The sequence below is a fragment of the Brassica napus genome, chromosome C8, assembly GCF_020379485.1.
Source record: "Brassica napus cultivar Da-Ae chromosome C8, Da-Ae, whole genome shotgun sequence".
Classification (NCBI taxonomy): domain Eukaryota; kingdom Viridiplantae; phylum Streptophyta; class Magnoliopsida; order Brassicales; family Brassicaceae; genus Brassica; species Brassica napus.
The window spans coordinates 8473159-8545247 of NC_063451.1; the positions used below are offsets into that span (position 1 = coordinate 8473159).

At 37.4% G+C, this 72089-nt stretch overlaps 5 protein-coding genes across 5 annotated transcripts; 2 read left to right on the forward strand and 3 right to left on the reverse strand.

Annotated features, from left to right (window-relative positions):
• Positions 1–15649: 15649 nt before the first annotated feature.
• LOC125591643 (receptor-like protein 47) lies at positions 15650–22353 on the reverse strand. Its single transcript, XM_048766197.1, has one exon. It carries the CDS (start codon positions 21989–21991, stop codon positions 19532–19534), a length of 2460 nt encoding a protein of 819 aa, XP_048622154.1. The 5' UTR covers positions 21992–22353; the 3' UTR covers positions 15650–19531.
• A 5648-nt stretch (positions 22354–28001) lies between these two features.
• On the forward strand, positions 28002–31525 carry LOC125591836. Its single transcript, XM_048766703.1, has 4 exons — positions 28002–28701; positions 28812–28888; positions 28983–29139; positions 29259–31525. Exons 1-4 carry the CDS (start codon positions 28002–28004, stop codon positions 31523–31525), a joined length of 3201 nt encoding a protein of 1066 aa, XP_048622660.1.
• A 2136-nt stretch (positions 31526–33661) lies between these two features.
• Positions 33662–37048, forward strand: LOC111210327. The gene is made up of 4 exons (XM_048766704.1): positions 33662–34303; positions 34472–34799; positions 34919–35903; positions 36037–37048. Exons 1-4 carry the CDS (start codon positions 33662–33664, stop codon positions 37046–37048), a joined length of 2967 nt encoding a protein of 988 aa, XP_048622661.1.
• Positions 37049–41255: 4207 nt separating this feature from the next.
• On the reverse strand, positions 41256–42513 carry LOC106358323 (glycine-rich RNA-binding protein 2, mitochondrial). Its single transcript, XM_013798081.3, has 5 exons — positions 42393–42513; positions 42023–42148; positions 41863–41931; positions 41677–41783; positions 41256–41581 (listed from the first exon to the last, which is right to left on the reverse strand). The coding sequence occupies exons 2-5, from the start codon at positions 42144–42146 to the stop codon at positions 41426–41428; spliced, it is 456 nt and encodes a 151-aa protein (XP_013653535.1). The 5' UTR covers positions 42147–42148; positions 42393–42513; the 3' UTR covers positions 41256–41425.
• A 4740-nt stretch (positions 42514–47253) lies between these two features.
• LOC106358950 lies at positions 47254–59557 on the reverse strand. Its single transcript, XM_048766198.1, has 2 exons — positions 51481–59557; positions 47254–51403 (listed from the first exon to the last, which is right to left on the reverse strand). The coding sequence occupies exon 1, from the start codon at positions 57837–57839 to the stop codon at positions 55623–55625; it is 2217 nt and encodes a 738-aa protein (XP_048622155.1). The 5' UTR covers positions 57840–59557; the 3' UTR covers positions 47254–51403; positions 51481–55622.
• Positions 59558–72089: the final 12532 nt, after the last annotated feature.

Consider the following 72089-nt stretch of genomic DNA (forward strand, 5'->3'; position numbering starts at 1 on the left):
AAACGCTTGGGAGAGATTCAAGAGTTACCAACTTGAATGCCCCCATCATGGCTATTCAGCGCCACAGATAATTAATACCTTTTACAGAGGTATTAATCTTCATTACCAAATTACGCTTGACATAGCCAGTGAAGGGAATTTCAGTACCAGGAACCCTGAAGAAGCAAGGCATCTGATCAAAATTATAGCTACGGGTAGATCCTACGAAATGATGGACGTAGAGTTAGGAAGGAAAGCTGACCCAGTTGATGAGTCACCTTTACCCGATATTAAAGAACATCTAGATTCTTCTCATTCTGCTTTTGAGGGACAAAACCAATTTGGGATTTACCAAATTGATGATGATACCCTATCTGAACTAGAACAGCAAATAGGTTTCGTAGACAGCCAAACCTTGGAAAATAGGTACCCTAACCACGATAGCTTCACCCAAAATTATGATGCTACTATTGGATCACGCCGGGGCAGAGCGAAATTTAAGCTAAACCAAGCTTTCACGGGAAATCGCAAATTGGCCACTGACCTGAACGGAAAGATAGACTTAATCTTCAGTGAGCTGACGAGGAAGTTCGACACTTTGAGTGAACACATTAAGAGACTGGACAGTCGGGTCGCAGAAAATGCAACCTCCATCAAAAGAGAGACAGGACGTCTCCCTGGGCGGACTGACGCGAATCTGAAACGTCATGTTAATGCCGTGATATTGAGAAGCGGAAAACGCCTCATTCCAAGTACCATAGAAATCAACAACAGAGAGAAACATGCTGTAGTTGAGGAAGCCGGTGAAAATAGGTCACGCCCTGTAATCCTCGATGATCCTAATACCGAGTCAGAAATACCTCGAGAGAAGGAGCGACCCAACACCGAGAAATAAGCCATCGACCTCGAGGAGGAAGAAGAGAATTAGAAGAAGATGTTGAAATCGATCGACAAGAAAGAACAAACGTCGATCGACAATCCACAGTGAATATCGATCGACACCCTGGAAACAATGTCGATCGACTCTCGACTCCTGCTGAACCAGCCATAGAGAGAGTGTATAGGACTCTACCACCCTTCCCTCCTAACAAAACGCAGACTAAGCGAGAGCTAGATAAATCAATCTGCAAGAAAGCATTCGATAAGATCATGTTGGAGATGCCATTGAGAGATGCAATAAAAGTATCACCTTCAATAAAAAATATGTAAAATATATGGTATCCAACAGCTTTCCAGCCGCTGAGCGCAGCGTCATGATGGTTTCAGAGAAAGTAAGTGCAATAATCCAAGGCGAGATCCCGATCAAGAGACCCGATCCGGGCAGTTTTGTTTTGGATTGCAATATACGGAACAAAAATTTTCCTTGATTCCTTTGTGACCTAGGTTCCAGCGTGAACCTCATGCCACATTCTGTCGCAATATCCCTAGGATACGATGAGTTCAAACCTACCAAAATAACTTTGGTTATGGCTGATAGATCCGTTAGACTACCTGAGGGAATTGCTTGACGACGTGCCAATACGAATTAACGGCTGTCATGTTCCAACGAATTTTGTGGTACTGAAACACTACAAGAAAACAGCGGCATACTGAGGGAAAAAATCGTCGGTATATCGTCGGAATAACGCTATTCCGACGACATACCGACGAAAAAAATCCTCGGAAATAACTCCTCGGAAATTCATCTTTCCTTGGAAATTCCTCGGAAATTTCCGACGGAATTCCGAGGAAATGAATTTCCTCGGAATATTCCGAGGGCTTTTTTCGTCGGAAATTCCTCGGAATATTCCGAGGAATATGTCGTCGGAATATTCCGAGGGATACACTTCCTCGGAATATTTCCAAAATTCAAAAAAAAAATTATAAATTTATTTTTTTTAATTGAAATTCAAAAATATAAAATTAAAATTGAAATAGAAAACATATTTAAAATACAAAAAATAATAAAATAGTTTTTATAAATAAAAAAATGTTTTATAAATACAAAATTAGTTTTAATAAATATAAATATTTTTATAAATATGAAATCATCTTTTTATAAATACAAAATAGTTTTTATAAATACAAAAAATAATAAAATAGTGTTTATAAATAAAAAAAATGTTTTATGAATACAAAATTAGTTTTAATAAATATAAATATTTTTATAGATATGAAATCATCTTTTTATAAATACAAAATAGTATTTATAAATACAAAAAATAATAAAATAGTGTTTATAAATCAAAAAATGTTTTATAAATACAAAATTAATTTTAAAATATGAAATCATCTTTTATAAATCCAAAAATCGAATTTATATACAAAAACGTTTTGTAAAATCGAATTTATATAAACGTTTTGTAAATACAAAAATAATAAACAATTTATAAAAAAAATTCTAAATCAATTCAACACAACCAAATCACAATTCTAAACCTGTTACACAACAAATCACAATCCTACCCAATCACCCTAACAAAAATCTATCAAAAAACTTCTAAAATCATCTAATCTACTTAAAAACCTAACAAATAGGACCTAAGAGAATGAGATAAGGTCCTTACATGATTTGTAAAGGAATGGAAAGGATTCGCCGGAGAGATCGTCGCGAGAGAAGGTGGAGAACGCCGGAAGGAGAGATAGATCGCCGGAGAGGAAGAAGAGAGAAATGGGGAAGAAGATGCGGTTCGAGTTTATAAAACCTTGGTTCTGACGGATATTTTCCGTCGGAATTCCCTCAGTATTTTCAATTTCAATTTTCGCGAAATATTTGGCGGCTTGTTTGCCCGGTTAAATGAAAATATTCCGAGGAAATTCCGACGGCCACTTAAATATCTGTCGGAATTTCCTCGGAATATTTTCATTAATTCGAGGAAAAAGAATATCATGTGCATGTATTTCTATTAATTTATATTGTTCCTCGAAATTTCCTCAGAATATTCCGAGGAAATACCGAGGAACTAGTGTTTGGGGTTTCAAAACATCAATTTTTTTTGCCGTATTTCATTTCTTATACAATTGTAATGCATACCATTGAAGATTCTTTGTATAGATGAGCATAAACCATGAAATAACAAATTTCAAAACGAATTGTAAGTATTCCCTTTACCGTTCATTAAAGTGTATAAGTGTTTCTCTTATGTTGTGGGAATTTCGTTCATACAATCGGAAAAGTGTTTATTTTAGGGTAATGAACAAATTTTTGACTTCATAATGAACGTAAGACACTTAATAAGGGTTATATAGGTGTTATTCAAACCGCAAAACGTTATTTTCGGTTTAAAAACCCTATTTCCTCGGAATTTCCTCGGAATATTCCGAGGGAATTCTGAGGAAACCCTTTTCTTCCTCAGAATTTCCTCGGAATAGTCCGAGGAAATTCTGAGGAACTAGTGTTTGGGGTTTCAAAATCTCGAATGTTTTTTTATTAACGGATCGATCGATGTATTTATGTCCAAAAACGCATCGATCGATCACTAAGATGGACCAAAGCGTAACAATGTGATCGATCGATGAGATTATCCCATCGATCGATCAAGGATATCAAGTGTTCCTCGGAATTTCCTCGGAATATTCCGAGGAAATTCTGAGGAACTAGTGTTTGGGGTTTCAAAATCTCGAATGTTTTTTTATAAACGGATCGATCGATGTATTTATGTCCAAAAACGCATCGATCGATCACTATGATGGACCAAAGCGTAACAATCTGATCGATCGATGAGATTATCCCATCGATCGATCAAGGATATCAAGTGTTCCTCGGAATTTCCTCGGAATATTCCGAGGAAATTCTGAGGAACTAGTGTTTGGGGTTTCAAAATCTCGAATGTTTTTTTATAAACGGATCGATCGATGTATTTATGTCCAAAAACGCATCGATCGATCACTATGATGGACCAAAGCGTAACAATCTGATCGATCGATGAGATTATCCCATCGATCGATCAAGGATATCAAGTGTTCCTCGGAATTTCCTCGGAATATTCCGAGGAAATTCTGAGGAACTAGTGTTTGGGGTTTCAAAATCTCGAATGTTTTTTTATAAACGGATCGATCGATGTATTTATGCCCAAAAACGCATCGATCGATCACTATGATGGACCAAAGCGTAACAATGTGATCGATCGATGGGTATATGTCGAAAAACGCATCGATCGATCACTAGTTCGTCGGAATTTCCTCGGAATATTCCGACGGATTGATGTTTCCTCGGAATTCCGTCGGTATATTCCGAGGAAACCCAAATTTTGGGTTTCCTCGGAATTTTCGGGAATTTCCTCGGAAATTCCTCGGGAAATTCCGAGGATTTCATTTTCCGTCGGAATGTCCGTCAGAATACCGATGTTTTCTTGTAGTGAAATACCAGAATGAACCAAAGGACCCCCTTATTTTAGGTAGACCATTACTAGCTACTGCAGGTGCGATAATCGATGTCAAAGAAGGTAGGATATGTCTAAACATTTGAAACATTCTGATGACTTTCGACATGGATAATCTGATAAAACGACCCTTGATCGATAAACGGATTTCCTACGTGGACGATATCTGTGAATTGGCTGAAGAATCTTTCATAAACCTGTGCTCAGACGACCCCCTGGAGAAAGTACTCACAGCTAGTGAAGAAGAAACTTTCAGTGTCGACAGTAGAGCTGAAGAATACACACGATTAATGGATGTGAGCATGGAGACAGCAAGCGTTGATGACATAGAGGTTGGCGCTTCGGAAATCAACGTCGATCGATATTTAATAAAAGCTGTCGATCGACAACCATCACCCTTGAAGGAATGGGATCCTGAAAAGGCACCAAAGATTTAGTTAAAACAGCTCTGCCCGCTGGACTCAAATATGCTTTTCTTTATAAAGATTCATACCCAGTAATCGTGAACGCCAACCTCACAAACGGAGAACTTGCGTTATTGTTAAATAAACTACACAAATACAGGAAAGCCCTCGGGTATTCTCTCGAACATATTCCTGGCATTTCTCCAAATCTGTGCATGCACCCGATTCACCTAGAAGACGGTTCGAAATCGTCAGTGGAACACCAAAGGCGACTGAACCCGAACTTGAAAGAAGTTGTTGAAAAGGAAATAATTAAACTTCTAGATGCTGGAGTCATTTACCCGATTTTGGATAGTAATTGGGTTAGACCCGTGCATGTTGTACCAAAAAAGAGCTGAATCACTGTGGTGAAGAATGACAAAGACGAACTCATTCCCACGCGACCGGTCACTGGACATCGAATGTGTATCGATTATAGAAAGCTAAACGCTGCTACTATAAAGATCACTTCCCTTTACCTTTCATTGATCAAATGTTGGAAAGATTGGCAAATCACCAATACTACTGTTTTCTTGACGGATACTTTGGATTCGTCCAAATCCCTATACATCCTGACGATCAAGAAAAGACCACCTTTACATGCCCTTATGGAACATTCGCATACCGCAGAATGCCATTCGGTCTCTGTAATGCCCCTGCAACTTTCCAACGGTGCATGATGTCAATTTTTACTGATATGATAGAAGACTTCATGGAAGTCTTCATGGACGATATCTCAGTATATGGATCTAGTTTCAAAAACTGTCTCGATAACCTATGTAAAGTTTTGGCAAGATGCGAAGAAAAGAATCTCGTTCTAAATTGGGAAAAATGCCATTTTATGGTTAACGATGGAATCGTCTTAGGACATAAAGTGTCTGCTGCTGGTATAGAAGTAGATCAGGCAATGATTGAGGTAATGACCGGCCTGCCGGCACCCACAAACGTGAAAGATGTGAAAAGTTTTCTCGGGCATGCCGGATTTTACAGGAGATTCATACAAGATTTTAGCAAAATCGCTAGACCTCTCACCTCCCTCCTCTGTAAAGAAGTTAAATTCGACTTCACCGCAGAATGCATAAAGTCTTTTGAAGAAATAAAGCAAGCCTTGATAACCGCACCCATCGTACAAGCACCTGACTGGAATCTTCCTTTCGAAATCATGTGCGATGCGAGCGATTTCGCTGTAGGAGAAGTTCTAGGCCAAAGGAAAGACAAAAAGCTACATGTAGTCTATTATGCCAGTCGAACTCTCGACGAACAAAGAAATTACGCAACAACAGAAAAAGAACTGCTAGCTGTGGTTTATGCATTCGAAAAATTCCGTCAATACCTGGTTGGTTCGCGAGTCATCGTCCACACTGACCACGCTGCAATTAAATACTTAATGCAAAAGAAAGACGCAAAACCACGACTCCTTCGATGGATCCTTCTACTTCAAGAATTCGACATCGAGATCAAAGATAAAAGAGGAGTAGAAAACAGAGTTGCAGATCATTTTTCCCGGATAAGAATAGAAAACGACGTCCCTATCGATGACTTCTTACCGACTGAAAACGTTTACCAAACGGAATCATTCATCGGGAATGTAGGTCACACATCCGAGGACCTATCGATCGACAATTACGATGAAATGTCGATCGATTACGACAATACCAAGTCGATTGACACCTACGATAGTATGTCGATCGACGCTTTCAATATTCAGAGCAAAGATATCGATCCCAAAACCCTAACCTTCGATATTAAAGTTAACGTCGCACACAACAAGCTGTACCCTGACCGTGATTCCCCCGCGGAGGAAAGTCTGCATCGAGGAGTGCATGTCGTCAAACAAGGTTCAAAGGACAGACCTTGGTACGCGGATATAGTAAACTATTTAGCGGCCGACATAGAACCCGAAGAGTTGAGAGGGTACACAAGGAAGAATTTTTTACGAGAAATTAGGAGATATCACTGGGGCGAACAATATCTCTATAAACATTGTTCTGACGGGATGTATAGACGCTACGTCGCCGAAACTGAAATACATGACATTTTATTCCAATGCCATGGATCCGATTATGATGGGCATTTTGCTACCTTTAAAACGGTATAAAAAATTCTTCAAGCAGAATTCTGGTGGCCAACCATGTTTCGCGATGCTCATGCATTCATAGTACAATGCGACAGATGCCAACGAAGAGGAAAAATCAGTAAAAGACACGAAATGGAACATAAATCTATTCAAGAGGTAGAAGTCTTTGACTGTTGGGGAATAGATTTCATGGGACCTTTCCCTTCTTCGTACGGAAACAAATACATCCTAGTTGCTGTTGACTATGTGTCAAAGTGGGTCGAAGCGGTAGCTTCCCCAACAAATGATGCATCTGTAGTTATTAAGCTTTTCAAAAGCATTATCTTCCCAAGATTCGGAATACCCCGAATAGTCATAAGTGACAGTGGTTCCCATTTCATCAACAAAGTTTTTGAAGGATTACTCCATAAGAACGGAGTACATCATAGAGTTGCTACACCCTACCACCCGCAGACGAGTGGGCAGGTAAAAGTCTCAAATCAACAGATCAAAGAAATCTTAGAAAAGACCGTGGGCACATCCAGAAAAGATTTGTCTAGAAAATTGGACAATGCACTCTGGGCCTACCGGACTGCTTTCAAAACCCCTTTAGGAACCACCCCATTCACCTGCTATATGGAAAATCATGTCACTTACTAGTTGAGCTGGAACACAAAGCAGCATGGGCCATTAAATTATTAAATTTCGACATTAAACCAGCTGCCGAAAGAAGGCTCATACGGCTCAACAAACTGGACGAGATTAAACATTTAGCCTATGAGAGTTCAAAGATATATAAAAAGAAAACGAAAGCGTATCATGATAAAAAAATCATTTCCAGACACTTCGAACCAAATGATCAAGTATTACTGTATAACTCTTGGCTAACGCTGTTTCCCGGAAAACTACGATCTCGTTGGTCTGGTCATTTTACTGTTGTGAATGCCAATCCCTATGGAACCATTACGCTCACAAATAATAAAGGAGACGAATTCACGGTAAATGGCCAACGAGTAAAGCACTATTGGGCTAAACCGCCAAATATTGAGCCCGTAACCTTAGGCCCCCTTCCCGATAATTAGAAAAATTCGAATATCGAGTCAATCTAAAGACTTAAAATAAGCGCTGAATGGGGGAGGCAACCCATTTAATTTTAGGATTTTTAGAAATTTTTAGAAAAAAAAAAAAATCAAAACACAAAGCTGCTGATAACATAACGTCTATCGATCAATAAAGACACACCGCCATCGATCGATAGTAAATGAACAGACGCGGGCTCATATTAAGTCAACACTTAAGTCGACATTCACACAACCCGAAAACCCTAAGCAAACACTCCCATTCTCTTTTCTCTCCTGTTTTTCGGCCAATTCCAACGATTTCTTCGCTCAATCCACTCGATTTTCGACCCTCTATCCATTTAGATCACTAAACTCACGCATCATCATGGTATGAACACGAAATTTTCTAATTTTTCGTTCTTCCTAGGGTTGAAATAGAGAATGAGCTAGAACCGGGATTTTCGTGCCCTTATAGATCGATTCATGCTAAAGGAGTGATAGAATAGGGAATACTGATCGATTTAACCGATTATATATGCCATGCACATCGACTTGCATCAATGGGTTTTTGCAGGTTCCCGCGAAGGCGAAATCGACCGATGATTCACACGTTTCATCGATCGATTGTCGCACCAAGATATCGATCGACATTGATCGTTCTGTCGATCGATATTGCACCAACCATCGAACAGGACTAAAACTCCTAATTTCGTTTATGGTTTTTGGTTGCAGATGTATGAAAGGAGGACGAAGAAAAGGTTCGACGTAGGCGGCAGTAGTGCAGCTCCGCCACCACCACCAGTTCGCGACCAATACCCTTGGCCACACGAAGACGAACCTATCCCGCCCTTTGACCACTTTGACAACACACATAAAGCAGCAAAGAGCGTGGCATGTAGAAACCGCCCGATTGTGGACACGCGGGACGACTATGACAGCATATTCTTCAATGAGTGGCTGAAGGTCTCCATCGAGCCAACGCGGTTCGTCGATCCAGACGTGATCCGAGCCTTGGGCATCAAATCTGGCCTCAAGGACTTGTTCGTAGAGCTGGGTATGGGGAACTTGGCCACTAACCCGCAGGTTCTCTACCCGGAGCTGGTCCGCCAGTTCATGGCCACGGTGAACATCTACTATGCCAACGAGAGGGCAAAAAGAGCTAACGAGGGTGTCTTAACCTTCTTCATTCGCGGCATTCGCTACAGGTTCCCTCTCTCGACTCTCTGCACTATCTACAGGTTCGACACCGAGCGTCAGCACGCAGTCGTACCCGAGTTCCCAGGGATTTCGAAAATCTGGGAGCACATCACTACAGTTTACTTCGAGTCCGCCAAATCTCTTCAGACAGACATCTGTCACCCGACCCTGCGCTACTTCATGAAGGTCCTTGCCAACACTCTGTTCTGCAAAATGGTACCTAATAAGGTTCGGGTGCATGAGCTCACATTAGCCTATTACGCGGTGTGGAGTTTGGTTCACATGGAGGACATAGAGGAGCCGGCCGACGACGTGTGGCCCAACATTGGAGCTGTCTTTGCTGAGTATCTGGTCAAGCTAAGGATGAAGCCGTTTCAGTCAAAGGGAAGGAAGAAGGAGACGGTTGGGAGCTTACTTACCCCGATCTTCATACATTGCGGAGTTCCATTAGACGATGCTACGATGGATGACCGGATCGTCTACATGGACGCAGCACACCTCACGAGCGGTCAGTGGCTCAAGGAGGACCGTGACTGGTGCTTCAGGGACGAGAACGGCACTCACCAGGTGAGGTTGCCACTTCGTACACTCACAGAGTTCGACCACGGTCTCGCTAGCATCCAGTTCCGCCCTGACCCACGTCTCCTCCGCGCCCCCGCTACCATCCCGCGACGCTACACGGTCCAGCGACCTGGAGGACCTCAGCCGCATCAGGCCGAGGCCGCACTCCCACCATTCCTGCCAATGCCAGACATGTCTACATGCCCTGAGAGAGATTTCCAGCGCGTCGTAGTCGATGCTCTCACTGCCATCTGGGCCAGAGTATCGAGATGTCACTGTTCGAGCAGGAGGAGCATGCGAGCCAGCTCATCATCGGCAGCAGGACCGTCCCGCCAGCGCAGAGGCACCTCCAGCGACGAGACCACTGATGAGGACTAGTCCTCATCTCTCTATCCCTATCTACTTATGTTTTTCCTTTATTTTCGAACTCTTAGGATTTACTTTTGAACTTATTATTCTATGTTATGACTGGAGTTTATCTATTTTGCTAATCTTGCATGTGTTTGGATTGTCTAACAGAGCTAACCTAGTTGACTAATGCTAATTCTATGATGAGTTAGACACATGGATACGCTGCAGCTAGCGCAGACGTTTTTTGTCTGTCCGCTATCGATCGATAACGAGACGGTAACGTCGATCGACAGAGATGCGGAGATATCGATCGATTGTGCGGTGTACATGTTGATCGATCCTCGAGACAGAGGGTAACACATTCTTTTCTCTTGTATAACATTTTAACTTAGTAGTTATTATTAATTTTCCAACCTACCAAACTTAGACTGAATATCACTGGGGACAGTGAAGTTTAAGTCTGGGGGAGGTACTTACTAATATTAGTTTATTCATGAATTTTTAAGTATTTTCAAATAATTTTTTTTATTGAGTCAATAAGGGGATTATGAACTTTTAGATTTTGCTACATATCTAACCACTCTTTAGCACCATTCTAGACTTATTGATTACAGATAGTACTAAAAATACTAAAGTGGATCAACCTATCAACTATCCACTCTTGCTAAGATTGTTTTGAAGGAACCAAAGCTGACATCCAACACTAAACTTGACACAACTGCTTGTCTTGGGGCTTGGTATGCATGGGATCGGATTCTTCAAACAAGTCTGGAAGGTAAAGCCTTGTGTATATAGATTTATCACCCTTTCTCTCTCTATTTTTGAAATTATAGATAGATAAAAAAAAGTTATTATTAGTATAGAGATTTATTAGGAAGGAATTCGAACAGGACTTGGTGGCTACAACCATTAAGGCTTGTTTCATAAGAATTTCATAGGTAAAGGATTAGAACAGGACTTGGTGGCTACAACCATTAAGGCTTGCTTCACAAATAATCCTAGGATATAGGTAAAAAAGAAGTGAACATGACTTAGGGGCAACCACCACTAAGGCTTGATTCAGGAAGCCTGTCCAATCTTGGTCAATGATCTTGCTAATATAAGCAAACTTTGACTAGGAGAGAAAATTAGTAGAGAGAGAGGATATGAACTAATATTTACCTGCAGGTCCAGATACTTGTTTGAAAGTCCTTGCATCATGTGATCGATACCCCCAAGGTAAAGCCTGCACTTTTATTTTTGATAAGAATTGAGGTTGGTAGAAGGGAATGACATACAAGATTTGCTAAGCTGTTTGCTAGATGAATTTGGTTTCTAAGCTAGGATATGGTATAATGTGCTTTTGTGATTAGGATTTTTAGATGTGGATTGCAATATTGTAGAGGTGATGATTCTAAGTTTTAAATCATGTGAGTCCCTGCTGTTTTAAATCTCTTTCAGAGAGACTGCTCTGTTGTATTTTCTTTTAGGACAAGCAAAAGAGTAAGTCTGAGGGAGTTGATAGACCATAAATTTTACCCATTTTCAACCATGGTTTATGAATGTTTTAAGATATATTATTACTATATAGAGTCTATTTAGAGTAATTACAGGTTCAGGTACTATCTGGAAGAAAATGATGTATGTGGAGCTTTTTGTAGATCTTTTAAGCTTCGCTGGAAGCAAGAGATGGTCGACGGTCGCAATTCAATATCGATCGCCAGATACCACCGAATATCGATCGATGTTGGGATCCTCACATCGATCGATTATGAAGCCATCCGAGAATTAATGACAAATTAGAAGATTTCAAGTTTCACAAAAGTCTTAATATTTACATCATTGAACTCCCTTGTTTTCATATCTCTGTGGATTTTATCCCTAAGTACTACATCCGAACCTCTTATTTTAGAGAGTAATTCACTCCTTAGGGTAATTTGAGTGATATCACTGAGTCGACACTCGTAGTTCATGGAGCCGATATAAGTGGTCAGAAGCCGAGACTGCGCGTTTAGCCGTAATCCATAAGCAGTTTCCTTAAGCATACGTCTTGGGCTGTCTTTCCAGGCCAAATCCTCTATCTTATGGGCCTTGTGGAGGGAGACAATCCATCTCCTACAATAACCCCCCCCCCCCCCCAGTTCACTTGAGAAGTGTAGTAATTCTGAAATGAATTTTTGGGGTAAGGTTTATGAAGATAGATGATTTGGACTGAAAGTCGGATGAGAGCGGTTCGTCGTTTGTAGAGACAGAGACGTTCGTCGGTTTCTCGACGTTGGTCAAAGAGTAAGACCATTCTGTCGTCCTCTCAGGTATTCTTTGACTCAGGGACCGTGAAATTCTCTTGAGACCTGGTTAGGCACTCGAACCGATGATTCGGGTTTGACTCAGTTTTGAGGATAGTTTAGCAGAATAACTGGTTCGATTTCAACTGGTCCTCCTCTTGTTCTGTCCGAGAAGCCGAAACGTCGCGAGTAATGGGTGGGAGTTTTGGAAGTTTCTAAGCCCAATAGGCCTCATTAGACCTAATGTTGACATTCTTGGAGATTCACGCCGTCTCTCTTATAAATAATCCACTCCGCCTCGTTTTCTCCATTCTTCTATGCGTCTCAGGTTCTCTCCCTATTTCTAGCTCTACTTCTAGGTTCTTTGCTTAAACCGAAACTAGGGTGTTAGATGATACAATATTGTTTGCTTCACTTAATGTAAATTCTTAGTTAGACGGATACAGAATGAGAGGTGGTTCTGTATATCGGATTGAGGCTAAGGCCAGCTTTAGTCGACTGGTTGAGCCGTAGCTGGAGGGTCGATAACGGGCGGTGTCCGAGCACTATCTCGAGTGGTTTTTTTTTGGCATGTTAGTGGGCAGCGAGTGCACATCTCACTAGGACCAATGCTTGTTGCTTTGGTACTTTAGGTACCGTCTTTGTCATGTGTTAGAATTAAAATATATTTATTTGGAGTGCTATGCCCGGGTCCATGGACTTCGGGGTAGCATCACATACCTCACTGAGCGACTCTCCTGTTGCTCACCCCTCTCTCTTCCCCATTTCAGGTGTGACAAACAATTATGTGATATTTGGACGGACTTGGTGCTACTCGACTTTTCTTTCAAATTTTATTGGGCTTGGGTGAGTGTAGTTGGGTTTATGGGCTTTTATATTTCGAGATATTGTTGGTGGCCCGTCTTCTTCAGCGAGGAAGAGACGGGTGTCACATTGTTGTATGATGATGCGTCGAGGATGACACTTTGTCCTTCATATAGGAGGTGACGGGTGTCATAATTTTGGTATAAGAGCGGGGTTCTGTCCCGCTTCTGACCCGGGATGACGATTAGGGGATTTGATTTTCATCAGTTTTCAATGTTTTCAAAATATATATATATATATATATATAAAAATTTAGAAATTCTGTATGACATTATTCGTCCTTCGACTAAAAGGGTCCCAGCCAGATGTTCAGCTGTTGGGCAATGTCACAGTTTGTGAGATTGCTCAGGAGTTTATCAGTTTCTTCTGTCATTGTTCCGAGGTTATCCAAGAGTGAATACGTGATGCTTTTGCCGCCACCCAACTTCAAGCCGTCGTTCCACAAGTTTTGGTACATGAAATTATATGGTATGAGATTTGAGCCATTAGTTGGCATGTGCTTGACAATTTTAGAGGTATGTTTAGTTTGTAAATACGTGGGAATCACTTTTGGATTGGGGGTGCGGCAGCTTGCGTTGTGTTGATATTGAAATTACGCTTGGTTTTGTTTGCCAGTTTTTGGCATTGTTGATTGTTTCAAAGATGTGTCAGTTCAGACAGCTGGCATAGGACGTGGGAGCTATTTATATTCATCACGGTGTACCAGTTATGCTTGGAGGGCCGATTTGTTTGGAGACTCGTCAAAGATGGAGCTATGTTTTTACGATGTCATCCTTGGAATGGATTGGCTGTCACGACATTGAGTAGTATTGGATTGCCTGAGGGCAAGAGTTCATATTGCTGGAGCAGATGGAAGTTTTTATTGCGTGCATGCTACATGCTGAGGAGTTATTAGATATAGGAGTAGTGTAATTTTTGGCGACCATTTCGATGGTTAAGGATGATGGACAGCATGAGTTGTAGGATCTTCCAGTTATTGCAGATTATGAGGATGTATTTGTGGCCTTTGGAACGGCCACCACCAGACACAGGAGACATTCTTACGATTGAGTTGGAACAAAGGACAGCACCAGTTTCACGAGTTCTATACCAATTAGCGCCAGCAGAGATGGTCGAGCTGAAAGAGCATATGGAAGATTCATCAGACAAGAGTTTTACCAGACCGAGTACTTCACCGTGGGGAGCATCATTATTGTTTGTAAAGAAGAAAGATGGGATTTTCAGTCTTTGTTTCAACTACATAGACTTGAACATGGTAACCATCGTATTGATGAGTTGTTGGATTAGATGGAGGGAGCTTCATGGTTCTCAAAGGTTGTCCAAGCGTCAAGATACCATCAGATTGCTATAGCTGAGGAGTACATACGGATTGCAAATTTCCGTATAGAGGATGGATATTATGAGTTCTAGTGATACCATTTGGCTCGACGAATGCACCGTTAGCATTCTTAAAGCTTATGAATGACATTTTCGTGAACACTTGGATAAGTGTGTGATTGTATTCATCGACGACATCCTGATTTATTCTTGGAATAGAAAGGAGCAAGGTAAGCATTTATGGATTGTGTTGGGACAGTTCTGAGAGCATCAATTGTCCGCTAAGTTGAGGAAGTATAGCTTCTGGCAGAGGAAAGGGTTGATTTTTGGGCAACAGGATTTTGGAAGCAGAAGTTCGATGGATCCAGAGAAGATTAATACCATTTTGGAGAGGCCAACACCTAAGAGCGCTACTGCGATCCACAGGTTTTGGGTTAGTAGGGTACCACTGGAAGTTCATCAAGGGTTTCGCCAGTATAGTAATGTTGAGACGCGGTTTACATGCAAAAACTGTAAGTGTGATTGGAAAATCTTTTGTTCGAGGAGTTCATTGAATTGAAGCATAGTTGACAAGGACACCATTTTTGGTTCTACAAAGGTCGAGGTTTATTAAGATGTGTCATATACTGGCTTGGATTGTGGATTGATGCAGGAAGATCAGTTCATTGCTTATGCATCACGCCAGAGAAGCTATAGGGGTATTTGCGTTATAGTTTTGGAGATCGTAATTGTACGGGAAGGAAGTCCATATTCTATGGGATCATTAGAGTCTGATATTTATCTTCACTCATTAAAGATTGCACTTGGGCAGTGTAGATGAATCGAGTTGATAGAGACTACAATTATGATATCACTTATCATCTAGAAAAGGCCAACCAGGTGGCAGATGCCTTAATTAGGCACATGGTCGACGTATCGGGAACCATATTGTGTGCCATTACTGTCGAGAGAGAGACAGATGGTCTTGAGGCTTTGGAGAAGGCATATTTGCTATGCAGGATACACCAAGCAAAGGATAGGGTTATGGCTTAGGTTAAGCAGATTGAGATTGGGAGTATTTGATGTCATACAGTTTTGAGCAAGATGTACCTGTACAGAAACCAATTTTGTGTGTTGGACAATAAGCTATTGGAAAAGGGATCTTACAGAAAACACACCACCTGTATTTCTCTATCCACCCGGGAAACACTAAGAGGTACAAGATATGAAGTGCTACTATCATTGGCCTAGTATGAGAAAGATTGTAGCTACACTGCGTCGTGGTGTCAGGCATGTCAGATAGTTATGTTTGAGGATCGGGTACCTATTAGGTTATTGTTGAGTTTTGTTTTGCGAGAGTGGAAATGAGGCCTGGTGATTATGTATGTTATTGTTGGATTGTCGATCAACACATGTGGAAAGGATGCCACATGGGTACCCATGGATAGATTTACCAAGTCATCTTAATTCCTAGTAATTGAGATGGCAGACCGAGCTTATCAGTTGGCGCAGACTTATATTAGGGAGATTGCGAGGTTGCACAGAGTTACAATCAGCATTGTATCGGATTGGAATATTAGTTCACGTCTGCATTTTAGAGAGTCTTTCAGAAGGCACTTGAGACAAAGGCCCGCATGAGTACAATTATCATCAGTAGACAGACGGTCAGCCAGAGAGGACTATTCAGAATTTAGAGGATATGCTCAAGGATTGTGTCTTACAGTGGAAAGGAAGCTAGCAAAGAATCTGCCTCTAGCAGAGTTGCCTACCTTGATAGCTATCATTCAGGTATTGAGATGGCACCATATGAGGTTCTTTATGATAGGCCTTGTCGTATACCACTTTGTTGGACCAAAGTGGGGGAGTGACCTGAGATAGAATCATCAATGGTTCAAGAGACGGTAGAGAAAATGGACATGTTCAAATTTTGGCTTTAGGAAGCCCATGGCAGTTAGGGGAGTTATGCAGTTAAACGTCGTAAGGATTGGAGTTTCAGATAGGCAATCGAGTAAACCTAAAAATAAAGACATTTCAGGGAGGATCTAAGACTTGAAAGCTAAATAAGTTTAAACTGAGGTATATGGGACCATATTCTATTGTGGAGCAGATTGGAGCAGCTGCTTACAGATTTGATTCATCAGCAGAGTTATCAGACCTCCATAACGTGTTTCATGTGTCTATTTTGAGAAAGGTCGTAAGAGTGCCAGAATTCATTTTGCATCAGCCTCAAAACGGCCTTGGTAAAAATTGGTTGCACCATGTTAGCCAGTAGAGATTTTGGATCATCAACTGAAAGCAGTTCAAGGAATGTCGACCGTGTTTGTCAGAGTTTGTTGTGAGAGAGATGGGATTCAGGAGGAGACTCCAGAGACCGAGCAGATTTATTATTCAGAGTTTTGTTGCGATGATATTGGACAGTCAGCTCAGATTTGAATTCGGAGATGAATTCTTTATTAATGGGGGAGAATTGTAACAACCTAAATTTTGGGCTTTAAAATCTCGGCTCGTCAAGGCCCAAGCCTATTCCCGAAAGCCCGAGTATTTTCTATAAATACTCGTTCCTCCAACCCACCATCATCTTTGTTTTGTCCTCTTAGTTCCAAAAATAAAAAAATAAAAAGGAGTGTTAAGAAATAGGAATGTGGAGTTTTTGTAGAGACTGAGCCACCAGGACTCGGCGCCGGAGCCACAGCAAGCCGAGAACACGTCAAGCTCATCACTGTCGTTCGCAGCCCAAGAAACCGCCGGAAAACCGCCATGCAGTTAAGCTTAGTTTCGTCCGTTTAGTAAATCGTCAATATATGTCTAACCGTTGAGAATCGCGAATATGCAAGGCCACCACCGTATTCCTCTCGACGAGACGAAGCCGTAGCCACCGACCACACCTCAATCGGAGCTCGGACGAAGCCGCTAGAGCCTCCAGAAGTTTTGCCTCCGCCCGTGCGTTAGCCACACACGCAGTCGGACCATCACCTCGCCACCGTCGGACCACCGCCTTGCCGTCACCGGACTGTCGCCAGCCGCCACCGGACCGCCACCTCGCCACCACTGGCCACCGCTTCGCCGCCATCAGACCACCGCCTCGCCGCCGCCGGTGACTCATTGACCAGTCAAGCCGGTTTGGTTCGTTAATTGAATTTCAGTTAGTTTAAACCGGTCGGTTAAAAATAAATTGGAATCCGGTTAGGTCAAACTAGTCGGTTTAAATCAATTCCAATGTGGTCAGAGGTTGACCTTTGACCAGGCAGGTTGACTTTTTGACAAGACTTCTGTTTATCCGTTTTTAACCGTTCGAAAGGCGTTTCGCCCTGATTTCAAATTTGGAGTCTATTTGAGCAGCTGGAGTTCATAGACACCACTTTTCCATATTTCTAAGGTGAGAGCTATTCTCGAACTTCTCGTACACGGCTTAGAATTTTGAACAAATATAGTATAGTTTTAATATGTTCCGACTCTATGAATCGAGTCTGTCTTGCGTCCTCATTGGAGTCATTGCTTGCTTAGATATTTAGGTTATTTGCTTAAACCGGAACTAGGGTGTTAGATGATTCAATATTGTTTGCTTCACTTATTGTAAACTCATAGTTAGAATTGTTTGAGACGGAGACAGAGTGAGAGGTGCTTATGTATGCCGGATTGTTTGGAGGTTACTGCCAGCTTTAGTCGACCGGTTGGGCCATAGCTGGAGGGTCGATAAATCATCTACGGGCGGTGTCCGAGCACTATCTCGAATGGTTGTTTTTTCATTTTGGCATGTTAGTGGGCAGCGAGTGCGCACCTCGCTAGGACCATTGCTTGTTGCTTGGGTACTTTAGGTACCGTGTTTGTCATGTGTGAATTAAATTATATTTATTCGGAGTGCTATGTCCGGGTCCATGGACTTCGGGATAGCATCACATACCTCAATGAGTGATTTCCATGTTGCTCACCCCTTTCTCTTTCCCATTTCAGGTGAGACAAACAATTATTTGATATTTGGATGGACTTGGTTCTACTGGACTTTTCTTTTGGATTTTATTTGGTCTTGGATGAGTGTAGTTGAGTTTATAGGCTTTTATATTTCGAGATTTTGTTGGTGGCCCGTCTTCTTCAGCGAAGAAGAAACGGATGTCACATTGTTGTATGATGACATGTCGAGGATGACACGCTGTCCTCCATATAGGAGGTGACGGATGTCACATATTCTGGCTTTGAATTTGAGTGCCTTGTGGTATTGGACCTTCAAACCTGTTGTCTGAGAAATTCATCCACGCCAGAAAAGTGAGTTTCCCAAGCTCAGAAGTCTTGTCCACATGAAACTTACATCCCATTAGGTAATATTTCCACTTACGTATATCCATTACAATAGCCATTAATTCTCTTTCGTATGTTTGTTTCAGTTGTTCTGTAGCTGTCAACGCGTGTCTGAAGTATGCTATTGAATTCTTGTTCTGCATCAAAACGGCTCCTTAACTAAAACCTGAAGCATCCGACTGCACTATAAACACTTGTTGAAAATCTGGTAAGGCCAATACTAGAGCACGGACCATAGCATCTTTCTATTTTTCATAGGCTGTTTGTGACTTCATAGACCATGAGAACTGGTCTTTCTTCAAAAGATTGGTCAATGGCCTGGCAATGATCCCATAATTCTATATAAACCTTCGGTAATACCCCACCAGCAGTAAGAATCCTTTCAGTTGTTGGCCAGAGTTAAACAGAAGCTTTCCTTTTCTCTTTTAAATGTTTGAATTAACTTCCAACGGCTTGCCATGTCATTGTTATCTCCCAAGTCACTCTGGTTTTTCTTCTTGTGGTAATACGCATTCTGATATCTATCAGGTTGATTCGAAACAACATAAGAAATCTGAAAATGAAGAAACAATTGATTTATACCGACTTAAAACATGACTTGCATTACTGCAGGCCAGGTGTCCCTGCGACAAGACATCAGAGACACAAACACATAAAGGGAAATAGAAAACTAAGTCCACCAAAGCACACAGATTCTCACAATAATAGTGGCAAAACAATACAACAAAAGAGTTACCATATTATTAAAAACGCATGAAGACTAGATATCATCAGACAACAGATGCTTGTATTAAGCAAAAGAGTGTTAGATTCTCATGAACCAGTCATGTCTATATGAAGTAAGAATATGGCCGAGGGTGAATCCACAGAAAACACTAGGTAGATAGGCTATTGCAGCAGCAGTCCAGCTCAACACTTGATCTTTTTCTTCATCTTCATCTTCTTGCTCTTGATTTATTGCTCCTTCTCCTCCACCGCAAGTTTTTTGGAGAGGAACACCGCACAGCTCAGGATACTCAGCGAATGAAGAAATATTATGGCTTTGAATTTGAGTGCCTTGTGGTATTGGACCTTCAAGCCTGTTGTATGAGAAATTCATCCACGCCAGAAAAGTGAGTTTCCCGATCTCCGGTGGGATTTTACCTGATAATTGGTTTTGAGATAGATCCAATGACTGAAGACTTGTTATATTTGACAAAGATGGTGGAATACGGCCTGTGAAAGCGTTGTTTGACATGTTGAGCACAATCAGTTCCTTCAGTAAACCGATGGATTCGGGAATGCCTCCTTGGAATCTGTTTCCAGAGATATCGATGGTTTTGTAGATTGTGAAACCACTCCCAACCAGCTTCATATTCGATCCCTTGTTTGTCAGAGCCACGGACGCATGATAGTATGGTTTGCCAACTCCTGAAAACCTATACTGCGAATCACCTTCGAAGTATACAACCGGTAATGACATTGCGCCCCAACCAGCAAAGAAATCTGATTGCAAGACCCCAGTGAACTTATTTCTCGAAATGTCAAAGATTCGCAGCTTGGGGAGACTGAAAGAACTTATTGGTCCGTGGAATTCGTTAGAACGAAGGACAAGAATCTCTAGATTAGGCAACACTCTCAACCAGAATGGAAAGGTGTCGCTGATTCTGTTCTCTTCCACGTTCAGAAACTGGAGACGAGTGCAGTTAATCAGAGACTTGGGCAGTCCTCCTGATAACCTGTTGTAACCAAGATCAAGTGATATCAACATATTACTGATAAAATCTTCAGGAATAACACTAGAGATGCTGTTATTCCGAAGATGCAAGACCGAAAGATAAGTACTTAAACAAGGAGGGATGGAGCCACTAAAGTTGTTGTTGGATAAAACAAGTCTATCAAGATAAACCAAGTCACATATCGTCCTTGGAATCTCTCCCGAAAATAGATTGTCAGAGCCAAATAAGTAGTTTGTAGAGTTCGGTAACAAAGGAAACGGTTCTCGGAAAGCGTTTGAGCTTATATCAAGCGTAACTACTCCCCCGGTTCTTTGAATAACGTCGGCAGATCCATCAAAACCGCGTATGTAGTTCTGAGAGATGTTAACACGCGATATTTCCAATCTCCAAAACCACTCTGGTACTTTGCCTTCAATTTGATTGACAGAAATGTCTAATAACAGCAATCTGGTTTGGCTTTGTAAAAACTTGGGAAACTCAACGATATTACAGGATGATAAATACAAGAAACCTAAATAGGGAAGACGGAGAGTTGAGCTGAACTTCAAATCATTCCCTGAAAGGTCTAGATAGCTAAGCGACTTAAGATGTGAGAGAAAACTCAAGTCAACCATGATTCTTGTATTCATATAGTTGAGTTCAAGAGTTCGGAGCCCGGCAAGTTTTGACAAAGATCCTTGGATTGGCGCATCGAAATTGTTTTCTCCAAGAGACAAAACTTCAAGATTAGAAGGTGAAGAAATATTCTTAATCTCAATAGGACCACTGAAGCTGTTTCCTTCCAAATTAAGTTGAATCAAGGAAGGGATCATAAACAGAGGTGACGGTAAAGGTCCATAAAATAAATTTCCATTTATATCTAAATACTCCAGATTGGTGAGGCTACTCATGTTAGATGGGAGCATACCTTTGAACTTGTTGTAACTAAGGCTTATCTGAGTGAGCTCGCTTAGATTGAGTAGAACAGAAGGAAAGTTCCCACCAAGATTGTTATATCTTAGTTGCAACTCTGATAGTCGGTTTAGGTTGCCCATTGAATCTGGTAGCTCTCCGGAGAATTGATTAACAGAAAGATCAAGATCAGTGAGGTAAGAAAGATTTCCGAGCGAAGAAGGAATTTTTCCAAAGAAATTGCAGTAGCGAAGCTTCAAAACCCTTAAATATTTGAGGTTTCCAATGGAATATGGTAGAATCCCCGGAAGATTGTTGGAGCTAAGATTAAGACTCTGAAGGTGTTGTAGTCTAAAAAGGCTACTATTAGATCTCAAAGGGCCGTTGAGGGAACTGTCCCACAGGTCCAACTCCACCACCGTACCTGTCTTAGAATCACATGAGATACCATCCCATGAACAACAATCAGTGTTGTTCCTCCACCTCTCTGTCTTCAAATCAGACTCCCACCAAGAGGAATCTAACTCTTGGACAGAGAATTCACTCTTGAACTCCCAAAGAGTATCTCTTTGGTCTGGAGGACACAAATGCTTAGCAGAAGAAGCGAAAACAAGTATTAAATCAGAAAGGGAGAACAGGAAACACAAGCTCCACATGCATTATATTTTTTTCTTACTACATTTATGGGAGAAAATAGAAAGCTTGACTCTTCAACAATCTCCTTTGAAAATAATTGCTGGATGGTCCACAAAGTCCTACAATCCAGATTTAGATATTAAACAACGTGGAGGACGAAAGGTTAGCCCACATTGTTTATTGTTTTTGGTATTTCGGGTATCGGTTCGAGTTATATGTTTTAGGTATTTCGAGTATGGAGTATGGGGTAATATGAATAGAGGATTAGAGGATCCCATTAATACATGACTTATTTTCGGTCAGATTCAGTTCGGGTAGTTTCGGATTCGCTTCGGATAGTAAAACTAGAACAGGAAAATACCCAGAAAATTTTGATTCTCGTTTGGTTCTGATTCTGATTCGGTTATTTTGCGTAATTCAGATAATTTGGGTTAAATATTGAGTATTTGGATAATTATATAAAATTTGGTTCTTCAAAATTGCTAATTAACATAATGGTGACACATGGCAATTAAAAATTTAAGATGATGACATGTGTTAAAATATATCATAATTAATAAGATAAATATAATAATATAATAACACAAAGAAATTATTTAATAGTAATTTTCCTCTTTTTTTTAAATCCTAAACAAAGATAATAGCAAAATATTATTTCAAAGTTGATAATTAACATGATGGTGACAAATGGCAATTAAAAATTTAGGATGATGACATATGTTAAAATATATCATAAATAATTTTTCTTTTTTAAAATTCTAAACAAAGATAATAGCAAAAGATTATTTGATAGTTTTTATTTGACAGTAATTTTCTTTCTCTAAATTATTTTTTTCCTTTTAAAAAAATTTAAACAAAAAATATCTGTAAAACAATTTATTTAATACGAATTTTTGTTTTCAAAAATCATAAAGAAAATATAATTGTAAATAATTACTTGATAGTAATTATCCTTTTATAAAATCTTATACAAAAGAAATTTTTTAAAGGGTGTTTAATTGTAGTTTTCTTTTTTTTTATCTAAACAAAAAAAATTGTAAAATAATTTCAAATATTTCCTTATAAATAATAAAATTTTCTATTTAAATAGTAATTTTTCTTTTTAAGAAATCATAATCCAAAATTTATGACAATTATTTACATCTATATCTTATTATATAAAGTTTGGTTCTTCAAAATTGCTAATTAACATGATGGTGACACATGGCAATTAAAAATTTAAGATGATGACATGTGTTAAAATATATCATAATTAATAAGATAAGATAATAACACAAAGGAATTATTTAATAGTAATTTTCCTATTTTTTAAAATCCTAAACAAAGATAATAGCAAAATATTATTTCAAAGTTGATAATTAACATGATGGTGACAAATGGCAATTAAAAATTTAGGATGATGACATGTGTTAAAATATATCATAATTAATTTTTCTTTTTTAAAATTCTAAACAAAGATAATAGCAAAATATTATTTGATAGTTTTTATTTGACAGTAATTTTCTTTCTCTAAATTATTTTTTTCCTTTTAAAAAATTTTAAACAAAAAATATCTGTAAAACAATTTATTTAATACGAATTTTTGTTTTCTAAAATCATAAAAAAAATATAATTGTAAATAATTACTTGATAGTAATTATCCTTTTATAAAATCTTATACAAAAGAAATTTTTTAAAGGGTGTTTAATTGTAGTTTTCTTTTTTTAATCTAAACAAAAAAAATTGTAAAATAATTTCATATATTTCCTTATAAATAATAAAATTTTCTATTTAAATAGTAATTTTTCTTTTTAAGAAATCATAATCCAAAATTTATTACAAATATTCACATCTATATATAAGATTAAACTCTTCTGGATTTTGTCACAAAAAAATATTGCTTAAAATCAGAACTCTTTCATACAAGGAAAATATTAGGAGCGTTTCTTTTCTTGATATAGCTTTAAATTATGGGTTGCACAAAAAAAACTTTAACTATTTTACCATTATCCTTACTAGAGACTGCCATAATTAACATAAAATATGATGTTGTTGTGCGTAATCTATTGGAACAATTATGTATGTTGGTTCCTATAGACGATATAAAATTAGTTATGCTGTCATAGGTAAGTCAATGTCAACATCAGTTTATTATGTTACGTTAGCAACGATTGATCAATGCAATATAAACGGTTTTACGGTTATACACAGTTTTACGGTTACACAAGTTAGATAATAATTTGAAAATCAACAACGATTGTTATGATTTTAATTTTCATGAGGTTTTAGTCAAAATAATGTTATTTAATTTGTTATCAGGAATTATCAAGGAAACAATGAATTAAGAAGGTTATTTAACACTAAATCTGTTACAAATATTAAAAGGAAAGAAATTTGAAAAATAATAATTAAGTTTTTTTTATCAGAATAATGAACTTATAGGAAGGAATTTTCTCATACTTAAAAATGTAAATATTTTTCTCAAAAAAAAAGTTTGTTTTGTAATTTTTATTAGAACTTTTTTTAGTATAGAAAAATACAATGAAGGTTGTGTGCATCATTCTCTTCATGAAAAGTTTGGAGATGAACTATGTGAAGGAATTCTTATCGACATCTTAAATTTTAATGTGCAAGATTGCAGTAAGAACTATAATAAAATGATAAAAACAATCTTAAAGCAACATATGCAAAAACAATTTTAAAACCAGAGTAAGCCTCAAACCAACAGTTGCAAGATGACCTTTCAAATAACTACAAATAATATTATTTTTAAAAATAATTAAAAATGAAGTATTTATTCAAAAATAAAAAACTAATATACTATTTAAAATACCATGATTATTGAAATAGAAATACTAATCAAAATTGATGTAAGAAAAGAGATTATTTTTACTAAAATAAGTCATCAATATATATTGGAAAATCCAAGAATTAATGTGAAACAATATTTTCATTCTTTTTATGTGTTATTGACAACATCAAATAAAATCCGTGCAACGCACGGGTCCATATCTAGTATATAATATAATTAGGATGATTCGGACTAAAACTCTTGGATACTACTTTAGATAATTCAGATACTTTCAGATACTTTCGATAGTTTAGATACTTTATAATAATTTATTTTTCTTCAAATATTTTGTATGCTTTAATAAATTTTTAAATTATAAAATATATATTTCTTAAATGTATATATAATTAATTTTTTAATATATTCAGGTGTCCGTTCAATTTTTGGTTTGGTTCGGGTTAGGTTCGATTATTTCATATATAAAAATATAGGAACCATTAGAGTATTCGGGATTTTTTTCCGGTTCTGGTTTCAGTATTTCAGTTTGGGTTCTAGTTTGGGTCTTCGGTTCGGGATTTTTTTCCAAGACCTAGTTAAGCTCTTTGATTTAAACATGGAATAATAAAGGTGTATTTTTCTCTTTGCTGCAATGGGTAGATCCAAAATACAAATCAAACTTTGTTTTATGGTTTTAGCGAAAAATTCCTATTTTTACGATTTTTCCGAGAAAACTCATTTTGAAGTTTTGGCGGAAAACCAAGGGAAATTTTTATTTTTTACGATTTCGACAAAAAAGATTTGTTTGGTGGTTTTGACTGAAAACAACAAAGTAATATAAAAATTAAAAACAAGACCTTCCAGTTTCTCTATCCACAATGACCCTAGCTGCACAAAAATAGAGTAATATAAAAATTAAACTTTTGCCCAATGTAACAACAATCGTCAACGTGCAACCAATACTTACAGTCGATCACTTCACCAAAGTTGGAAAAAAGCCTCCCTCAGTGACTGGTCATCAGTCCCCAATGAGAGACCTGAAGCAATCCATGTCACAACTTAAACAATTTGAAAATAAAGAAATAAATAAATTTGTTCAAGCTCATAAGAAGAAAGACAAGTATATTACAACCGAAGAAAAGCTTGATAGATATATACGGGAGAGTAAAAGCTCGGTAAAAAATAAAAAAGTCAAAACCTCTCCGACACGCTTCCCGATGAAGTCCGTTTGGAAGCTCCCAAGCCGTGCTTCCGCCCCGAGCCCTCCGTCGTCTGCCGTCGGTGAACTCCCTCCGCCTTCCCCAATCCCTCCTGACCCTCCAGACCCGTCTTCTCCCCTTTCACCACAACAATTCCCTCCATTATCCTCTTCCTCTCACCCTTCTAAAACTAGATTTTCTACTGTTCCTAAACCTCTGAAACATGAGATTAAGGTCCCTGCCTCTACTTCCCCAGCTATGGCTCTGCTTCCTACTGGCTTAGAAGAGTCTGATGTCCATCTGGAGAATCAAAGCCCTTCTCCTTCCACTGTTCCTGAAAATGGATCTCACAAAAAAACTGCTCTCTCTTCGGTCTCTGTTCCTGCGACAGAAGAAGAGACTCAAACTCCAATTACCTTCACAACCATTGCACCGAAACAAACCTCTCCTGTCATTACTAACAAAGCCTCATCCTCCACCTTGTTTCCCCCAACCCAAAACCCTAGTTACGAAACCCTAACTCCCCCTGCTCCTCCAATTCTCCCATCACCTCCCCTCAACCACCAGAAACCTTTAGAGAAAACCCTTGTTGAAAGATTGAGAATTCTAGAAGACAAGTCTCTAAAAAGACTTGCCCCTACCACAGTTTCTGAAACAGGTCGTCCGAGAGTTCTCATACCTGACTCGGTCTATGAGAAAGGCGCTGAGATCCACAGAGATTTCATTATCTGTTATTTCAATGGCAAGCCCCCACCGTTCAACCAGATCCAAAGTGTCTTTAACCATATGTGGGGTAAAGGTAAACAGCTAGAGATCCACAACAATCCTCGTAACAGATCAACCCTAGTAAGGATCCGAAGTGAGTACTTTCGCCAAAAAATTCTTGACAAATGTATTTGGTATGTTGGGGACTCAATGTTCCATACTGCTCAATGGTCCTCGGAACATTCGATGTCAACACCTCCACTCAAAGCAATCAAGATTTGGGCTCACTTAACAGGAGTTCCACTAGACCTGAGGCACCAACAAGGTCTTAGCTTAGTTGCTGGATTAGTGGGTGAACCAAAAGAAACAGATGATTTCACGAGAAACTTGGTGAGCCTTACCTTGTCACATGTAAAGGTAGAAGTTGACCTCACGGAACCCCTCCCTTCTGTGGTAGAGTTTGAAAGACAAAGCGGTGAAGTAGTGGAAGTTCTGGTCCATTATCCTTGGACGCCTCCGACTTGCTCGCATCGCCATGAACTAGGCCATATAGTTCGTAACTGTCTCCAGCTCCCCTCAGACTATGCTCCTCCAAATCCACCCCCTGTTACTAAAAAACCTTCCTCAAAAACCAAAACCTCAAACCCTTCCCATAACACACCAGCCCGACTGTCCCCAATCCAAAATCTCCCTATGCTAGAACCCCTAGCCATCAGAAACAGCCTTCAGACGCCTTCCTCTCGCCTTCTAAACCTTTTCCCTCCAAAAACCTGCAGCAAATTTATGTAAAAAAGAAGTCAGAATTGTCAAACTCGTTTCAAGCCTTAAATGACTCATCTATTCCTTTGTTAAATAATCCTATCCCTTCTAGCCCTTTAGCTCCACCTGTCACTAACCAAGACCAAATGTTAATTGACCCCCCCAAGTTTCCATCTCAACTAGCTCACCAGTCTCTCCTGATCCCCCTCCTAGACCATCTCTAAAGCGATCCAGATCATCCCCAACTTTCTCACCCTCCCTGACCACAAACCCAAACCCCTTTACCCAAAAAAACACTGATCCTGTTTTATCTCTCTCTTTTCTATCTCAACCAGCCTCTCAAAACTTCTTGGGATTAACCTCGTCTAACCAACACCTCCCCTCTGATTCTAACTCTATTCTTTTGTTACCTGATTCCCAGTTTTCCATTGGTGATCCTCTTTTACCTCCCCAATGAGTGTAAAACTTTTTTTTTGGAACATCCGAGGTCTAAATGACCCGGATAAACATCGAACTTTTGTAAACTGGCTTTTATTTCATAAACCTATATTCGGTGCTATTCTAGAATCTCATGTAAAGGAACTCTCTCTGTTGCCATTGATGACCAAGCTATGCCCAAGATGGAACTTTCACTCCAACCACCAATCTGATGAGGATGGAAGGATTATACTAATCTGGAAACATCCCATTAAACTCCGTGTTCTCCACCAGAGTAGTCAAAGCATCACGAGCATCATAGAATTACCAAATTCTGAGCCACTCTACTACTCGGCTGTGTACGCATCAAACCTGTCTGCTGACCGGTCAGATCTCTGGGCTGAACTGATGTATCTCCATGACACTTATGATCTACAACATAATCGATGGGTTGTTGGTGGGGATTTCAACCAAATCATTATGCCAACAGAGCACTCTTCACACTCTGTGGATGCCCAAGACACTCAAATGTACCAATTCCAAGACTGTCTGCTGCAGAATGGTCTTTTCGATCTGAGATATAACGGTCCTGGCCATACGTGGACAAACAACCGGCAAGACATGCCAATAGCAAAGAAGTTAGACAGGCTGCTTGTTAACTGCAACACAATCTCAGCCTACCCTCATGCCGTAGCTACCTTCCTACCTCCGTCTATCTCTGACCATGCACCCTGCCTCCTAGATCTAGCCGTTCAACTACCCAAAGCAGGAACCCAGCCTTTTAAATTCCAAAATTATCTAACCAAACACCCGGAGTTCACCTCGGTAGTTCTCGATGCATGGTCTCGGGCCGGAAGCAACTTCTGGACTCTCACTCAACATTGTTGGAAGCTCAAACTCATAAAAACAGATTTGAAAATCCTAAACAGAGATAACTTTTCAAAAATTCAAGAGAGAGTTAAAGAATCTTACATTTTGTTGCAAACTGCGCAGGTACAGGCCCTTCAGAACCCAACGCCACAACTGTTTCAGGAGGAGAGAGACTTACACGATCGATGGATCTTCCTGAGGCAAATTGAAGAATGTTTCTTCAGACAAAAATCAAGAATAAACTGGCTAGTTGAGGGAGACCTAAATACCACTTACTTCCATCGAATGTGTCAGGTCCGTGCAAGCTACAATGCGATCCGTCTCTTCATCACAGATGCAGGAATTCTGATCACCGATCCTATCGAGATGAGTCAACTGGCCATCATGCATTTCCAGTCTGTCCTAGGTCCTCAGAACAATATCTCGCAGCAAATCAACTCCCCCCTTCCTGGTTTGCTCTTCTACCGGATTTCAGAGTCTCTCTACTGCAAGCAGAACAGATGTTAATCATTCCGTCAGCCTCAGAGATCAAAAAACAGTTTTTTAAACTCAATCCTAACAAGGCACCAGGCCCTGATGGACTTACCTCTGGTTTCTTCAAAGCAAGCTGGGACATTCTAGGGGAAGAGGTCGTTGCTTCAGTTCAACATTTCTTTGCAGCCTCTTTTCTACCTGCAGCGGCAAATGCAACTATCCTCTCTCTTGTTCCGAAGTTTCCAGGAGAAAGCAACATCACAGAATACCGGCCAATATCCTGCTTGAATACGGTGTATAAGGTTATCTCAAGGCTACTAGTGGCTCGACTCAAACCCATCCTACCTAATCTAATCCTTCCTAGTCAAACTGCTTTTGTGAAGGACAGATTACTTGTGGAGAATACTACTCTAGCTAGTGAATTGGTCAACGGGTATCACAAGAATAAAGGAGAAAAGAGAACTACCATTAAAGTGGATATCGCTAAGGCGTTTGACACTCTCTCTTGGGATTTCCTCCTGTCCTGTCTCCAGGGGCTTCAACTGCCGCCAAAGTTCTTTTCCTGGATCAAAGACTGCATATGCACAACCAGTTTCATGGTGGGGTATAATGGTATGGTTAATGGTTATTTTAAGGGAAAGCGCGGGCTCAGACAAGGAGATCCACTATCTCCTTACCTCTTTGTCATGGCTATGAACTGTCTATCGATGATGTTGAATCAAGCAGCTGCAAATGAAAGGATAAACTATCATGATAAATGTGATGCAATGAAACTTACCCATTTATCTTTTGCAGATGACTTACTGATATTCATTGATGGATCTTTGAGGTCTGTCCAGAATGTGCTACAGGTACTAAAGGAGTTTGAGTTGAGATCGGGTCTTGCAGTCAGTTTCCAAAAGACAAGCTTCTATGCGTCGGGGCTAACAGAGCAAGAAATAAATACCATCCATGCTTCGACGGGCATGGTTAATGGCTCGCTTCCTTTCAGATATTTGGGAGTTCCATTAAACTCCAAAAAGCTCTCATTGGCAAACTGCGAACCACTGCTTCATCAAGTTAAAAACCGCCTCTCATCTTGGTCTGTCAAGACTCTCTCTTTTGTTGGACGCCTGCTTCTCATCAAAACTGTCATAGCCGGGATTACAACTTTCTGGTGTTCTGCCTTTATACTCCCTAAAGCCTGCATAAAAAATATCAATTCAATGTGCAGTTTCGTCCTTTGGAAAGGAAACTTAGAAGGCCACCATTCCGCCAAGGTAGCGTGGGAGAAAGTCACACTCACCAAAGATCAGGGAGGGCTAGGCGTTAAGGACCTACTCATTTGGAACAGATCCTGCACTTTGCGCCTCATATGGATAATTTTCTTCCGTGAAGATTCGGTTTGGGCGTCTTGGTTCAAGGAAGTGATCCTCAATGGCTCCTTGCATAACTACTGGACAATAAAGCCTAGTCACAAGTACTCTTGGTTAGTAAACAAACTCATCAAGTTGAAGACAGTAGTGTTTCCTTTGATCAAAATGAGGCTCGGAAATGGACAGTCGGCTCGTTTTTGGCTGGATAACTGGGCCCCTGATGGCTGTATCTCCTCACTGCAGGCTCCCTCCGGCTCACGCCTAGTTATCCCTCTGCACGCTACCATTGCTTCTCTTAACAGAAATGGAAATTGGCACCTTCCTCCGGCACGATCAGAAGCGATGTTGGAGCTGTACACATTCATTACCACAATAGTCTTAACTGAGGAGCATGATTATTATGAGTGGGAAATACAAGGAAAGGTCAAAGCGAAGTTTAGTACTGGAGAGCTTTATACTTACTTGATTGGAGAAGTACAAGACCAAGACTGGGCGCCGGTTATCTGGTTCTCACGCTCCATTCCAAGACACTCTTTCCACTCATGGCTGATGATCTTAAATAGATGTCCAACCAAAGATAGGATGCTTCAGTGGGGACTCCAAGTTGACTCGACTTGCCTCCTCTGTAATGCGCACTCGGAATCAAGGAACCATCTCTATTTTGATTGCTGCTATAGTTTCGATCTTTGGGCATTGATAGCGCAGAGATGCAGGATCACTCCTAGGCAGAACTGGGATGAAACGGTTTCGCAGATGAAAGCGCTCCCGTCGCGAAAAGTAGACCGCCTCTTGACTCTTCTCTCATGGCAGGCTGCTCTTTATTGGATTTGGAATGAGCGAAACTCTCGCATGCACACCAACGTTTTTCGATCGGTCGACGCAATCTTCACAATCATTGATCGCCAAATCAGAAACAAAACACAAAGCTTCAGGGTCTCAAATCCCAATCTCTCCTCTGCTATGTTCCAACGATGGATTGAAACTCCTGCTTCATCCTCTTCATCGTGAAATATCGCTCCACCTTCCTCCTCTTTGCCAACTGATGACGGGGAATCCTTTTCCTCTGAATATTCAACTTGGGCCCTTGGGCTTCACAACAACATATGAGTTCCAATTTGAGATTTTAGGTTTTATTTCTCTGTATGGGTTGTACTGGCATTTGCCTTTCAAAACACTAGCCCATTGGGTTTGTATCTTTTTTATTTTTCCTTAGTATTAATGAAAGCCAGTTTACAAAAAAAAAAGATATATACGGGAGAGAACCAAATAGATCCCAGTCAGATTTATATATTTAAATATATTATATTTTTAGATTTAATATTTAAAAAATATTCAAAATATATAAGGTATCTTTAACTTGTTCAAAATACTTAAAACATAAATTAACTTTCAAAACACTAGCCCACACATGCATACATAATTTCTTCAAATACTTATTAATTTATGTTTTATTAGTTCAAAAATCGACATTTTATTTTTTCAAAAATTTTAAATCAAACATCAAATTACTTATATATAACAATTTTTTTCATTAAAATATATATGCTCACATATTAAAAATATTTTTAAAAATATCTTTATACAAATGTTTTGCTTAATTAATAATTAATTATAAATTATTTTATATCTTAATTTTTTAACTTTTATAATAGAAAATATTGTTTTAATATAATAACACAATATAAGAACTATCTAATTTTTAAAAAAATCTAATATTATTAGTATAAAATTCCTTTTTACTATATAATAAATAAATATAAATTTTGATTAAGGGTAACATCGACTTTAACAGCTCTAACTTTTAATGTGAGATCTCGATTGCAAAAAAAAAATATTTTTTTAACTTTTATAATAGAAAATATTTTTTTAAGATAAAAACACAATATAAGAATTATCTAATTTTTTTAAAAAAACTAATATTATTAGTATAAAATTTGTTTTTATTATATAATAATTAAATATAAAATTTTATTAAGGATAACATCGATTTTAACCGCTATAACTTTTAACGTGAGAGCTCGATTGCAAAAAATCACTTCACAAATAATAGTATAGATAGTCAAAAATAATATCTAAAATAGCTAAACAATACATAGAACACCAACAAGGTCTTAGCTTAGTTGCTGGATTAGTGGGTGAACCAAAAGAAACAGATGATTTCACGAGAAACTTGGTGAGCCTTACCTTGTCACATGTAAAGGTAGAAGTTGACCTCACGGAACCCCTCCCTTCTGTGGTAGAGTTTGAAAGACAAAGCGGTGAAGTAGTGGAAGTTCTGGTCCATTATCCTTGGACGCCTCCGACTTGCTCGCATTGCCATGAACTAGGCCATATAGTTTGTAACTGTCTCCAGCTCCCCTCAGACTATGCTCCTCCAAATCCACCCCCTGTTACTAAAAAACCTTCCTCAAAAACCAAAACCTCAAACCCTTCCCATAACACACCAGCCCCGACTGTCCCCAATCCAAAATCTCCCTCTGCTAGAACCCCTAGCCATCAGAAACAGCCTTCAGACGCCTTCCTCTCGCCTTCTAAACCTTTTCCCTCCAAAAACCTGCAGCAAATTTATGTAAAAAAGAAGTCAGAATTGTCAAACTCGTTTCAAGCCTTAAATGACTCATCTATTCCTTTGTTAAATAATCCTATCCCTTCTAGCCCTTTAGCTCCACCTGTCACTAACCAAGACCAAATGTTAATTGACCCCCCCAAGTTTCCATCTCAACTAGCTCACCAGTCTCTCCTGATCCCCCTCCTAGACCATCTCTAAAGCGATCCAGATCATCCCCAACTTTCTCACCCTCCCTGACCACAAACCCAAACCCCTTTACCCAAAAAAAACACTGATCCTGTTTTATCTCTCTCTTTTCTATCTCAACCAGCCTCTCAAAACTTCTTGGGATTAACCTCGTCTAACCAACACCTCCCCTCTGATTCTAACTCTATTCTTTTGTTACCTGATTCCCAGTTTTCCATTGGTGATCCTCTTTTACCTCCCCAATGAGTGTAAAACTTTTTTTTTGGAACATCCGAGGTCTAAATGACCCGGATAAACATCGAACTTTTGTAAACTGGCTTTTATTTCATAAACCTATATTCGGTGCTATTCTAGAATCTCATGTAAAGGAACTCTCTCTGTTGCCATTGATGACCAAGCTATGCCCAAGATGGAACTTTCACTCCAACCACCAATCTGATGAGGATGGAAGGATTATACTACTCTGGAAACATCCCATTAAACTCCGTGTTCTCCACCAGAGTAGTCAAAGCATCACAAGCATCATAGAATTACCAAATTCTGAGCCACTCTACTACTCGGCTGTGTACGCATCAAACCTGTCTGCTGACCGGTCAGATCTCTGGGCTGAACTGATGTATCTCCATGACACTTATGATCTACAACATAATCGATGGGTTGTTGGTGGGGATTTCAACCAAATCATTATGCCAACAGAGCACTCTTCACACTCTGTGGATGCCCAAGACACTCAAATGTACCAATTCCAAGACTGTCTGCTGCAGAATGGTCTTTTCGATCTGAGATATAACGGTCCTGGCCATACGTGGACAAACAACCGGCAAGACATGCCAATAGCAAAGAAGCTAGACAGGCTGCTTGTTAACTGCAACACAATCTCAGCCTACCCTCATGCTGTAGCTACCTTCCTACCTCCGTCTATCTCTGACCATGCACCCTGCCTCCTAGATCTAGCCGTTCAACTACCCAAAGCAGGAACCCAGCCTTTTAAATTCCAAAATTATCTAACCAAACACCCGGAGTTCACCTCGGTAGTTCTCGACGCATGGTCTCGGGCCGGAAGCAACTGCTGGACTCTCACTCAACTTTGTTGGAAGCTCAAACTCATAAAAACAGATTTGAAAATCCTAAACAGAGATAACTTTTCAAAAATTCAAGAGAGAGTTAAAGAATCTTACATTTTGTTGCAAACTGCGCAGGTACAGGCCCTTCAGAACCCAACGCCACAACTGTTTCAGGAGGAGAAAGACTTACACGATCGATGGATCTTCCTGAGGCAAATTGAAGAATGTTTCTTCAGACAAAAATCAAGAATAAACTGGCTAGCTGAGGGAGACCTAAATACCACTTACTTCCATCGAATGTGTCAGGTCCGTGCAAGCTACAATGCGATCCGTCTCTTCATCACAGATGCAGGAATTCTGATCACCGATCCTATCGAGATGAGTCAACTGGCCATCATGCATTTCCAGTCTGTCCTAGGTCCTCAGAACAATATCTCGCAGCAAATCAACTCCCCCCTTCCTGGTTTGCTCTTCTAACGGATTTCAGAGTCTCTCTACTGCAAGCAGAACAGATGTTAATCATTCCGTCAGCCTCAGAGATCAAAAAACAGTTTTTTAAACTCAATCCTAACAAGGCACCAGGCCCTGATGGACTTACCTCTGGTTTCTTCAAAGCAAGCTGGGACATTCTAGGGGAAGAGGTCGTTGCTTCAGTTCAACATTTCTTTGCAGCCTCTTTTCTACCTGCAGCGGCAAATGCAACTATCCTCTCTCTTGTTCCGAAGTTTCCAGGAGCAAGCAACATCACAGAATACCGGCCAATATCCTGCTTGAATACGGTGTATAAGGTTATCTCAAGGCTACTAGTGGCTCGACTCAAACCCATCGTACCTAATCTAATCCTTCCTAGTCAAACTGCTTTTGTGAAGGACAGATTACTTGTAGAGAATACTACTCTAGCTAGTGAATTGGTCAACGGGTATCACAAGAATAAAGGAGAAAAGAGAACTACCATTAAAGTGGATATCGCTAAGGCGTTTGACACTCTCTCTTGGGATTTCCTCCTGTCCTGTCTCCAGGGGCTTCAACTGCCGCTAAAGTTCTTTTCCTGGATCAAAGCCTGCATATGCACAACCAGTTTCATGGTGGGGTATAATGGTATGGTTAATGGTTATTTTAAGGGAAAGCGCGGGCTCAGACAAGGAGATCCACTATCTCCTTACCTCTTTGTCATGGCTATGAACTGTCTATCGATGATGTTGAATCAAGCAGCTGCAAATGAAAGGATAAACTATCATGATAAATGTGATGCAATGAAACTTACCCATTTATCTTTTGCAAATGACTTACTGATATTCATTGATGGATCTTTGAGGTCTGTCCAGAATGTGCTACAGGTACTAAAGGAGTTTGAGTTGAGATCGGGTCTTGCAGTCAGTTTCCAAAAGACAAGCTTCTATGCGTCGGGGCTAACAGAGCAAGAAATAAATACCATCCAGGCTTCGACGGGCATGGTTAATGGCTCGCTTCCTTTCAGATATTTGGGAGTTCCACTAAACTCCAAAAAACTCTCATTGGCAAACTGCGAACCACTGCTTCATCAAGTTAAAAACCGCCTCTCATCTTGGTCTGTCAAGACTCTCTCTTTTGTTGGACGCCTGCTTCTCATCAAAACTGTCATAGCCGGGATTACAACTTTCTGGTGTTCTGCCTTTATACTCCCTAAAGCCTGCATAAAAAAATATCAATTCAATGTGCAGTTTCTTCCTTTGGAAAGGAAACTTAGAAGGCCACCATTCCGCCAAGGTAGCGTGGGAGAAAGTCACACTCACCAAAGATCAGGGAGGGCTAGGCGTTAAGGACCTACTCATTTGGAACAGATCCTGCACTTTGCGCCTCATATGGATAATTTTCTTCCGTGAAGATTCGGTTTGGGCGTCTTGGTTCAAGGAAGTGATCCTCAATGGCTCCTTGCATAACTACTGGACAATAAAGCCTAGTCACAAGTACCCTTGGTTAGTAAACAAACTCATCAAGTTGAAGACAGTAGTGTTTCCTTTGATCAAAATGAGGCTCGGAAATGGACAGTCGGCTCGTTTTTGGCTGGATAACTGGGCCCCTGATGGCTGTATCTCCTCACTGCAGGCTCCCTCCGGCTCACGCCTAGTTATCCCTCTGCACGCTACCATTGCTTCTCTTAACAGAAATGGAAATTGGCACCTCCCTCCGGCACGATCAGAAGCGATGTTGGAGTTGTACACATTCATTACCACAATAGTCTTAACTGAGGAGCATGATTATTATGAGTGGGAAATACAAGGAAAGGTCAAAGCGAAGTTTAGTACTGGAGAGCTTTATACTTACTTGATTGGAGAAGTACAAGACCAAGACTGGGCGCCGGTTATCTGGTTCTCACGCTCCATTCCAAGACACTCTTTCCACTCATGGCTGATGATCTTAAATAGATGTCCAACCAAAGATAGGATGCTTCAGTGGGGACTCCAAGTTGACTCGACTTGCCTCCTCTGTAATGCGCACTCGGAATCAAGGAACCATCTCTATTTTGATTGCTGCTATAGTTTCGATCTTTGGGCATTGATAGCGCAGAGATGCAGGATCACTCCTAGGCGGAACTGGGATGAAACGGTCTCGCAGATGAAAGCGCTCCCGTCGCGAAAAGTAGACCGACTCTTGACTCTTCTCTCATGGCAGGCTGCTCTTTATTGGATTTGGAATGAGCGAAACTCTCGCATGCACACCAACGTTTTTTGATCGGTCGACGCAATCTTCACAATCATTGATCGCCAAATCAGAAACAAAACACAAAGCTTCAGGGTCTCAAATCCCAATCTCTCCTCTGCTATGTTCCAACGATGGATTGAAACTCCTGCTTCATCCTCTTCATCGTGAAATATCGCTCCACCTTCCTCCTCTTTGCCAACTGATGAAGGGGAATCCTTTTCCTCTGCATATTCAACTTGGGCCCTTGGGCTTCACAACAACATATGAGTTCCAATTTGAGATTTTAGGTTTTATTTCTCTGTATGGGTTGTACTGGCATTTGCCTTTCAAAACACTAGCCCATTGGGTTTGTATCTTTTTTATTTTTCCTTAGTATTAATGAAAGCCAGTTTACAAAAAAAAAAAGATATATACGGGAGAGAACCAAATAGATCCCAGTCAGATTTATATATTTAAATATATTATATTTTTAGATTTAATATTTAAAAAATATTCAAAATATATAAGGTATCTTTAACTTGTTTAAAATACTTAAAACATAAATTAACTTTCAAAACACTAGCCCACACATGCATACATAATTTCTTCAAATACTTATTAATTTATGTTTTATTAGTTCAAAAATCGACATTTTATTTTTTCAAAAATTTTAAATCAAACATCAAATTACTTATATATAACAATTTTTTCATTAAAATATATATGCTCACATATTAAAAATATTTTTAAAAATATCTTTATACAAATGTTTTGCTTAATTAATAATTAATTATAAATTATTTTATATCTTAATTTTTTAACTTTTATAATAGAAAATATTGTTTTAATATAATAACACAATATAAGAATTATCTAATTTTAAAAAAAATCTAATATTATTAGTATAAAATTCCATTTTACTAAATAATAAATAAATATAAATTTTCATTAAGGGAAACATCGACTTTAACAGCTCTAACTTTTAATGTGAGATCTCGATTGCAAAAAAAAAAATATTTTTTTAACTTTTATAATAGAAAATATTTTTTTAAGATAAAAACACAATATAAGAATTATCTAATTTTTTTAAAAAAATCTAATATTATTAGTATAAAATTTGTTTTTATTATATAATAATTAAATATAAAATTTTATTAAGGATAACATCGATTTTAACCGCTATTACTTTTAACGTGAGAGCTCGATTGCAAAAAATCACTTCACAAATAATAGTATAGATAGTCAAAAATAAATATCTAAAATAGCTAAACAATACTTAGAACACCAAAAATATATATTGATTTTCCATCTAAATATTCAAGCTAAACTAATTTTTATGTTAAGTTTAGATATTTTGCATACATTATTCAAATTTATAGGTTTATATATTATTTTGTTTTTAGATTTGATAAACGTAAGTAAATATGAATTTAAAATTTAAAATTATATTTTAAAAGGGTTATCCGAACCCAAACCAAACCCACCAATATCTGAATCGAACCCTACTAAAATTTATAAATACCCTAATTAAGTTGAAATCTTAAACCCGAGAACCCAAATACATCTAAACCATACCCGAATGCCCACCACTAAAACATATATGTTATAAATTTAAAAAATAACTTTTTTCTCTCTAGGACACTTTTTGTCTTTCAAATTACTTATTAAGATATTTTGCTGCTGGAGGCACACTTTTCCATGTGCAATGTCCAACCTACCCTCTAACTAACTAACTGCACTAACTATAAGAGTTTTATGGTTTTTCTTTTAAAAATAAATCGATAAAGCAAACATTTTTTTGAGTTTTCGAAACAGAACCTTTATTTTCTCTCCATCTTTATTTCAAAATTCAGATCCATATTCCCCCTTTCTCTCCTAACCCTAATTCCGCGAACTCTCTTCTCCTTCATCTTCAATTTCGTAATCTCCATGATTCCAGAGGTCTCATCGCGAGTTTGATTTCTCTCATAACCCTAATTCCTCTCTCATCACCTTTATCCTGCTCTCATCGTCACCCATTTCCATCGCTCTGTGTAACGATGACGAAACCGAAATCAAAGAAGAAAGTGAAGATAGCTAAGCAACCATCCCCACCAGAAAACAATATAGGAGGTTTTGTTTTCATCTCAGGCGTAACAGCAGAGAAAGGGTAGAAACAGAGAGGCTTGTGGAGCTAATGATGTCGTCCGATTTGATCTGCTACGAGTCGGTGAGCTGGGTTAGGCTCGAGAGAGCAAGAGCAACAATGGCGAAATTTGATTTTTTGCAACTGTGGTCCTTCACGTTTTGGTATTAAAGTATATATACGAATATCAAAATAATAAGAAGAAAAAAATAGGTTTCTATATGGTTATTATATTTTTATTTACATATCATAAATTAAAATAATAATGAATTAAACATGGTGGGGTAAATAAAGTACAAATGACTATGTCCTTTTAATCTATAAACCTATATTAATAACTCATCCAAGGAAACCAAAAACGTTATTCAGTTTGGTCTCCACTAACTAGACAAAATAAAGAAAACAAATGGTTCCTACGAATACCTAAACGACCCCTTCTTCCAACAAGTGGCATTTTAGTCCGAAAATACAGCTTGGCTATGAAAAAAAGTGTCCATCCAGTAACATGCGTCTTATAGTGTCAAAAAAGTGAAGAATGTGTCCTAAATAGAAATGCACTCTTAAAAAAGGTATTCCTTCGATGAATATAATACACTTTTACTTCTCCGTTGATGAAACCGTGAGCCAGCGTTAACTTGTATAACCCAGTGAGCTCATCCATAGCAAATCAATTCTCCATCCACTCGGATACATACTGGTGAACAAAAGTATCTCTTACAGATCCATAGCCTGCTACTTCGAAATGTCCAATGGAGCTGTTCTCACCCCTGTTCGAAACTACGCTAGGCGCTAATCGGGCGGCAACCCCGGACCTACCGAGTTATCAAAAAATCGAAGATTAATCGGGGCCTAATTTTTAATAGGATTTAAAATATTTATAATATGTTTATGTAACAAATCTGATAGTAAAAGTTTTATACATACTTATATATATACACATATACGAGACAAACAAATGTCGAAACATCATAGTCCAGTGGCTTGAGATGGTTATGTTATTCTAGGAGGTAGCGGGTTCGATTTCCCTAATTTATGTCTTTGCCTTCTTTTTTTATCAGCGCGAATATTTAAAAAAAAAATTAAAAAAACACTTACATTTTGTCTCACATCAGTTAACAACGAGGAAGAGTGGTCTTGGAGTCCCTTATAAATAAAAGAACAAAGTATCAATAATTCTCAGACAAGCGGGCTTTGTTTTAAGGCCCACAATTTGTCAGTGCAAGTCCAATTATTACGCGGAACTAGTCGGTTAAATCCGATTTTTAAGTGTCTAGTCGGGTTTTTTACCGTTTAAACGATTTTCCGATTTGTAAAGCCGATTTGGCGGTTGGCTCTCGCCTAGCGCCTACTCGGACGAGTACTCGGCTAGGCGTCCGAGTTTTCAAACAGGGGTTCTCACTAATTGACAAGACAACAAATGCTGTTTTATCAGCGCGAATATTTAAAAAAAAAATTAAAAAAACACTTACATTTTGTCTCACATCAGTTAACAACGAGGAAGAGTGGTCTTGGAGTCCCTTATAAATAAAAGAACAAAGTATCAATAATTCTCAGACAAGCGGGCTTTGTTTTAAGGCCCACAATTTGTCAGTGCAAGTCCAATTATTACGCGGAACTAGTCGGTTAAATCCGATTTTTAAGTGTCTAGTCGGGTTTTTTACCGTTTAAACGATTTTCCGATTTGTAAAGCCGATTTGGCGGTTGGCTCTCGCCTAGCGCCTACTCGGACGAGTACTCGGCTAGGCGTCCGAGTTTTCAAACAGGGGTTCTCACTAATTGACAAGACAACAAATGCTGTTTTATTAAATTATCTAAGGAAGGAACCATCTCAAATATATCGAACTTGAATCCAATATCGAAAAGACAATTTCTTTGGAACCTCTTCACAAAGGCAAATTCAAAATGAAGAATACACGTCTTTTTCCAAGACTCCGCTTGCTCTCTTTGAAATTTGAATCTAAAGACAAAATTCACACCACGTCACCTTGCTCTTTCTAGATGTCAGATCAAATGGTTGAACACAAATCTTAAGTCGGGTTGGGTATAATTCTAAAATAGATGATAATTTCTCATACTCTCAGTTCAAATTTCGTCGAGAGTTAACAACGGGCAATATTTGAAGCTAACACAAACTGAGTGAAAAAGGTGTCTTTTAGATAAGAGAGTAATGACTACTAGAGTTTCAACAAATCCCATTCAGGTTTTGTACTAGCACCAGACTAAATTTAAATTATAAAAAAAACAAACGAAGGTCCAAAACAAACAGAAAGATCAATTTCTTCTTTCACAAGAAGCTCCTCTGTTTAGTAACCGCCTCCATCACCACCTCCTCCATAGCCACCACCACCTCCACCGTAGCCGCCACCACCACCTCCATAGCCACCACCACCTCCATAAGCCCGGGGAGCACTTGGTCTATCGTTAGCAACATTCACTCGGATGTTGCGTCCATTCAGTTCCTGAAAATAAAATAAAAACCCAAAAGCATTAAACCATCAAAAACACAAGTAAGTGCCATTTAGAAAGTTTATTAACTGAGCATTCAAGCACAAACCTTTCCGTCCATCTCTGAAATTGCGGCATTAGCAGCACTCTCATCAGAGAAATTGACAAATCCAAACCCCCTTGACCTTCCGGTTTCCCTATCAACAATGACCTTAGCTGCACAAAAACAACAAAGAATATTAAGTAAGCTTTTGCACAATGTAACAAAAATCGTCAACGTGCAACCAATTCTTACAGTCGATTACTTCACCGAAGTTGGAGAAAGCCTCTCTCAATGACTGGTCATCAGTCCCCCATGAGAGACCTGAACCAATCAACACCACACGAGTCAAACCAATTTTCAAAACATAAAAAAAACATTTCGATCTTCATAAGAACAAAGAAAAGATATTTACCACCGACAAAGAGCTTGGTAGACATGTACCGGAGAGAACCGAGCATAGACTGAACGGGAACATTCCCGGTCTGAGAAACCGCACCTTGCCTCAATAGACCACCGAGATTTTTGCAGAAAGCCATTTCTACACACACAAACCCAAATCAAATCTCAAAAACCTATTCCACAACGAGAATAACAAGATCCTAAAACTTGCAGATCTAGATTCAAGCTAGACAGAAAGTGTATATAAAAGCTCCCGATCCATTAAAGACGAATCGGCACAGGGTACGGAGTCCCGGCATGGGAATATTATGAAAGACACAAATCAAAAGCATTATGAGGCGTACGAAAACGAAGATCGAGAAGAAAATGGAGTAGATCGGTACCTGAGTGGTAAAGCTTCGAAACTAGGGTTTTGGTAAACTGAGAGAGAGAGGCAGGGGCCAAGGAATAGGGTTTAAGAGGTGTATATATATATACAAAGGTCCTAAATATCTCATTTTTTTCTTTTAAAGATTTTTTATGGGCCAAATGATTATCATCTGCGTACAGGTGTATATTGCTAGTGTGTACTAATGCATCTATAGTTGTCCACGTGCATTGTTTAGTGAATCAATTTTAGGGAAAATTGTCAATTTCGACCCCAACAATTTCAGTCGTGCCAAATACAACATGAACAATTGATCAGTGCCGAATACAACCTCAACTCAATTATAATTCAAAAAAACTACCCGAATTTCTTAAAACGTGCCTAAATCTACATTGACTCTAACAAAAGTTAGTCAACCGTTAACAAGATAAAACGACGTCGTTTTGATATATGAGGAAAAGTGTCAATTTCGACCCCAACACTCTCAGTCGTGCCAAATAGGACTCGAACAAATAGTCAGTACCAAAAACGACCTCAACTCAATTGTAATTTAAGAAAAATTACCCAAACTTTTTAAAACGTGTCTAAATCTACATTGGCTCTAACAAAAGTTAGTCAACCGTTAACAAGTTAACACGACGTCGTTTTGATATATATATATATATTTTTTAAATATGTTCATTTCAGGACTCAAATCCGTGCCGGGATATCCTTTTAAAGGAACACACTAACAACTAGCCTAAAATAATTTTTTGAAATATTATTACAAATTGAAATTCCCATTATATAAACTGCTATTCTTCTTCATCTTATCCAATTTAAAACTTTGGTGATTGCTTTATATATTTTAGTTATTGTTTAATATGTCTAATATTTTGTACAACATATATTAGTGAAGGAAAGATAAAATGCCTCTTAACATTTTTGAACAAAATATCAATATATATAATATTAACTTTGAAAAATAAAAAAATGTCCACTTAATTAAAAAAATTAAAAATAATTTATATAAGAAAATTGTATAAATAAATTCAAAGTTTTAAACATATTTAAGATCGTATCTTGTTAACGGTAGACTAACTTCTGTTAGAGTCGATGTAGATTTATTTACGTTTTAAGAAGTTCAGGTAGTTTTTCTTAAATTATAATTAAGTTGAGGTCGGTTTTGGCACTGACCATTTCGGTTCCTATTTGGCACGACTGAGAGTGTTGGGGTCGAAATTGGCACTTTTCCTCGTATATCAAAACGACGTTGTTTTATCTTGTTAACGATTGACTAACTTCTGTTAGAGTCAATGTAGATTTAAGCACGTTTTGAGAAGTTGGGGTAGTTTTTTCGAATTATTATTGAGTTGAGGTCCTATTTGTCACTGATCAATTGTTTGGGTCGTATTTGGCACGACCTAAATTGTTGGAGTCGAAATTGGCACTTTTCCCGTGTACTAATGCATCTATAGTTGTCCATGTGCATTGTTTAGTGAATCAATTTTAGTGAATGTAGGTTGTATTCGTTGCAGAGGAATTATGGGGTCGATTGGTAAGTGCTTTAGAAGTGCAAAACAAAATCTACAGTTTTATTTCTAAAGCAAAAATATAAAGTTACAGTTCCTTCCAATCATCCTCTATATTTCGGTTTAAACTTTCGGCCTATTTTATTTGCTCAAATACTTTTATCGGGCTTACAAACTCATATTGCATAATAGGCTAGAATGATTGAGTATGCAAGAAAAATTATTTTTGACAAAAACAAACAAAATAAAAAAAACAATTCTTGTTAAATGAAAAAATATATTGTTGACAGTTGAATTTGAACCCATGCACTTTTAGTGCGTGATTGCCAAAGCAGAGCAGGGAGGAGTAGCTGAAGCAGGAGCGGGGAGCTGTGAGCTGTGAACGTGAGCTGTGAGCTGTAAACAAGATCTGAAAAATAAAATGTATTTTTAAATTTTATTAAAATAAAATAATAAATCTTATTTATTTATAATATAAAATATTACAAAATATGAACTAGCATTAAAAATTATTAAAAATAATAAAATATTTTTAAAAAATATTTAAAACTTAAATTTAAACTAAAAACGTGAATAAAAATATTTATCTTCTTCCCCTCTATATTTGTTCTGCAATGTTGTTTCTAATACCCACCATATATGCATCCCCTGTAGGAACATAACTCGTTCTTTGAGCTTCAACATCATCATCATCATCTTCAGAATCCGAAAGTTCAAACATCTCACTTTCTGTTTTTTCATACTCCTGAAAAATCTTCATCATTTTTTGTTGATTTTCGTATGAAGTTATGCAACGCTATTGTCTCAACGACAATCTTACATTGTGTCTGAAGATCATATCGCGCTGGATTTCTGATAATAGCAAATTTTCCTTTCCACACCCCGAAAGTTCGCTCAATCACATAACGCAAAGAAGAATGACGTTTGTTAAACATTTCATTCTCATTTGTAGGTTGTCCCCTTCTCCATTGATGCGGATGATATCGAACTCGACGGTACGGAGCAAGATATCCCTTCCTATTAGGGTATCCTGAATCAGTGAGAAAATATTTTCCTTCAGGAGTTGAAAAATATTCATCGTTATGTGCACAATATGTCAATATCTTCGAATCATGTGCTCTTCAAGGTGTCCCCACATATGTATATATAAACTCTATTCTGAAGTTACATATCGCAAGCACGTTCATGGTAGGATGTTGCTTTCGTAAATTCCAATACTTTTCTTTTTTGTCAGATCCAACTCGCACTGACACATGTGTACCATCAAGAGCTCCTATGCAACCACTGAAGAAAGGATAATACCTTGTATCAGAAGAGAGTGTGGTGCTTACTTGTCGAAATTCATTTTCTCCGGACTTTATAATATCTTGAGACATGCGAACAAGTGCATCCAAAACTTCATGAAACTTTCTATTCACTGTCTCTTGATTGTGTTGGTAATGTGCTGCGATTGTTCGTTGGACTTCATCATGCGCAACAGTTTCAAGAAACATTGCAACAGCCTCTTCTAGACCACACTCTCGAGATTCTCGTAGTCCATAATCATTCCTCAACCTATCACATAACAGTCAAAAAGTGTCTTGATGAATTCGTAGAGTTTCGTAGCATTCTTGATCGTGGCCATTTATCAGTTGCATTGTATGGCGCCATCCTCGACCTCGGTCAATTCTCATTAGTATTCTGTCACATTATGGATCCAAACCTTCACTCTCAAGCAACAACACAATTACTTTAAGGAGATTCTGGTTGTAACAATAATTAGTTCCTACAAAAAAAACAGAAACATGGTTAATATTTATTTTTAAAAAGTCACTATTTATTTAGTAATTATATTAATAAAATACTAGCTCCATTACTTTTGAAAAAAACGTGTCAAATAAGAGAATCACCTAAAAATCTTAAATGACCATAAAAATAATCATGCTAGTAATACAATAAAATATCGAATACTTGAGATGAAAAGTATTAACTTGTTTACAATGTTTTCGGGTAATAATATAAAACTAGTAGTATTACAAAGTATGTCAATCTATATTATTAAAATTAAAGTATCGGTACTGTTAGGAAACATGGATAAAAGTATAAATGAGAATTGTTTAGAAATATGGATAACAGTATAAAAAAAATATAATGTTTTTTTAGTAATTTTATTAATATAATTACATTGATTGTCTTTCCATATTTAACTAGGTTTAACAATTTTATTAATTATATTATCTTAACAATACATCAAATTATTAAGTATATTCCATAGTAAAAATAGTGCAGACTTTTTTTATTAGTTAATCATCATTAATTATGTGCCAATTATTAAATCAAAAATGTAAAATAACTGGATTTTGCATATGGTTAAACGTTCGGTTTAGTTTGTTTTATTAAAAAAATTTTAAAAAATTAGTTTCAATCGGTGAAAAATTACGTAGCCAAAAACATAATTCAAAGACATGTTGCATTATATATATTGTCACTTAATTTTCACTCTATTTAATTATTTTACTAAATAGAAAAACTCTTTATATTTTACTTAATTTAACCAAACACATAGAACGAATCTTTTTTATTAGTTTATAAAACCAGTTAGGTATGAACATTGACTATCCATTGAGGTACGAATTGTTGTTTACGGGTATCTTTTTTTTTTTTGAAACTAGGCCCCGCTTGAATATTATAAATTTATGTGTAGGTTTTGAGTTGGGTCCTTCTGAGTCTGGATGAGTTCGATTCTGATGTATAGGAACCTAAATATATCTAAATAACAAATGTATTTGTACCAAAAATAACCATATTGCCTTATTCGGTCAAGGTCTTTTGAATACAGTTAGTTATATTACGACTCATCTAAAATATATAACACTAATTATGGAAAACAAATATCAATGTATAAAAAAGTAAGAATCAATATCCGCGCGGATGCGCGGATCAATCTCTAGTTTATATTATTAAAAGTACATTTTGGTACTGTTTGGAAACATAGATAATATGATAAATGAGAATTGTTTGGAAACATGGATATGAGATTAAGTATTTTCTTTTACTTAAACATTTAGCCATTGCATTTATAATAAATTAAGTACTTCTTTTTTGTATTTCTTTTTATTTACAGATTCTGCCACTACACTTAAAATCAATTTAAATTAATTAATTACAATGGTTGTTGTTTCTTTGTGGTGAAAATAAAAACACAAACTGAAATATATACTATATAAAACAATTTTTAAATATAGTATTATCCTATTTAGTTTAGTCAAATATAAAAAATTCGAGAGTTCAATTTTTAAGAAAAAATATCATAATATTAATAATAATTCATAGAAAATTAATGCAAAAACTAAAATTTTAGTATGTTGTTCATTTTAAAATAAATTAACAAAAAACACAACAGATTAATATATGAATAGTATAATTACATCAAATTGCATCAAGTTATAAAAAAATTAATATAATATTATGTACAAATAAAAAAATTATTAACAAACATCTATATTCTTAAATAATATATTCTACTCTATATGTAAATTACAAAACATAGAAATGTACATAGATTTTTTTTATAAAACCAGCGGTTTATGAGTTTACGTTGAACACAAGTTAAGTCAAACATGCGCAGGAGCACGACCAAATTCTAGTTTTTCTTGAGACCATTCCTCCACTTTGCTCACCCAATTTTAGACTCTAGCTTCTCATCTCTATGTATAGTTTCAAAAATGATAGAATACAATTTTTTATTTATTTGTCAAGAATTGATATTACCAAAATTTATGGGTAGTACTAGTTTTCATCTTTCAACATATCAGCCGGGGCGGATCTAAACACACTTTCAATCAGAGGCACTATTATAAATTTCAAGTTAGATGGGGGCATATTCATAGAGTTAAAGCTGCTTACATAAAGGAAATCAAAATTGGGGTTATTTGTCAAATAACCAAAAAAAAAGCAAAATTAGTTTTTAGGAAAGAGAGTAGAGAGAGATAGAAAAAGAAAAGAAGAGAGAGAGGGTGATTTTAATTAGTTAATGATTTTTTTTTTTTTAGTGTTATTGGATTCAATTTCCCATGAAAATTTTGAAGAGATTACCTAAAGGAAAATAAATTTTAGTCAGGGCAACTTACGTCTGCCCCTTTACGTATGGTAATCACCTTAACTTTTTGGAAAATTGGGCCCTATAACCATGAAAAAAGTCTAATTCACCCACTAGCCATTTTCCCTAACATTCCTATACACGCCGTTACATATACATATTAATACTGTAATACCCCTTCACTCAACCGGCGCAGCCTGCAAAAAAGATAAGAGAAAAAAATTAATTATTAATCCCACAAAAGTAAATCGTGGTTTACTCGACTTCACATCTTCCCCTTTTTACTTCCCTAGGTAACTTTCTAGAAGCGATAAGTCTCCAGCACCGATTTGCTCCACACTGTTGCCTCTGCCTGATTTCGAAAGCTTTGCTATCTTCTTCTTACTGCCATTCCAGTTGTGTTATTTTATCTGCTTGTGACGTCCTTCGACCTTGGACGGCGTTAAATTTGCAGCGGCGGTTAGTAACAGACCCTCCTCTCCAATTTCACCAACTCGATTCATCTCCGATCTTTGGAACTACGGTAAATTGTCTGTGTTTTCTTAGACTCATTTCACCTTTTCTTATGTCATTTGATTTAGGGATCTTCTCCGGAATTAGGGTCCTATAATTACTAACTCTGTACCATCATTCTTGTTGCATACCATCGTTCTCGTAGCAAAATTAGGGCCATATGATCGGAGTTTTCCTGTGCTATTTGAAATGAAAAATCTTAGTTTTAGAGACTGGTTACGTGTCATTCCATTCCTCTGCTATTTCTGAAGAATCATATCAGAACTAATATACTATTCGATTTCCATTCCATTTGACCATATGTTATGTTCCATATATATAAATTATATATTATATCAGATGGTGCAATTCTAATTGCATATGTTAATTTTTTACTCGCATAAGTTATTTTGGATTGACACAACTAAACATTTAACCTAAGCATATAATAATTCATATACTAGTAGCCTATCTCATATGCTGTCATTTCCTTCCAACTTGTAAACTAACTTGTGTCTTCATTTTCATTTAGTTCTTCGGGTTTGTCATGGATGAGTTGGAAGGGTAATAGTATTTCAATATTATTTTATGAAATGGAATAGACTGTCTTTCTTTCAAATTTGTCTCTTCTCTTATTTACCATGTTTATTAATATATAATGTACTATTTAGTAAGTTATATTTCATTCGATGCTTGAAAGAGAGGGTTCAATCTTGTTCGTTGTTGTTTCATGTTATATTGATATGAGTTTTGTATTGGTGTATAGATGTGTTTTATAGTAGTCTGTATATGATTTTGTAAAGAGAAATAATATATTGAATGTAAATGGAATAGAATTTATTATGACATCAAATAAAAAAGAATACAATGTGATGTTGAATGGGAATGATATTCATACGATGTTGTCTATTCTACCTCTTTTCTCTAATTCTGTCAATCTTCATTTCTTTTCGCTACAATCAATCTAAATTTGGTGTAAGCAGTACCTCATTCTCTGTAATCATATACACTTCAAAACTTGAACAATATATATGTATCGTGGTATATCGTTTGTTACCTTTTATATTCTATATGATCATGTAGAATGAAAATGCATGTTACTTGCATTTCAAAATTTAGGTTTAGTTTATGAAAGATTGGGGTTCACATTGGATTAAGGTTTATATTTCGATGTAGGGTTTAGTGATTAGTGGTTTGGGTTTAGTTTATGAAAGATTGGGGTTGACATTGGATTATGGTTTATATTTCTGTGGTTAGTTGATAGGGTTTAGTTTATGTACGACTGGAATTGACATTGGGGAAAACATTACCACCTTCCATTAAGGCATAGCCATATCAACATTTGAAAAATATGTTAAGATGATGTTTAGATTGCAATTACATTTTCACCTTTTCTATTCAATATGCTCATGTAGAATGAAAATACATGTTACTTGCATTTCAAAATTTGGGTTTAGTTTATGAAAGTGGGGTTGACATTAGATTAGGGTTTATATTTCCATGTAGGTTTAGGGATTAGTGGCTAGGGTTTAGTTTATGAAAGATTAGGATTGACATTGGAGTAGAGTTTTTATTTCCGTATAAGGTTTAGTGATTAGTTGATAGGGTTTAGTTTATGTACGTTTGGGGTTGACATTGGGGCAAGCATTACCACCTTCCATGAAGGTATATCCATATCAACATTTGAGAAATATGTTAAGATGATCCTTAGATTGCAACTATATTTTTACATTTTCTATTTTATATGCCTCATAATGGTAATGCATTTTACTGGCATTTCGAAATTTGGATTTAATTTATGAAAAATTGGAGTTGACATTGGATTAGGGTTTATATTTCCGTGTCGAGTTTAGTGATTAGTTGATAGGGTTTAGTTTATTCTTCGTATTGGGTTATTTCGTCGTAAGTTTATTTTTTAGATTTTGATATTTAGATTTAAGGTTTATATTTGGGTTATGGTTTAGTGATTAGAGTATAGGGTTTAATATTTAGAAGATAAGGGCTGATGCCAGCATGAACTTCTTCAATGCAATCATAGATATTTCATAATTTCACCAATATGTACTATGTTATTTATTTTGTTCCATTCTATTTGGATTTAGATTTTATATTTGGCTTTATGGTTTATATTAGCACTACAAGAAAACACGCCAGTTGCAAGGGAAAACTGCATCGCAATTCCGTTGCAAATCGCTTATTACGAGGGTTTTGCGAGAAACCACGTTCCCTCGCAAATCGCTCGTCGCAAATGAAAATCACTCGCAAAACGCTCGCAAATTTGCGACGGAAATAAATTCCTTGCAAATTTGCGACGGAATGATATTCCTCGCAAATTTGCGACGGAACTGATTTCCTCGCAAAAATTTGCGACGGTTTAGTTGTTCCTCGCAATTTTGCAATTAACAGTTTCGTCGCAATTTTGCAAGGGTTTTATTCCGTCGCAAAATTGCGAGGCTTGTTCCGTCGCAAATTTGCAAGTCAATTGCGATTAATTAATTTTTTTCCTGCAGAATTTGAAATTTTATAAATTATTATACATTTATAAAATTCTGAAGAGATTTAAATAGTTAGCGAAAATATTACTAAAATAGAAAGAAATTCAAGAGTCATTACACAAACACATACAAAAAAGTTTCAAGTCATTAGAAAGTGATAGAAAACAAACTAAATAGCATCAGATTCATCATCATCACCAGAAGCAGAAGGCACGTCTTCAGACTGGAGAATGTCGGCCACGGTAGAGTCTTTGCTAGCAAGATGACGAACGATCTTGTACAGCTTCGAAATTTCATTTCCCTGGCTCTCAATCTTTTGAGCTTGGTCATAGATGATCTTCTCCAAAGATTGGTCTCTAGTACTGCTAGAAGGAAACGAAGCAGGAACAGATCGTAAAGATGTATTTAGAGAACCCACTCCATACAGTCGTCCCTTTTTGCGGGGAGCGAACTGCATAAAAAATCAAAGAAGGATCAATATCAAAGAAGACTTTTAAAAATTTGAGATTGAAAGCAGTAATAAATTACCTCACAATAGATCTTGTTCTTTTCCATTGGAGAGAGGCCACTAGAACCAGTGCTCTCGGGATCATCACTAGCAGCCTGAGATAATTCCTGAAATTTAGATGTCACATTGTTGTAGAGCTGCTCAGATTTGCCATCAACAAAAGAACCATCCGGGTTTCGTTTAGTGATCTCGAGAACCCCAAGCAAGTCTGGAATAGAACATCTAGTTTGCTCAGCCTACAATTTAAAAGATCAAGTTAAACCTTAAAATGAGATCACAACTTAGATAAAATAGGCAATTTCAGAACACAACTTAAATTAACTAAGAAAAGAAAAACAAGAACTTACAATCACTTGTGCACGGGCCCTGAAGGAAGTCTGACCTGAACGATGCTTAGACGGTCCATGTCCATCAGGGTCAGAGTAACGAGCTGCCCGACTGTTACAACTCCGGACTTCAGATTCTGGATCTAACCAATAAGCAACAAGACCAGCCCAAACATTTGGGTCAAACCACAAAGGCATAGCTGCATCGCCTTTTTTCCGCCAGTTACTCTTCCACCGACTAACTTGGCGAGTCAACTGGAGTTTCAATTTAGCCTCGAAAGAGTTGCGAACGAGGGATGTTATACCGGAATCCCAATATACATTTACTGACACAACAAAAAGGCAAATTAATAGACATTCATGAACATAAAATTAATTTTTTACAAATTTTAAAATTCAAGAAAACTAAATGAATTACCGCAAAGGATTCAAACCAACGTCTCACAACATCCCCGGGGGTTTGCTTCCAATTAGCATGCGGTTCTTTGAAATCTCTTTCAAAGATTTGACAGACCGATGCAGCAACGCTTACATCGTCATCAAACCTATCACAGGAAATTCAAGGCAATTGAGAGAACTAAATTATAAGAATATGAAAATATTATAAATGGTTACAATGAATTAAAATTAAAAAACTTACCAAAGCGTATTTGGAGGGCGATCTGGATGGAGGTGAGGAAGACGATCATGTCCAGGACTAGCCAAAATCATATTGATTGCCGCTAAATCTGCCGCCGGGTCTGGGGCGGGAGCAGCTGCAGCTGCAGCTGGGGCGGGAGCTGCAGGAGCTGGGGCGGGAGCTGCAGGAGCTGGGGCGGGAGCTGGAGGGGAAGCTTGCGTCTGGCTATTAGGAACAGCCAAACTCTCGGCCATCTGGGAACTAGAAGAACTACCCGGATTGGTATGACGGGATGAACTTTTCGTACTACCAGAAGTCTTCTTACCACCAGAAGTCTTCTTACCACCAGTAGATAGATAGCGGCTATAATCATTTCCTGACATCTGCCAAGAAATTAACCAAACCTAAATAGTTAAAACCCTATCCAAACACAGAATCATCACAAATCGATAACCTAAACTGATAATCAAAACCTAAACTGATAATTAAACTTAAACATAGACCAAAATTTGTAACCTTTCAAAAGGGACAGAGAATCATTTCCTGACATCTGCCAAGAAATTAACCAAACCTTAGTTAAAACCCTAACCAAACACAGAATCATCACTAATCGATAACCTAAACTGATAATTAAACTTAAATATAGACCAAAATTTGTAACCTTTCAAAAGGGACAGAGCCGGTTCGAGATAATGACGGTGGAAGTCCGGCGAGTATGACGGCGGATGAGGACGACCGTGAGGAGAGAGATCCGGCGAGAGACGGGTTGAGAGAAGGAGATCCGACAAGGAGACCTAGATCGAAGTGGATCGGCGAGGAGAGAGTGGAGAGAATGAAATCCGGCGAGACTGAGACATCGGAGAGGAGAGGCACAGAGAGAGAGACACGGCGGTGAGGAGAGGGGGAGACTCCGGCAAGACTGAGGCGTGGGCTGCGAAAGGAGAGGCACAGAGAGAGAGATACGGTGGTGAGGAGAGGGGGAGACTCCGGCAAGACTGAGGCGTGGACTGCGAAAGGAGAGGCACAGAGAGAGAGATACGGCGGAGAGGAGAGGCGGGAGAGTCCGGCGAGACTGAGGCGAGGGCTGCGAAAGGAGAGGCACAGAGAGAGAGATACGGCGGAGAGGAGAGGCGGGAGAGTCCGGCGAGACTGAGGCGTGGGCTGCGAAAGGAGAGGCACAGAGAGAGAGATACGGCGGAGAGGAGAGGCGGGAGAGTCCGGCGAGACTTGACAGGAGACGTCAGGCTGCGGGGAGAGAGAGACCGGGGAGGATACGCAGAGAGGAGGGACGATTTAGAATTTTTTTTTCTTTGACGGCAGAGAGTAATGGAGCAGAAAGGTTAACTGTCTTTATATATTAACCAAATATTCGACGCCAATCCCTTGCAAATCCCTTGCAAATTTGCGAGCGAATTGCAACGGCTGTGTTTTAGGGATTCGTTTAGGGTTTTGGCTAGTGGTTCGAAGAGTTGCGACGGAATTGCGAGGATGACCATGCAAATCCGTCGCAAATTTGAGAGGGAGTTGTGAGGAAATCTTGCAATTCCGTCGCAATTTCGTCGCAATTCCATCGCATCTTGTTATATTTTTTTTTAAAAAAAAATTCAAATACAAGACAATAGAGCATAAATGTGAAATTTTGACTAATCAGATTCATTTTCAGATACATTTTCATTGTCTCTATTTTCAGCCTCATCATTTGTGATGTCATCTTCGTCAGTTTCAGCATCAAACTCGTCTTCTTCTGAAACAGACCCTTCGGTGGAATCATCAACAATGACTTCTGTTTCTTGGTTATCTGGATCGATGTGTAAAATATTCTCAGTCGATTCGGTTGGGACAGACATTTCAGCAACTCTTTCAGCCTGCATAGCGACATCGGCAATTTCTCCGACGATTATACGCCCTCGCGGATTCACTTTAATCACTGATAACCACCTTTCACGCCTTTCTCTAATCCTTGGATATGGAAGAAAACATACTTGATCTGCTTGTGATGCAAGGCAATATGGTTCGAATTTTGCATAACGTCTATTTGCATTGACATCAATGACCCCAAGGTTATTTTTCCGGACCCCTCGGCCACTCGTTGGATCATACCAATCACACTTAAATAATACGCATTTTAAGTTGATGCTTCCCGGGTAAGTGACTTCTATGATCTGTTGCAATACACCGTAGAAGTCAGTTTCACCTTGGAGTTGGATTCCAAAATTCGCGGTTGATCTCTTCGAACCGTGTGTGTACGTATGAAAAGTGTATCCACGAGTGAAGTACATTGGAGCAGTAGTGATCTTAGCAACCGGTTTGTCAACAAATTCATACAACCATCGCGGAATTGGTTTGTCATGACATCCATTTTTCACCTGCTCAAAATATATAAATATTAAAATAAGTCATTTTAATTTTAAAAGTCTAAAGATTGTACGTACATAGTATTCTAACCACCCAGGATAATCTCGTTCGTTCAACTGCTCATAATCCTTTTCTTCTAAATTAGGATAGTGTTCTCGAATTTGTAAGTTGAATATGCTGCATATAAGAATTGTTATTTGTTAGGCATATATGTAATCAATACAATTTATATATGTTCAATTTGTATGAGTACTATACCTTTCAAATTCCTGCAAGTAGTCAATGTTTCGCATAATATAAATGTGAGCCGCATGAGCATGTGCATGATCTTCCCACCAAACTTCTCTCACTTTGCCAGCAAGTCTTCCAATCTGACAAAATATGTCAGGAACGTCTGTAACAAGATATGAAGGCGCAACTCCTCCGTCGTCGTATCGTCTAGGAGCGGTCTTCTTCGTTCTAACGGTTGGGCTAAAGTAGTAGGATGTAAAGTGTGAAGTTTCCACCGTCAAACTTCCTGCAACTATCGAACCCTCGACTTTGGCCAGATTTTTGGCAAACTTTTTTAGATATCCCATGAATCTCTCAAATACATACATCCATCGGAATTGCACAGGGCCCCCAAGAGCTGCTTCAAGAGGTAGATGAATCATGAGATGTTCCATTACGTCAAAAAAAGATGGAGTGAAGACTTTTTCCAGATTGTAAAGCAAAACCGGAATATTCTTGGCTAACAACTTGATTCCATCCTCAGTCAATGTCCGAGTGCATAAATCCCTAAAAAATGCTCCAACTCCTACAAATTCATCATCAAACAAAAATATTATTTCAATTACCAAAGACAATAAATTTATATTTAATTTTAAAAGTCACTTTTATTACCGGATATTGCTTCATGAACATGTTTCGGTAATAGCTCCGTCATTGCGAACGGTAGGAGCCGCTGCATGAAAACGTGACAGTCGTGACTCTTCATACCAGAAAATTTTTTTCCTTGCTCGATGCATCTTGAGAATTTTGACACATATCCATCTGGAAACTTTACATCAGAATTTACCCAGTCAAACAACTTTTGCTTCGCCACCCCAGACAATCTAAAATTCGGAACTGGTAATTTTCCTTCTCTTGTCACATGCAGCTCTGGTCTTGCACATAACTCTGGCAAATCCAACTTCGATTTCAAATTATCTTTACTCTTTCCCTTCACATCCAAAAGAGTGTTCATGATATTCTCAAAAACATTCTTCTCTATGTGCATCACATCAAGGTTGTGCCTTAAGAGATGATCCTTCCAATATGGAAGTTCCCAAAATATGCTCTTCTTATGCCAATTATGAGATGCCGTATACCCGTCTGGCATGTTAGGTGGAGTGTGCCAATTTCCTCCAACTTTACATGTCTCCTTAGCACCGTAATAATTAATCTGCTCTAACAAAGATGCTCCTGGTTGCATTACTGGGGGAGGAACATGCACTACCTTGTTTTTCCTAAACAATTTCTTGTTCTTACGATATGTATGATGCGGCGGAAGAAACCTACGGTGACAATCAAACCAACATGACTTCCTCCCATTTTTCAGCTGAAAAGCATCTGTCCTATCCATACAATATGGACATGATAATCTTCCATGTGTGGTCCAACCCGATAACATTCCATATGCGGGGAAGTCACTAATGGTCCACATAAGCACTGCACGCATATTAAAGTTCTGTTGCTGCGAGTAATCCCATGTCTGCACGCCATGATGCCACAACATCTTCAGCTCATGGATCAAAGGTTGCAAAAAAACATCAAGTGCTCGCTTTGGATGTTTTGGACCAGGCACTAGAATACTCAAGAACAAAAATTCTCTTTGCATGCACATCTCCGGAGGGAGGTTGTATGGCGTCAAGATGACAGGCCATAAAGAGTATTGTCTTCCAGACATACCAAATGGACTAAATCCATCCGTGCATAAGCCAAGATAAACGTTCCTAAACTCACTCGCAAAGTCGGAATATACGGTTTGAAAGTGTTTCCATGCCTTCGCATCTGAGGGATGTGTAATCTCGCCATCTTTCACCGAATGTTGGGCATGCCATCTCATCGACGCGGCTGTCCTTTCTGAGTGGTACAAATGCTTCAATCTATCTGTGATGGGTAAGTACCACATACGTTTGTACGGCACAGGATTCCTTCCTGTGGTTTCTTGATATCTTGGCTTTTGACAAAATCGACATTCCGTCAGTTTTTCATCATCTTTCCAGTAAATCATGCAGTTGTCAGTGCATACATCAATCATTTCAGATGGTAGACCAAGACCGGCAACTAGCTTCTGAATTTCATAGAAATTATCAGCAGCAAGATTACCTTCTGGTAAATACTCATTAATGAGTTGAGCCCACGAATCCATGCACTTCTCATTTAGATTATGATCACTTTTAATAGTCATCATCCTAGATGCTAGTGATAATCTAGAAAGCCCTTCTCTACATCCTTCGTAGATGGGTTCATTGGCAGCGTCTAACATATTATAAAATCGTTGTGCGTCTATGTTAGGTTCTTCCCTACTACTATCAGGAATAGCAGCTTCATGCAATGCATCTGTAACCATATCATGATACCTATTTCCCTGTTGCTCATACCCATCCCCCGCATTGTTTCCAAACATATTTTGCTCATACCCATCTCCCGCATTATTTCCAAACATATTTTGCTCATACCCATCACCCGCATTATTTCCAAACATATTTGGCTCACGAGGAACATAATCTGCATTATAATTTGGCAGTTCAAATCCCTGACCCGTACTACTACTTGATGCACCTTCCCCATGCAAAAACCATATGTAGTAATTTGGTCTAAATCCTCTATTATATAAATGCCTCTTCACAGTATCTATTTCTAAATATGGCTCGTTCTTGCATTTTCTACAGGGACAAAAGATTTTACCATGCTCCCTTGCGAATGGTTGATTAGTTGCCTGTTGTAAAAATCCTCGTAGTCCAGCACGATACTCTTTCGTTACTTCACCAGTCTCCGGATCCTTATGATTGTACATCCATGCCCGTAGCGCGTATATTTCATGTCCGGACGCCATTTTTCTCTCAACTTTTTATTTTTTTCTTACTCACAACACACGGCAAATATATTTATCTCAACTTTTTTTTCTTTTTTCTTTCGTTTTTTTCTTTTTTCTTTCGTTTTTTTCTTTTTTCTTTCGTTTTTTTTTTCCAATGGTCGCTCACTTCTCACAGATGCTATATATAGACATCTGAAAAATATTTGCAAGACACTTGCAAGGGAGTTGCGACGGAAATTGCAACGGAATTGCAATGCCTTTCCCCTTTGCAAGGGATTAGCGAGAGAGATTTGTCCCTTGCAAATATTAGTTACACTTAGAAAAAACGTGTATCACCAACTTATACATTTTTTTTTCGAGATTAGTTACACGAAACAAAAAATGTGTTCACCAACCTATCTGTTTTTTTACGACGGAATTGCAACGAACATATATGGTATTGCAATTCTCACGCAAATTCCTTGCAAATTTGTAACGGACTTGCGACGATAGCTTCTATCGCAAATTTGCGACGGGTTTGCGTGAGTTTGCGGAAAAGTCTCGCAAATTGGTTGCAATTTTGCGAGGAAACTATTTTGATGCAAATTTGCGAGCGTTTTGCGAGGAAAATTATTTTCGTCGCAATGCCCTTGCGGCTCCGTTGCGAATTTGCGAGGAAAGTTTCCCCTCGCAAATTTCCCTTGCAACAGGCGTGCTTTCTTGTAGTGTAGGATTTAGTATTTAGGGGTTTGAATGGATTGTTATAAGATTTAGTATTTAGATTTCAGAGGTTGAGATAGTGATGGTGTCTTATACTATTTATTTGATATGGAATAAAACATTTAAGCCTTTTATTATTTCACTTTCTTCAATGTTTGTTCTCTGCAGATGGATTTACAGGGTTGGTAAATGGAGTAAACCATTTATTCCAAACATGTTCATATTTTACATCATTCGTTTCACTGTCTACGGTAAAAAACGTTCTTTGATAGGCTATTTCCTCTTCGTTCATATATAATAGTTTTGGTTTGATCTGCACCACAAAGAACAACATCACCTATTCTCTTACTTACAACCGAAACATGTTACGTAAAAGCGTAAAACCGGATGATTTATGACCTGAATACCTAATATTCAATTATGTCAAATTCATTGTCATTCACCTAATTCATCTTCAAAATATGGCTATTACACAAATAAACTCTCTAACTTTTTTTGTTTTTTTTTTGTAACCAGTCTTGGTTGTGAAGGAGCTTACAACACGAGTGTTTGTTTGAGGTTCGAGCAAGACATTTAAAAAAAATCATTGACAAGAAAGCTATGACAGTTAGTGGGAAACTGATTAAAATATCCAGAGTATTGCCGTACGTTTAATATCATACATCTTATTTAATGTTTTAGCAAAATCATACTACAATCACCACGTCAACGTCATCTAATTTTACTGACATAAATAAAATATTGTTGTGAAAGTAATGGAAAAGTCTATATTTATTCATAACATAAAGGTTCCTTATATAGGAGATTACACCGTCAAAGATAAATGGAAAGAATGATAATCATAATCCAACTAAGAAAAATGAAAACATAAAGACATAAGGAAAAGTAAAAGCTGGCTGACTCTTTCTTTCTTGGACCGCTGATGGTATAATCTCTTGGTTATGAACCATCCACAATCTGGTTCATAACACTCCTGCTTGGATGCCATAACCATTTAGAGCTTGTAATGTGCTTTAATGTTGCCTCATTAAAACCTGACCAGGAAAACCCAATTGGGACAAAACCATGGTGAAGGAAAAAGAGTACAACACACATTACTCCCCCTGATTTGGACATTACTGAAGGTCCCTTGGACCTCTTCAATTTTCTGCAATCCGTGGGTGATGAAGATCTTGGGCAGAATATGCTTCGTCCTCGAACATGATAGTTGGTTCTTCTTTACCATCGGCCATGCCACAATCTGATCGAACATACACACACAAAATCTTGGATGATGTTGTTGTGATATGCGTGTACCACCATGTGTAAAACATAACCTGTCTGAAAAAAAAATCAACAAAACCAAATAACCCCTCTTTGGGCTGGTTAGTATAAAATAAACCAAAATCAAAGGCTTCTTCATCGTCCTTCTTATGGACCAAACAAATCAGTATTTAAAACAAGACTTCTGCATCGTCCATCTCAGGACTAAATGGACTTCTTTATCGTCCACCTTTGGACTGAATGGATCAGTGTCCAAAACAAGTGATCTCACGCCCATGTACTAGATAATGAGTGAGATGGGTCCATATAAAATCTCTTGAGTACCCTTTTTTGTATATACTATTTGATGCACAAGGATTTCATTGTTAATGTACTCCAGCTGTAATCTCAAACAAAACTTTGTTTTCCAAGATCTTTCATCTCAAACTCTTTCTTGAGATATTCAACTGTTTGAGAAATTGTATCCAGATGTTCCTAGGATATTCAGATCATATACTTTGATGATTATCAATATTGTTCTCGAGAACTTGTTGTTCTTTCAGCTCAATACCCTCTAGTACTTTCATTATCCAGTGGACCATATAAATATGCAGTCACTACATCAATTTGCTGCAAGTCTAATTTTCTCTCTTATATAGCCAGACTTATGAGAAATCTAAAAGTAGTTGCATCCACCACATGGGAGTATGGCTCCTCATAATCTATTACTGGTCTTTGTGAGAATCCTTGTGCAACATCAGCTTTATATCTCACGATTTCTATCCACTGTTTTTAACATCATATGTCGTCTTAATCATATGGCCAAATATGTCTTTCTTCTTTAAACTATTTAACCTCATGTTTCCATTCAATCCAATTTGTTCTACGAGTGCGCACTCTTATATTGACGTGGGTTCATGATCCTCGCTTATATTCATAAATTCAAGTGCTACCTTGTATGCAAATAAATAATCTTATGTCGACATTTCTTATTGGTTCCATTATGTTCCAGACATGATATAATCGATTAAGATTCATTATTATCAGGACCTTTAATACTTTGCAGCTTGGCGTCCCAAGCTACATTGTTTGGTACCTGTACCTTAGAGCCGGCCGGCCTTATCTCCATGTCTGGGATTGTTTTCTTAGTAACCTCGGATTTGGATTTTGATTATCATTCTCTGCACATTTCTTTTGTTTCCGAGGATTCTTATCTTTTGGAACCTATTGGTCTACCACGTTTCATACGTTGTCTAGACTCTGTAGAAACTTGACTGTGTCTCTTCTTGGACATCAAATTCGTTGGTGCATTACAAGCTGGTTTATATATGACTTAGTCATTCTTTTTCGGGTCAGCAAATGTGTCTGGCATTTGATTAGCTAGATTTGTAAATGTATAATCTTTGGACGTCTATTTCACATTCTTTAGTCCGAGAATCTTGCCAAGACATTGATGGTTGATTCCATTCTATTTCTTTTACCATTCTTTTACCAGCTTTATTATTTTTCTCCTCTGGTCTTAAAATAATCTGTGTACCTGGCCTCAAATATAATCACCCATAGTTGGCTCAAAATACTTTATTATTGTTGGAGAATCATATCCAACATATATTCCCATCCTCCTTTTGAGGTCCCATCTTAGTTCTCTGTGGTGGAGCAATTAGTATATAGACAACACATCCAAATATCTTATGATGGGGTATGTATGGCTCTTCACCCGTTAATAATTGTGATAGGGGATATCTATGCTCACTAAATGGTCTGATGCGTATTAACTTAGGTGCATGTAAATTTCGTGTGGCCCAAGCTGTGAATGAGAGTTTGGACCTCATAAGTTATGGTCTATCAATCAGCTATTTGCGTTTTAAAAGATTTCGACCAAGCCGTTCTTGGTATGAACATGTATCACAGATTTATCCACACTTACCTCCATGGACATACCATAATCATTTAAACGCTTGAGACATGTATTCACCAGTATTATCTAGACATATAGTCTTTATTATGAAAAAGGGGCTCGTAGCCGTTTTACTGGTGATGGCCTAATGATTTTCCCTTGTGTACATGCTACACACGTGAGATTCTTTGGGATAACTCTTCTTATCTTTTAATGTGTGCCTTTTGAATATCAATTTTTGTATCATGTTTGGACCGGGATGGCCAATCCATAAAGTGTATATTTTCGCAGACTTTTAGTCTCTATCATACTGATCTATGCATAGTCTAGGTCAGTAGAGAATGCATGTATAGTCTTTATGACTTATTATGGCCTTGGGCGATTTTATACATATATCTGAAGGAACTCTTTGTTTCCTTCGCCCATTGTTTCAATATGGAAACCATTCAGTCTTATATCTTTGAAACTTAATAGGCTGCTCTTGCTCTTAGAGCTGGGTGAATATAAAGCATCACTGCTTTCTAGATGCATACCCTTAGGCAATAATATATTAGTCTAGCCATAGTCTTCTTTCAGATTGGCGATACCTGTTTTAATACTTATTTTGGCGTTTTTCAGTGTACTCATATAGAAAAATCATTCATTCATTTAATCTAAGCAAACAATGTAATAGAAATAAATTCAAAGAGATAAAAATCAAAGAAAGCATACAAGCAAAGCAATCACACAAGTTTGATGTCGAAATCAGATTATCAACTTGATTCTTTTAAGCAATAATAAGTCTCATATTCCATAAGATCATCTTGATCATGTTCGAAATTATTTTCACCATCTTTATAGACCAAGTGGGTTTCAGGATTCTTCCCTTTCAGACTCTCTTTGGGAGTCCTTCATATCTTAGCCCAATGGTTCCCCATTCCACATCTATGGCACACTGATTTGGTCGAGCTTTGTGGTTTAAAGGACATACCACGGCCACTGCCTTGACCATGGCTCAAATTGGGTTGATACCCACGGTCTCTGCCATAGTGATTCCCACGGCCAAATGTGTTATAGTGGCCATGGCCACATCCTTTCCACCCTCCACGGCCATGGCCGTGTGGTCTATCATTCTGGACGTAGTTACCTTTTTTTTTTCTGCGGCCTTGTTGATATCAGGTAATGGGGTTAATCCAGGAGGTCTCAATTCACTGTTTCTCATCAGTAATCCATTATTTTGCCCAGCTTGCAATAGACTCATCCACGGACTTATAGTCCTGGATTCTGGGATTCCTCCAATCAAATAAGGCCTTTCGTAATAACACCGTTCTTTGGTGATCATATCTCGATTTTTTTATCTGTCCAAAGGTCTAGAGGATTCTCTATAGTCAGATACTGATCTTTGAGACTCTTAATAAGATGATAGCTAATAATTAATATTGTCTTGTATCAATCTTTCTCATTTGGCATTATCGCCTTTTGTGATTCATTCACCAAGTCATTTGACTTTAGGATAAACTCAGTATCCAATGCCCATTTCAAATAATTATCTCCTGAGAGATTTAAGGCAGCAAAATCCAAGTTGATTTTCGACATCTCAAATCATATATCAATCAATTTTAGATCTCATAAAATATTTAACATACGGTCATAAACAAGACATGCTATCAAGTCAATACATTTCTAATAAGCAAACAAGCCACACGGCCAAAGGCGATATAATGCAATAAGGCCACACGGCCAAAGTGATATATGATGCATAATAAGTCACACAGATTTATCAAGCAAGGGTATCGACCAAACAAGCAATTTCTATATGTTTTCATGTGGCAATATGGTTATAATGGAATTATAACCTAGCATACTGATTCTATATGTACAGGAGTGGAATTATGGAACCTCAATTTAAAACAATCAGATCATGCAAAGGTAATAATAATTAGATCATTCGCCTAACATAAACATGTTGGTCAGGATGATATATGATGCAAACTGGCCACACGGCCAAGTAGATATGATGCATTCATTCTTAGCAATCGGATTCTATATGTGCAAGGGTAATATTAAAACATTCAATCAAGGTTTAGCAATTAATCAATCAGTTTCAGGTATGAGATTTACCTAGACTAACAATCAGATTCAATTAGGTTTTATCAAGTCTAGCAATTGGATCAATAATCAAAAATAATCAAACGGATTCAAGCATTACACAATTTAGGGTTTCGATCCAAAAATAGGGTTTCAAACATGAAAAACCAAAACAATTAGTTTCAAGGCTGATTCTATCAATTTTATTAATCAATTTCAAGGATGATATTTATCAGTTTCAAGGCTGATATTAGCAAGATGGAATCAAGCAATCTGATTTTAGGAATACGCAAATTAGGGTTTAGGGTTTCTATTCGAAATTAGGGTTTTATCAATCAATCAGCTTCTAGCAAATAATCTTAAACCTCAGAACAGTTGATTATATCATGAAACTATCAACCTAGTATAATATGAAACCTCAAAAACATTCAATTCGGATTATGCAATACACAGATTCTATTTTAGGGTTTATCAATTCGAATTAGGGTTTATATTATAACAGATTCTAACATGCAATATTAAATCTCAAATAATTCATTCAGGTTATTAAAAACTATCAATCCTAACTCACACGGATTTAAACCTCAAAGAAACATTCAATCAATCAAATAAAACAATCCATGCACACGTAATTTAGGGTTTACAGATTTTAGGGTTTCACTTTGAACATTAGTTCATTCGATTCTGGGTTCTTAGAGTTTAGGTATACCTTAAACCTTTGATGGGTTGAATGGACTACAAAGAGAATGAGCTTACGTGGACTGGTACAAACTGAAACCTTACGCGGACTGGTCCAAATTATTTCTTTGCAGTCCGCGAGTTAGCTTAGGTTGAGCTGATCGGGATCGTTGGTACGCGAGCTGGTACTTGCAGTCAAAGAACTCGTAGATCTGGAACAGTTAGATCACGGACTGGAACAGACTGATCGTACAATCTGGAATAGTTGAGGCGTACTGAAACTTGCAGAGATCAGTCCACAGATCGATTTTGTTGAGATCAGTGGTCGAATACAGATCAGGGTCATGATCAAAGAGAGGTGATCGATAGAGATTAGGGTTTTAGCAATGGAGAGAGATTTAGGGTTTATGGTCGATATTTTAGCTTAGGATTTTAGAGATCAATCATGCTGATAACGTGTTGTGAAAGTAATAGAAAAGTCTATCTTTATTCATAACATAAATGTTTCTTATATAAGAGATTACACCGTCATAGATAAATGGAAAGAATGATAATCATAATCCAACTAAGAAAAAGGAAAACATAAAGACATAAGGAAAAGTAAAAGCTGGCCGACTCTCTATTTCTTGGGCCGCTGATGGTATAATCTCTTGGTTATGAGCCATCCACAATCTGGTTCATACCAAATATCAGTTAATTTTACTTGTGGATGTCATTTAATTTTGCTGACATAAATGAAATATCAGTTAATTTTATTAAGTGGATGCCACTTGTATAATGAGTATATAACTCTTATATAAGACGAAGATTATTCATTTCATTTTTTTTTGTTTAATTTGACTAAAAATAATTAAAGTATAAAATGATTACATTTTGTTTAAAGTTTTATTTTATAAAACGATTTTTGGGTTTTAAATTTCATTCTTTAGGAATGACTATTTTTGTACTGGAGGGTAGTTCCACATATGGAAGACCACCATTTTGCTTGGATTTTATAGTATATTTGGAAAAGTTATTCTTGGGTTCACCCCTATGGTGAACCTGTAGGTTCACCAACCAATAAGTTTTTAAAATAAAAAAGTAAAAAAATAGTAGTTACAGAAAAAAATTAAAAAAATATATTTTTTTATCATCGTCAGCAAAACACTAAACCCTAAATCCTAAACCATAAATCTTAAACCCTAAACCCTTGTGTAAACCCTAAACCATTGGATAAATCTTAAACTCTAAATAAAAACACTAAACACTAAAACACTAAACCTTAAACCCTAAATCCTAAACCCTAAACCCTTTAGTGTTTTAGTGTTTAGTGATTTTGATTTAGATTTTATGATTTATCCAAGGGTTTAGGGTTTACCCAATGGTTTAGGATTTAGGGCTTATGGATTAGGATTTAGGGTTTAGTGTTTTGCTGGCGACATTAAAAATATTTTTTTTTTGTAATTACTACTATTTTTTATTTATTTCTTTTTACCTTTTAGTTTTAAAAACATAATATAATTTGACAATATTTTGTTTCTTTTTTTAGAAGATATCGAATATGAAATAACACAATCCTATTGGTTGGTGAACCTCTAGGTTCACCAACCCTAGGCCAGGAATAACAAGGTTTTTAGCAACATAAATATTGATCCAAGAGATTCTTTAAAGTTGGCAGAAACTGAATCGTTGATTTGGAGAGCCCAAGCATCGATAACTGAGAGGGTTATACAAACTAGGGAGGTGGAGTTACAAGTCTTACCTAACATACAAGGGAGATGGTGTTTCACGGATGGGTCATGGAAGGAGAATAATATTCTTTCCGGACAAGGATGGTATAGTACTTTTGAAGGTTTTGCAGGATTAATGGGAGCAAGAAACACAAGGGCAAGTTTAACACCACTTCACTCGAAAGTCGAGGCCCTTATCTGGGCAATGGAAAACACAAAGAACTTAAGTCAGTATCAGGTTACGTTTGCAACGGAATGTGCTCAATTGGTGAAGATGGTTTTAGAACCAGAAGAATAGCCGACATTTGCAAGTTATTTGGAAGATATCAAGATTCTAAAGGAAAAATTCAATCACTCAGAGCTCATTCATATACCTCGGACGCTTAATACAAGGGCGGACAGTCTTGCACGGAGTGCTAGGCAGCAATCGTCATTTGTCGTTCATATGGATGCAAAGTTACCGGTGTGGTTTGCAGAATGTTAGTTGAGTCTGTGTATGTTGTCGACAATAAAGACTATTTTTGTTTATATTTTTATTTTTTAATTAGTTTTAATTATTTTTTCCTTATAAAAAATATCAAAAGTCATTGTACACGTGACATCCACACCGGCAAAATTAGTTGATGTTTTTATTCACTTCAGAAAAATTGATGATTGTGACATCTGATGTGTTGATCCTATTTTACCAAAATTCATGTCCTATTCTTTTGTCCTTTTCCAATATTTGGAGCATAGTTTTCACAATATATTAATATGCATTACAAGTTACAAATGGTTAAGAACGTAAATGTTCCAAACGAGATCAGAAGGATGTACCCATGAATTTTATGGTTTATCCGGAAAAATAAAAGCAAATTTCTTTTTGAAGACATCGAGTTTGTAGGAACCAGAATTATTTTCAAAGTTCAAAGAGAAGAAAATGTAAGATTTCTTTCTAAATAAAACCTCATCTAAATAGGCCAAACCTCATCTAAATTGGGTCAAATGCAATGTCGGGGTTAGTTGGGACAAAATACATAAAAGTGTTGGTAGTGGGGGCTTAGAAACGATTGTGGTGAAGTTTTGCTTCACAACAGTAGATAGAGGAAAATTACAAGGGATAAAAGGATAATGGGTTTTACTTGGGCAGTTGAATGCAGACAGCTCATAGGGTAAGCTTTGTCGTTTTCGATATAGAGAATTCTTAGTTATTTGACTTTGTGGAAAGCTAAAAGTTTGGCCTTCATTTTTGGTTTGAGAGCGAGATGATGTTTTCTATTTGTTATTCCAAAGTACAGAGGCAAATCAATCTTACAATATATTTGTTTTACTTCACACTTGTACATAACTTATAAACTTTTATAAATCATACTTGATTTATAAACTCTTATAAAAAGTTACGAGATAATTATGTTTTTTTTTCTCACAACTTAACCGATGTAGTTTGATAGAGGCTTGTTTGAGCAATCTCCTAAGACATAATTTCGCCTCTACAACGGTGTGTAGTTTCTTAGGCATCTATCTTGAGGATACAACTATCGATCTCCGTACAATACACCCGTACCGAAATCCTAGCAAACTTTATTTTGATTTTTTCTTCAGAAACTTGTTATGGGAAAGAAGAAGATTAAATCCAATTGATTCTCAGTAATCTTCTCTCTTCTCTCCTTCTTCTCTTCCTTTCTCGTATTGCACTTGATCACTTCATATAATGACTGAAGTGGTGCCTTTAATCAACGCATATGTTAACTCAAGCGTTGCTTTTTAATCAACACATATGTTGACTCATAACCGACACGTTTTGTCTGAAACATTGATTCCTTTAATTAATTAAAGTCCAACAATACCCCACATTTTCTATTCAAACTCAACAATACCCCACATTTGAATAAAAAATATGTTCAAATATTTCTGAGAAAGTAGAATCAATATGCATCGGAAAAGGTGTCTTTTGGACTTAAACCTTTCCTAGTAACAACTTATCGAATTTACTTTGTGGGGTAATGAACTATAGTCTTGAATTAACCACATTTTATAGTAAACCTATACAATAAGTGAAACACATATCTCATCTAGTTTATACGGTTGTGTTCATTTTGGTCATGAACATATCCTGACTTCATGAGAGCTCTAGAGAATTTAGCCATATCAATTCTCAAGTGCGACCTGACACCATTCCCGTATAGGTAATGTTAGTTAAAGATAGTCCATTCTATCTCTCTTCTACAAAAGATACTAATATTATTAAGAATAAATTATTCAAACCTTAATCATCAATGGATACACATTATTATATCATAGGAATGAGAAAATGTGTAAAACATCTTGAGTCTTCCTCAACTAGTTTTTCTATTTAAACTAGACCATGGGATCTCCAATGTTGCTAGGTTAGGTTTCCATCAAGTAATGACTCATTGTGTTGGCTTGAGACCCATTCCCCTCGAAGTGAATACGACTTGCTCTTTAGTCAAAGCATCAGTGATAGACCATGGATTTTACCCACTTTTAGCAATGGTCTATAAATGTTTTAATATATATTTACTACTATATAGAGTATATTTAGAGTATTTACAGGCTCAGGTACGTTCTGGAGAAATATGGTGATTTTGTAGCCTTTTGAGGTGCAGAACTGCACAGGCGCGTCAGATGTCTAGCTATGGATGGAGACCTTCCCACCGTTAGATTGAACCCATATTTTGACACAAGATAGAGCTTTGAGTTAGCTTTCCAATGCGCCGGTTTGAGGTCAATCAGTATCCTGTAGCAGAAGTTATGCCCGTTTTACTGAAGAGTGGTCAGTCTGCCTCGCGAGAGGAAGCTGTCGAGAAGAGAAACGTATGTCGATCGATGAAGAACTCTTGACAACGATCGACATGGATGCCAGAATGTGGGCCGAGCATATTTTATGACCGACTGAAGCCCAGAAGTAACCACAAATTACCAGAATGCCCTTGGACGACCTAAAACCCTATTTATGTTATTTCTAAACGCTCTTTAAGCTTTCTTTGATTCTTGTTCTTAGTGAGGAGAGAAGGGAGGAACTCCATCAGAGTCCTCCTGGAACTACATTGGTTTTGGTTTTATATTATTTATGATTTTCATCTATTCATCTATGATTTCTGTGACAAAATTCATGTCTGAATAGATCCACCTGTTAGGTTTAGGGTTCAGATAGGTTATGAAGGATTAGCCCAAAATATAGAATTGCTAAGTTGTGATATTCATCATAGGATTGTTCTTACTGCTTGTGTTCTAGAGTCATGAACTAGAACCCTGATCTTAGAATCATTAGGCACAATTGCGAACGCTTGGTCTTTCCTCTGAACTGAATTCTATTGAGCTATGATTGCTAGAAACATACGAGAGTTGATTTAGGAACCCTAGTGAACACATATTCAACCCGATCGTAAAGCTTGCTAGAAGCGATATCGATCGATGATCCAATAGATTAATCGATCGATATTGTGAAAGGTGTATTGATCGATATTCCTATAGAGTAATCTATCGACAATTTCTTGTGATCAATAAATGAGAGTTGAGATCCAAGATCTGAATATTAGACTGTCTATACAACGGAAGTTGTTAGATTTGTACTCCTAGTTGAGTTCTATAATATCTTGCAAGCAACAATTAGCCTCTATATCATTATAATCCTGATTACCTGAATAGAAACCTTAGATCTAGCAACCATCCTTCCATCAAACAACTCTCTGCCAAGCTGAACAATTGTCTTGTTCAAGTTGTTTACTGCTTTGCTATCTTTATTTACTACTTTAAACCAATTAGCCTAGCTAAATCATATAACTATTAGATCTAACTGGTTCCCTAGCTCCTTGTGGATTCGATCCCTAAGTACTACAACTCGACCTCTTATTTGAGAGAGTATAAATCACTTCTTAGGGTAATTTGAGTGATATCAATCAGCCAAGTTTTCCTTTGATCTAATGTAATCCAATGCTATCACCCCATTAAAAAGCAATTGTCATATTGACAGCCAAGTCGAGATCTTGTTTTTGGCGAAATCCCTTTGCCACTAGTCTCGCTTAAGCTTCTTTGTAAATATCCATTTATGTCCAATTGGTTTATTACCAGGAGGTAAATCAACCAATTCCCATGTATGGTTACTCAAAATGGATTCCACTTCACTTTGGATTGCTTCTTTCTAATAAGGCAATTTCTCAATAATAGAAGCAACCAGAAACGCTTCATTCAGCCCCAAACTTTCATCCCTCAATTCATGAGCAATAATTTGAAAAAAAAATTCCACTTGTTTCACCACAGAAACAGTGTCACTCATCTTAAAGTTTTAGAACTTTCCCACGAATGAGTCTTAATGCTTGCAACTTCAGACTTGTATTTCTTCTCAAATGCTTCCCACAACTGTTTTGAAGTTTGGATTATATGATAAACATCACAGAGAGAATCGCCCAAAGCGTTAAGAATATAGTTCTTGCACAAAAACTCGTTTTGCGTCCATGCCTCTTATGTTTTAACGATTTCATCAGAAATATAACCTTATACAGGTAACTCTGGTCCTTCAGAAGTCAAGCACTGTGCCAGATTCAGTGTCGTGAGATAAAACAACATATTTTGTAGCTATATTTAGAAATCCACTCTTCGGAAAACAAAAGGCTTCTCTATGTGACTTTTCACAATTGCAGTAGATTAATCCATCTTGCTTTCTTTAAAAAGAACAAAGAAAAAAATTATGTGTTAGATTGTTAATTCAAAGTACAGATGCAAATCAATTTTACGTATACTAATACGTTTGTTTTACTTCACACTCGTACATAATTTATAAACTTTTATAAATCTTACTCAATTTATAAACTCTTATAAAAATTTACAAGATAATTATGTTTTTTGTTTTCACAACTTAACTGACTATGGTTTGATAGAGGCTTGCCTGAGAAATCTCATAAGACAGAACTCCGCCCCTACAATGGTGTGTGTAGTTTCGTAGGCGTCTATCTTGAGGATACAACTATCGATCTCCGTACAACACACCTGTACAAAGACCCTAGCAAATTTTACTTTGAGTTTTCCTTCAGAAACTTGTTATAGGAAAGAAAAAGATTAAATCCAATTGATTCTCAGTAATTTTCTCTCTTCTCTCCTTCTTCTCTTTCTTTCTCGTATTGCACTTGATCACTTTATATAATGCCTCTAGTGGTGCCTTTAATCAACACATACGTTAACTCATCTGTTGCTTTTTAATCAATGCATATGTTGACTCATAACCGACACGTTTTGACTCATAAACTATTAAAATAAATTAAACAACCACATTAACCATATAATAAAAATTTAAAATTTTCTGTATATGTTATATTTTTAATTTTTAAAAATAACTATAAATTATTAAAACTGTTTAAAAGTCTCACATTCAAATTTTTTGATCCATGGTTTAAAATTTTTGTTATGACAAGATACAAAGGCTTACAAAATCATATAAGTAAAAATTCTAATTTAATTAATTATTAAAATTAAAATATACATATATATATACCGTTTTAAATTAAACTATATACCATATAAAATACATAAATGTTTTACTTTTGAAATTTGCTTTGAACAATTTTTTTTGATAAAATCTTTGAACAAACATTCACAACTTAATTTTCAAAAAATTATAAATTAATGAAATTATTGATCCCACAATGAAAATTTTGTTATCAATAATTTAAAGTTTTTGATATAAAAGATATAAATTATAAAAAACCATATGAGTAGAAAACATCATTTAATAGACATTAATATTAAAATATACTATATATGTTAATATCATTTAAATTTAATTTTATATCCTATCCAATAAAAAAATTATTGTATGGATTAATAAAATTTATTTATATATTCGTACCAATTTAATTGTATATGTAATAGTTACAGAACTTTTAATTATTCAATATATATTTATTATTTCATAATATGTAAAAACATATAAGGGAAATTCTCCATAATAGCATTTTTTTTGTTTTTGTCTCAAAAATAGCA

Coding starts and splice junctions, on each gene's coding strand:
- LOC125591643 (XM_048766197.1), bottom strand. CDS start 21,991: ATGTGGAGCTTGTGTTTCCTGTTCTCCCTTTCTGATTTAATACTTGTT.
- LOC125591836 (XM_048766703.1), top strand. CDS start 28,002: ATGACCAAGCTATGCCCAAGATGGAACTTTCACTCCAACCACCAATCT. Junction 28,702..28,811: donor CTGGACTCTCACTCAACATT/GTTGGAAGCTCA, acceptor CAAACTGCGCAG/GTACAGGCCCTTCAGAACCC. Junction 28,889..28,982: donor GATCGATGGATCTTCCTGAG/GCAAATTGAAGA, acceptor CGAATGTGTCAG/GTCCGTGCAAGCTACAATGC.
- LOC111210327 (XM_048766704.1), top strand. CDS start 33,662: ATGACCAAGCTATGCCCAAGATGGAACTTTCACTCCAACCACCAATCT. Junction 34,304..34,471: donor AACACCCGGAGTTCACCTCG/GTAGTTCTCGAC, acceptor CAAACTGCGCAG/GTACAGGCCCTTCAGAACCC. Junction 34,800..34,918: donor AATCAACTCCCCCCTTCCTG/GTTTGCTCTTCT, acceptor ACAAGGCACCAG/GCCCTGATGGACTTACCTCT.
- LOC106358323 (XM_013798081.3), bottom strand. CDS start 42,146: ATGGCTTTCTGCAAAAATCTCGGTGGTCTATTGAGGCAAGGTGCGGTT. Junction 41,932..42,022: donor TACCAAGCTCTTTGTCGGTG/GTAAATATCTTT, acceptor TGATTGGTTCAG/GTCTCTCATGGGGGACTGAT. Junction 41,582..41,676: donor TTTCAGAGATGGACGGAAAG/GTTTGTGCTTGA, acceptor TTTTATTTTCAG/GAACTGAATGGACGCAACAT.
- LOC106358950 (XM_048766198.1), bottom strand. CDS start 57,839: ATGGCGTCCGGACATGAAATATACGCGCTACGGGCATGGATGTACAAT.